The sequence below is a fragment of the Chanodichthys erythropterus genome, chromosome 11 (genome assembly GCF_024489055.1).
Source record: "Chanodichthys erythropterus isolate Z2021 chromosome 11, ASM2448905v1, whole genome shotgun sequence".
In the NCBI taxonomy this organism is placed as follows: domain Eukaryota; kingdom Metazoa; phylum Chordata; class Actinopteri; order Cypriniformes; family Xenocyprididae; genus Chanodichthys; species Chanodichthys erythropterus.
This window is the reverse complement of record NC_090231.1, coordinates 40,113,583-40,172,435: the sequence shown is the minus strand read 5'-3', so window position 1 is coordinate 40,172,435 and position 58,853 is coordinate 40,113,583. Positions and strand designations below refer to the sequence as shown.

The 58,853-nt window shown below is 38.9% G+C and overlaps 3 protein-coding genes across 3 annotated transcripts; all 3 read left to right on the top strand.

The window, feature by feature from the left end:
* The first annotated feature begins 9,408 nt into the window (after nucleotides 1-9,408).
* On the top strand, nucleotides 9,409-19,498 carry myadma (myeloid associated differentiation marker a). The gene is made up of 2 exons (XM_067399790.1): nucleotides 9,409-9,542; nucleotides 17,615-19,498. The coding sequence occupies exon 2, from the start codon at nucleotides 17,688-17,690 to the stop codon at nucleotides 18,570-18,572; it is 885 nt and encodes a 294-aa protein (XP_067255891.1). The 5' UTR covers nucleotides 9,409-9,542; nucleotides 17,615-17,687; the 3' UTR covers nucleotides 18,573-19,498.
* A 3,998-nt stretch (nucleotides 19,499-23,496) lies between these two features.
* On the top strand, nucleotides 23,497-26,413 carry LOC137030591 (L-selectin-like). Its single transcript, XM_067400994.1, has 3 exons — nucleotides 23,497-23,533; nucleotides 23,626-23,985; nucleotides 25,528-26,413. Exons 1-3 carry the CDS (start codon nucleotides 23,497-23,499, stop codon nucleotides 25,671-25,673), a joined length of 543 nt encoding a protein of 180 aa, XP_067257095.1. The 3' UTR covers nucleotides 25,674-26,413.
* A 1,707-nt stretch (nucleotides 26,414-28,120) lies between these two features.
* On the top strand, nucleotides 28,121-39,713 carry LOC137030590 (GTPase IMAP family member 7-like). The gene is made up of 2 exons (XM_067400993.1): nucleotides 28,121-28,606; nucleotides 38,384-39,713. The coding sequence occupies exons 1-2, from the start codon at nucleotides 28,600-28,602 to the stop codon at nucleotides 39,580-39,582; spliced, it is 1,206 nt and encodes a 401-aa protein (XP_067257094.1). The 5' UTR covers nucleotides 28,121-28,599; the 3' UTR covers nucleotides 39,583-39,713.
* Nucleotides 39,714-58,853: the final 19,140 nt, after the last annotated feature.

Below are 58,853 nucleotides of genomic sequence, written 5' to 3'. Positions count from 1 at the left end.
ATTTCCGTATGCCCAAGGTTGTCAGCAGTTCTCTTATCAGTCTCGACTCAAAATCTCTCCCCTGATCAGAATGAATCCGAACAGGTAAGCCATAGTGAATGAAATACTTTTCTACTAGGATCTTAGCTACTGTCAGGGCTTTCTGATTCTTTGCAGGAAGGCCTGTGCATATCTGGTATAGTGATCGGTCACAACCAGGACGTTACTAATGCCTCTGGAATCGGGCTCCATTGACAAAAAGTCAATACACACAAGGTCCATAGGACCACTGCTGGTGATTTGGTGTAGAAAGGCGGCTTTCTTGGCAGGTGTTTTGCATGTGATGCAGAGTCCACAATTCACATACTCCTCTGTATCATGAGCCATTTTGGGCCAGTAAAATCTTGCTCTCAGGAGTTGAGTTACCCTCTCCACACCTAAGTGGCCCATATCATCATGAAGAGAGCGCAACACTACTTCTCTGAACTCAGCAGGCAGCACAAGCTGTAGTGTCTCCTCTGCAGCTTTCTTGCTGGCTCGGAACAGAAGTCCATCTCTCATCACAAGTCTGCCAACCTCCCTCTTCATCAGTAGCATCTCTGGGTCTAAGTCTTTGTTGCTAGGCCAGACTCCCTGTTTCAATGCCTCAATCACTCGTCTGATCACAGCATCCCTCCTCTGGGCAGTCATCAAGTCCGCTTTTGATAGTTGTTCCAGTGAGCCGAGATGTAACTGAGACGGAAAGGCATACACTTCCGGAATACAGGCTGGTGAAGCTCCTAATTGTTCTACACATCTGGGAGACGAATTTGGGGATACGTCCACTTCCACCCGCCGACATATGGACTTCACTACGTTTTGAGACATGCCATCCCACTCGTCGTCTTCAGGTAAGTTGCGAGACAGCAAGTCTGCATCAATGTTTGCTTTTCCAGGCCTATACTTGACTTCGAAATCATAGGTGGCCAGGGCTGCAAGCCAACGATGACCTGTTGCGTTGAGTTTGGCTGTGGTAAGTACGTAAGTCAACGGGTTATTGTCGGTGCGTACTGTGAACTTGGCTCCATAGAGGTAGTCGTGAAATTTATCAACGACAGCCCATTTCAACGCCAGGAACTCTAGTTGATGTACAGGGTATCGCTGTTCAGAAGAGCTCAACTTTCTGCTGGCGAATGCCACCGGTCTTAACCCTTCTGGATGTTCCTGATAGAGTACGGCACCGAGCCCTTTGAAACTTGCATCTGTGTGTAGAACATATGGCTTATTGGCATCAGCAAATGCCAGTACAGGTGCATTGAGCAGACACTGAATGATACGATTGAATGCGTCTGTGCAGGACTGATCCCATCGGTCACTGAAGGGTTCTGAGTCTTTAAAATATGTCTTGGTCTTGCCTGGGGTTTGCTTCCTTCCACGCTGGGTGGGTGCATAGCCCTTTGTCAGTTCCGTGAGAGGCCTAACGATCACAGAGTAATTTTCTATAAAGCGTCGATAATACCCACAGAAACCTAAAAAAGACCGCAAGGACTTAAGGTCTGTGGGCATAGGCCACCTAGCGACTGCCTCCAGCTTTTCAGGGTCAGTAGCCACACCATCAGCAGACACTATGTGACCCACATACTTAACCCTGGGTTGACAAAATTGGCACTTGTCGAGGGAGAGTTTTAGCCCTACCTCTTCAAGCCTATCCAACACTCGCAGAAGTCGTTCTTCGTGTTCGTCTAAGGAACGTCCAAAGACTATGAGATCATCTAAATAAACTAACACCTGAAGGAGATTCATATCGCCAACCGCTTTCTCCATAAGTCTTTGGAACGTTGCAGGCGCTCCCGTTATGCCTTGGGGCATCCTTTCAAATTGGAAAAACCCAAGGGGACAGATGAAGGCGGTTTTTTCTTTGTCCTCCTCTGCCATAGCGATCTGGTAGTAGCCGCTACGTAAATCAAGGACAGAAAACCATTTGCTCCCACTTAAACAATCTAACGCATCGTCGATGCGAGGAGTCGTGTACTGGTCTGGAATTGTACGCCTATTAAGGGTCCTATAGTCTACGCACATTCTAATACGCCCAGTCTTTTTTCTAGCTATCACAATTGGTGAGGCATACTGGCTACGGGACTCCTTAATTATACCAGCCTTTAACAACTCTTGCAAGTGCTGACGAACATCGTCAATATCTGCTGGAGCCAATCGTCTTGAACGTTCTCTGAATGGCTTTGCGTCGGTCATCCTGATATGGTGCTCCACATCCTTGGCCAAGCCAACATCCCACTCATGCAATGAGAATACGTTTGCTCGCTCACATAACTTTTGACGGAGTCGTGCTTTCCATTGGGGTGGTATGGGCGAGTCGCCAAACTGGATCAGTTGAGGGTCTAACTCTGTGGGTACAGTCACTGCCTCCGTTTCAACTTTCAGAGATGGAACGACTGGATCAACATGACACAGCTGGCCTAAGACAGTTCCAACTGGAATGACGGTGTCTTTCATGGACTCATTCTGCATAAGAATAGTGAGGTGATCATCCACTGCCGTACCATGTACAACCATAGGCCGCAGCAGTACTCCTGATGGTAATGGAGTGGTGGGTGATGCCTCAACCATCAACATGTCTTTACCCAGCGGCCTCTTCAACTCCACTTCACAGATGGCACAACATTCACCACCAGGAGGTAAGGTTAGTGAGCCCGGACCCATCCACTTCACACATGCAACTTCATCCTCTTCACCCTCGGGGGTTGGTTGGTCTGTGTGACCAATGGAGTTCTTTGCCTTTATGCCAAGAGTCTGGGAAATGTCCACTCCTGTGTTCTCCCTACAGAGCATGGACAGTCTCTGGAACAGATTTGTATTCGTGCCTAGGATCACAGGGGTCTTTTCAGGACTTTGTGAACTTGGGCAAATCAGAGCAAGGACGGAAAGTGTCTCCTTTGCCCCGATGACCTTCTCTGGAAACTCCATCTCCACTACAACATATCCCAGGTAGGGGTAAGTGGTGTCGCTTAAACCCCATATCGCCAACCCTGACACTGGCTGGATTGGAACATCAGGTAAGTGTTGCTCATACCAGGGCTCGAAGATAATTGTGATTTGGGAGCCACTATCCAGAAGTGCATCGCAGTGCTGGCCATTTATCTTCACTGGGATGACTGAACACGGCCCGATCAATCCTGACGGAATGCCACTTCCAAGGGAGGTTACTTCACTTTTCTTAGCTGAGCACACGGTGTGACAACCGCCTGATGCTTGAGGAGATGGATCACCCTGTTTAGCTTTCTTTAGAGCGTATATCAGCTTTTGAATCACTTTGGCCTGATTCTCTGCATTCTGGCATCTGGCAGAGTAATGGCCGTTTTCACCACAGCGGTAACAAAAGTTCCCATCCGAGTCATTAGAAGGTTGCTTTTTATTATCACTATGGGCTTGTCTCGATGGCTCTACTCGAAGAACTGAAGTAGGGGATTCCAGAGACTTTCAGCTTCTGGCCTGTCATTTGCTTCTGCAGGTTTTTCACTTGCTTTCTCAAAGCAGCTACTTCACTATCACCACCTGTCTCTGTGTTTGGCATCTTTGTCATGGACACAGGTCCTTTACTATCTGCTACAACCTGTCTAGGCAAAGTACTCACGGCAGTGAACATTGACTTGAGTTCTTGAATTTCTGCTCTCAAACGCTCAATATCATCCTGTCTATTGTCTGTAGCAGGGTTTGTGTGAACTCTCTTGACAGAGGTGTTGAGCTTTGTCCTTGATAACTCGTACTCTTCTTCACCTCTGATCTCGCTCAACAGTTCCAAGAATGATGGAGGGTTCTCCTTCCGTTCCCTGAGTTTGAGCTGGACAAGCATCATATCGGAGTGAATAGCACCTCTCAGCAGCTGCTCCACTCGAGCCCGGTCAGCACGGCCTGTAGGGAGACCTCCGCGACGAACTACATTGGTCAGCGACAACTCTACACGCCTAAGAAAGTCAGACAACTTTTCCTTTGGCTGCTGTTGTAGCAATCTAAAGGCAAAATACAGGTCTTCGCCTGTCTCAGCAGACCCAAAAGCACTCTCAATGGCTTCTAAGCACAGAGCAGGACTAACCTCTGGATCAGCAGTCCGCACAGCCTTTACTACAGCTAGCGCAGGACCTTTCAGACTTTCCATGATACGTCGTCGTTTCTCCTTAGTGGAACACTCGCTCTCCTCGACCATCAGATGTGCATGTTCTAACCAATGCTCAAGAGACTCTTCTCCAACTGGAGTTGGCAAGGTACCTGAGAACACTCTCAGACGACGGTAACTGCTGTTGTCACCTGATGGTTTCCCCATCTTAGTCAACAAATCACCTACCGCACGAATAATAGACTCTGCCGAGCCACTCTCTGGAGGTTCTTCCAACAAACTCTTTAACGGGCTCGAAGGAGTAGGACTTTCAGAAGCAATAACAATCATCCACTTTCTCGTCTTGCCCTCTGGCAACAGTTCAGGAGGGACTTTGGTGGGGTCCACCGTCTCTTTGCACTCGCATAGCACCCTGTGACTATCCAGCTTCAGACTAACTGTCCGTCCTCTCACTCGCACACGCCCTAAGGCTTTAATAGTTCCTAGGGCTTCTTCAATCTGTGCATTCGTAATGTCTTCTGGAATCAGTACCATCAGGGAATGGGCATCATCCAACTCTTCTCTTCTGCACCAGTCTTTGAGCTCTTGAACTAATTCTGCAGTACTACACTTAGCCTCCATTTTCTTTTAGGTTTTTTAGCTTAAATAAACTATTTGACTTATTTTTCTGGCAGAAGGTAATAACAATTTCCACGCTAATTGTTAACAGATATTTACTTAAATTAGCATAGGTTTTTTTTTTTTTTCAGTCCCTATTACTTAATTTCTTAGAGAAACTAACAAAATTTTACCAGCTAACGCTATTAGCATCAACTTAAAAATTAGTAAATGGCATTAATTATCCATCCCGGACGAGCCCCCATTTTATGTAGCGCCCCCTAGCGTGTCTAACTATTTTTGTGGGGTGCACTCCCCGAATTCCTATTTAGAAAATCTGTCTATAATATTAATTAATGCGCTAAATGTAATTCCCTAATTATTACGGCCTACTTGTTTAACATTTACCTTAGTGGCAGCTTTTAAATTTAATGCAAAGTGATCATACAATGTCTTTATAACCAAATTAAAATAACACACTAATTGTATGCAGCTATCTAGAATGCTTGGTTAAATAAACCTTAACTTTTTTAGTTACATTAATATATTCACCCTGTTCAAATGACTATCAATATTATAAGTGCAATAAACATTTATTTACCAGTCACTTATCTTACTCAGTAGTGATAAACACTTTCACTTTACACCAGTCTTCGGTAAACTCAATATCTTGCCTTAAGTATCAACATTATCAATATTTTAAACCCAATGTAATGCAAATCTTCAACAGAAATTCGTTTGAACTATTTACTCACAAAAAAAATATAGTATGTACATATATACAGTTAAAATATCAAATATGCAATTCAAATGAAACAATTAAATTTCCCCAAATGAAAACTAAGCCGGCAAAATGACTAAATGGCCACTCAATGAAATAAAATGAATACCCGGACAGTCAGAGTTGGACACGGTGCAGGCCTGTAGCGTTGCTTGAGAACGGGGAGACCTTAAACACAATGGTCGCTTCGCGCCGTGGCGCAGAAAAAAAAACCTCAGTGCTGTGTAATGCTGATCGGCGCGTCGTCCTTCCCGCCGCGGCAACGCGATGCTTGCGATGCTGGTGATTGAAGACGTCGTCCGACAGCTAAGCAGAGGATGGTTCTGGAGATAAGTGCTTCTTCAGACGATGCACAAAAGGGCAACCGAGCAGGCTACTCGCTGACAAAGTCTGTGTAACTAAATCGTGCTGACTAGCCGTTCTCACTTTCTCCTCAGGGAAAACTCTAACCGAGTCCCTTAAAACCATTCAATTTCACACTGTAAACTCAGTTAAATGTCTGTAACTCACTCTTCGTGCAGTATACATGTACATCTAATATCACACGCATTAAACTTGGTGTTTTACCAATTTCTAATGTGACAGTCACAGCGCGGTTCTCACTCATGTCTCTCCATCTTTCTCTCCTTGTTTTTTTTTTCAGACTCCTCCTCCTGCTCCCTCGCGACCTCTCGCCCTGACTCCTGATTGGATCTCTCTTACGGGTAAGTTATTTTTACTACTTAATTTTTTTAACACATATACATTATTTAAACATTTTTAACCTCATAAAATGTACATTTTAAAGAAAAATAAACAAAATAAAAATAGTGATTTTAAGAAATACCAAAAATTCCCATAGGGCTACAAATGTATATATTATAGACTTTATAAGACAATTTCGAAAATTACCCACCTCCATCGAGATTTCTTGTACTGTATTTGCAAAACTACTGTGCTGGTGAGCGTTGTAGTCGTTGTAGTCCAGAGCTGAGCTTTTTTACGACAGTGTGATTCACTGAAGGAACCTGTATGGGGAGCTTCACAAATCTTACTGAGTTCCGCTTTAATGTACTAACAGTGATTTTAAAAAACGTTGAGATCATATTCAGGGCTCATCTGATTTTTTTGTAAATAGTATACTTTATTCTCACATGTCTGTTTTTGTTCCCCATAGCCCCATAGCCCTGAACCTGATGTCCAGGCAGAGGCCACGGAAACCACTCCGCCATGGCCCCCCGAACTGCCCGACCCGCCATGGTGCCCAGAACTGCCGGTACCACCCTGGAGGCATCCTTCCACTCTGCACCTGCCCACGACCTCCAGGGTGCCCGCCCCACCATCCCTGGTTGGACTCTTTCTGCCTCAAGGTCACGCCTTCCGGGAGGGGGGAGTAATGTCATATGTCTGTCTGTTTTTGCACCATGTCCTGTTTGTCACATGTTCTCCTTTGTTCACTTTCCTGCCTTTAGTTTGTTGCCTTGGCTACTCATTTGATTAGTTAATTTGTACCAGCTGTGTCTTGTTAATTAGTGTGCTTCTCAATCAGCTCCCTAGTTCAGTAGTCAGGGCACTGATCAGGGAGTCTGCCACATTCATTTACGGTATACTGATACACAACCTAGGAAGCTAGGGAGCTGTTTGAGATGCAGGGATAGTCTTGTTTGCTCCTGCTTCCTTTTGTATATAAGCACTCAGTTTCAGTTCAGTCTTCATCCTGGATTGATTGGTGTTTGTAGGTGTTATTTCCTAGTTCCTAGTACTCCATTAAATGTTTGGGAAGATATCTCCTTCATCTCCTTCGTTGTGCATTGAATACTACCAAACCCACCGTTACATTATTAGTATGACGTTCAGTGAGTTTTTTTTTTAAATCACGGTCTTAGTACATTAAGCCACGTTAAGCGTTTTCTTATTATGGTTTTCTATGGGAGGAAAAGGCTTAAAGGTGATAAAGAGGATCTTTTCATCGACTGAGAAACCAAAGACTGTTACTGAGTTTTTTAAATGAGCGCATACATAAGAACAACCCTCCCTCCTTTCGAGGGAACGCCTCCCAAAACTCGTGCACGAGTATTGGAACACGAGTGTTTACCACCGGAATTCGCTGTATCGTGTTAGTGGATTCATTATGTCGGACTCACCGCAGGTAACTCATAATCTGCAGTTGTTAATCCTGTCTCCGGACAAAAACATTGCATGTGGCTCCTGTGGAGTGTGGAAAGTTACTGGAGCGCGCAGCCGCGCTCGTCTCTCACAAGGAACGTGATGGCAGTGATTGACAAGCCAGAGGGCAAATCGTTTACGCGATGATCGCGTAGCACCTTTAACATGTTATTAAACACTTTTTTTTGTACATGGTATACTTTATTATGATGTTTAGTGAGTTTTAGTTATGTCCCCATGAGTGGAGACACGACACGACAAAATGCTCTATTGTAACTGATGCCTCGTTCTATTTTGGATCTTTGAAATATGCATAGTATAGCGTTTGTCACGTGTTGTGCATGTAAAAGTAGGAATGAATGTGAAGTGAATTTGTGGTCTCATTTCAAATGCATTGATCGCTTGCATCGACTTCACTGTAGCCTATGTGCGCTGATTCGATCCTTTCCGTGTTGTGACTGGCGTCCGAGTCTCAATACAACACAAGCCCATTCATTCAAATGATTAACAATGGGAAATAACAAGGGCTTCCATTTCAGAGTCTCTGTTATCAGATCTGCTGAAGATGTTGCTGTTCATGTATGCTAGCCCAGGACATTTTGTAAATCCAGACCAGACGAAGTTCTACAGCCATGTCTGGAATAAAGAGTAGCCTATATCCATGTCACACAGTACAGTAAGGGTGATATTACTTAACCCATGATATAAGATTTTGACCATTATACCAATCCAAATCATTCATCCTAGTATCAACGTCAGTAGGCTACACTTGTATTTCGGGCACACCACAAGGTGTGTGGCCTCAACGCTTCGCTCTCGCCTACTCCGAGCTCAATTGCTATGTCTGAGGTAAACCACACCCTCCTCATTACCTACGGACAAAGAAATGTAAAAAGTGCATAAATGTAAAAATAAAGAAATTTAGAAATATAGAAATGTAGAAATGAATAAATGTGGAAATGAACAAATATGGAAATAAGTAAATGTGGAAATAAATAAAAATCGAAATGAATAAATGTATAAATAAATAAAAGAAAAAAATAAATAAATAAATAAATGTGGAAAAAATATATACATAAATAAGGAAATAAATATATAAATAATTATTTTTGTTTGTTTTTCTATGTAAAATTATTATTTTTTATTATTTATTTATTTATTTACATTTCTTTGTATATTTATTTATGTGTTTATTTATTTTTAATTTTGGCAGATTTGGGATTCCATATTATGAAAGGGCCATTACTCTGACCACGTTTTATGCGTGCGAACTCGCTAGAGAAGTCAGTCATGTTGGGAACACGTGATCATTTGTAACTTAGGTTTGATGTCACGTTTAACCACAGACAGACTGCAACGAAATGAATACATATCCAGATTCACTGTTGTAAATCTAGTCTTAATATCATTAGATTGTCTAATTGAACTTTTTTTCTCATTCTCACTGTACAATCTATCATTGCAACTGTCTGAAATATTTTCTTCAGATTATGTAGCGCTCAACCTCAGTAACGGGTTTCGATCATTCATCACAGTGATAGTGAATGAGTTCCATTCGAAAGATAAGGCATGATGCACATACAAAATAGTATGAAATTTAAGAAATAGTATGAAAAATAAGAAAATAAGATTTTTCTGTTTTTGTTTTTTTTCTGTTTGTAAAGAAAAGAATGGAAAATATGACATAATGAAATGCTAAAACCAACATATATCTAATTTTAGCATATAATTCCCCTCTCTAGTCTGCATGGAGAGGTCAAACGGTTAGAGCTAGAAAGGCAGTAACGTTACCTAATTTGGAAGGAAATGGGCGTGGAGTCTGAAGTGAGTCCCGTTAAGGAAGAGAACATCTGTGCAGCGTCAACGAAGAGGGACTCGCTTCTCCTTTGTGATACTGGAATAAAGAGAAAAATCTGTCTGTATAAGTACAAGGTATGACTATATCATTAGTTTTATTTCTGTTGGGATTTGCGTTCGCATCGGTCTTGATTCAGTAATGTTACTTACGGAATTGGTGTGTTTTTTGTTTTTTTTAAGCCAGAGGAATGCGCCTCAATTACACACATAACGTTACGCCTTTTTAAAATTTACTCAAGTGCTTTATGTCTGCGTTGGATTTATATTGTGCGTGCGTACTTTTTAAACATTTAGTAGCCTATCTTTTAAGCGTTTATTAACGCATTAGTTCTGCGAGAAATCTGTTTAGAGATTGCTTAAGCGCGTTTATCTCCCATGAACCCCGTTCACTATTGCCATAATCTCAACCTCATCCGAAGTATAAAACGCAACAACCACACCCCTCACCACATCCGCTAGCTGCTAGAAAGATGGAGAGAAAAAGAAAGTAAAAAAAAAAAAAAATCGCTCAATATATAGACTACGTCAGTAACTAACAGAGATGTAGGCTAATACATGGTTTAAGTCAATATCAACGGCTTTGAAAACTCTAGTAGAAATATTTAAGTTATTTTTGTTTGCTGGCTTCACATAAGGCGTCTAAATGGGTAGTGAACTTTGGAGGAAGTGGCCAGTAGCTGAGTCACGTCTGCTGATAAGCGGTTTGTTAACTCGTTAGATATGTCTTTACTTTGAGTTTACATAGCCTGTTTACACAAAAGTGAATTTTGGACATAATGCACGAAGTGTGGTAAAACACTAGCTCTAAACCTGAGCTCTTAAAGGAACACTCAAAAATGAATAAAATATGTCATCATTCCAAACCCATGACTTTCTTTCCTCAACAAAAGGAGATTTTACGCAGTGAGTAGGGTTGCAAAGGGGCGGAACGTTTCCGGTAATTTCCGGAAACTTTCCACCTTGGGAAGTTTGGAAATATTCCAATTTGGAAACTTAACAGAAATGTATGGGAATTTTGGAATTTTTTTTACAGATTTATAATAGTTATATAAAATGTATCATATAAAAACAAATATAAACATTTTGTTTGGTCATAACATGAAATAAAAGTTATTTTTCGCATTTAATTCATTCTAATTTAGGCTAACCTGCGATTTTGCAATGTCCCTGTTTATTCCAGTTAATTCCCAGATATTCCTGTTAATTCCCATGGAAAGTTTCCAGCTTTGAAAATTCACGGAATTTTGCAACCCTAGTCTTGAGTGCCTGCTCTTTTGTAGACCTAAATATAAATTATTTCCTGAACTTGGTGTTTAGTGTGAATGAGGTTTGAAAGCTGTGGCAGAGGGGAATATTTTTGCGATCTCTTCAAAAATCTGTTGTCTTCAGAAGACTTATAACACACAAGTCATATAGACAACTTGTACAATGCTTTTTTGGTGCTGTACAGCCCAGTTACACTCACTGTCATTGTGTGTAAGAGAGCAGGTTGGAGATTTGCACAATATTTCCTTTTGTGTCATTAGGTGCATTTACATGGAGCATTGTAATCGGTTTAAAAGTCCAATCTGAATGAAAATGCTCCATATAAACACCTCAATCGGAAAAAAAATGCCCAAACCGAATGAAATTGTAATCAGTTTGTGAGGGGTGGGATAAACCTTTTTATAAACTGAACAAAATAAAAGTTCTGCCATGTAAACGCATTAAACCGATTACTTTGCATCTATGGCATCACGTCAAGAGGTCAGGGGTTGTCAGAATGCAAAACGGTGGTGGCAAAATCAAACTGGAGTAAAACTGGACATTCATCCACACGCTTATGCTTTTTGGAGGAGGGAGGGGTAGTATTGAGATGCTCCGTAGAGATGCACAGCCACCAAAAAATGTCAGCTTCCTGCACCTGTCTTTTCCTCATACCTTCCAGCAGTAATATGCTACATGCTACAAATTCACGCTGTTGCTTAATTAAGAGCAACACTTTACATAAAAATAGCGTGCATATGAAATAATTTAACTCCATGTTGACAGGAATAAAAGGCAGAAAACAGGACATAGGCTTATATGCGCATGTCACAAAGTCATTCCAATTGAAAGCGCCAGCACATGTAAACACCATATCGAATTAGATAACATCTCATGTAAACAGTCCACCGAATCTTTCAATCGGGATGATTTGAATCGGAATGACAAAAAAGTGTGCATGTAAACATTGCTATTGATTAAAGAATTTTTTATTTTTGTTTGAACTATTGCTTTAGTGTTTATGTACATTAAATCAGAGATTTCAAAAGTATGTTAAATATTTTGAGACACACAGGTTTCTTGTGTTGTTTACTTGAGCTACATTTAACCACTCTGTGCAGTGAGAGAATATCTATACTGTTTTTGTCTTACTTAACGCTTATGTAAACAAGGGGTCACTATGATTTTGCCAAGTACAGAATGTTCCTGGATCAAATCCTGGATCAACATCTTTGTTGATCCTGGAACAACATTCCAATCAACCAATCAGATTTTAGGGACAAGTTTATCGTCTATCTCAAGTTTAGGCTTGCAACCAGGGTTAAAGGGTTAGTTCACCCAAAAATGAAAATTCTGTCATTTATTACTTACCCTCATGTCGTTCCACACCCGTAAGACCTTCGTTAATCTTTGTAACACAAATTAAGATATTTTAGTTGAAATCCGATGGCTCAGTGAGGCCTTCATAAATGTACTGAAAACATATTTAAATCAGTTCATGTGAGTACAGTGGCTCAATATTAACATTATAAAGCGACAAGAATATTTTTGGTGCGCAAAAAAAAAAAAAAATGACGACTTATAAAGTGATGGCCGATTTCAAAACACTGCTTCAGGAAGCATCGGACCACAACGAATCAGTGTATCGAATCTGCTGTTCGGAGAGCCAGTTGGCAGTTTGACACGCGATCTGAATCATGATTCGATACACTGATTCATCGATGCTAGTCTAATCACTAGATGTCAGTAGCGAAGTACTTACCTGTAGGTGTTGGTCCTACACGAAGGAGACGCCTAGTCAAGTTGTGAAGTTGCACCATGTGCGGACCGTTCTGTAAAATAAAAGATGTTTTGTTAGACACAGTTTCATTAATTGAACAACAAACATTACATGGTACCAGGAGTGGTAAGAAGTTCAGATAGTCGTTATGGAAAGTGTAAAACCGCCTGACGCTGTCAACTGGACGGGAAATATTGACTGTGAGTGGCGAACGTTTAAGCAACGATTTACACTGTATTTGCAAGCAGTGGGGCTGGATGATCAGTCGGATGCAAGAAAGATTGCTTTATTGCTCACCGTAGCGGGACCGCAATCGATCAAGGTATTTAACACGCTGGTGTTTGATCGAGCAAAAGATAAAGGAAGCTTCGAGAAAGTGATCGAGAAATTTGATTTACAATGCTCACCAAAAAAGAACGAGACATTTGAGAGGTATGTTTTTCGTTCACGTCTGCAACTTCAAGGAGAGACATTTGATAGTTTCTTAATCGACCTCAAATTGAAAGCAAGGACATGTAACTTTGGATTGCTACATGATTCAATGGTCAGGGACCAAATAGTGTTTGGAATAATTGACAAGAAAATGAGGGAGAGATTGTTGAGAGAAACTGAGCTGACATTAACTGATGCAGTACGGATATGTCATGCCAGTGAAGTGGCGCAGCAACATGCTAAAACGTTTAGTGAAAATACAAAGACTGCTGCACATGAAAGTTCGTCAGTAGCTGCAGTGACAGAGAGAGCTCAGAAACAAAGCTCATCAAAATGGAAACAGCTAAATTAAAAAGAAATGTTCAATTGTAAGAGATGTGGCAAAAGACACAGACCAAAGCAGTGCCCAGCCTATGGCAAAACCTGTGCTAAATGTGGAGGGCAGAACCACTTTGCAAAGCAGTGCTTGACAAAAAAACATAGTCGAAGCGAATGAGTCCATGCAGTGGAAGAAACTGCTCTGAGTGACACATTCTTTGTGGGCATGGTAGAACAGGCTGAAGACTGCAACTGTAGAAATAAATGGAGCAACAATAATGCTGAAAGTAGACACAGTAGCCAAGGCCAATCTGATCTCTGAAAGAGATATAAGAAAAATGAAAAGCAAGCCACATATTAAACCAAACACTGTGCAACTCAAAGCTTACAAACAAGAGGAACATGCAAAATCAAAGTAAAAGTGAAAAGTAAAGAACAACACCTTGTGTTCGTAGTCGTTCCAGATGGACATGATTCAGTGTTGGGAGACAAGGCATGTGAAGACTTAGGCCTAGTTAAAAGAGTAGACAACATAAAATACGGCAATACACAGAACAGCGTTGATAATATAGTAAAACAGTTTCCTGACATTTTTGAAGAGTTTGGAGCGCTTCCATTCACCTATAAGATACAGCTCAAAGAGGATGCAAAGCCAGTGGTCCATGCTCCGAGACGGGTACCAGCCCCGCTAAGAAATAAGTTAAAACAGGAACTGGAAAGGATGACAGCCATGGGAGTTATAAAGAAAGTGGAACAGCCGACAGAATGGGTGAACTCCATGGTTTGTGTAAGAAAAGCAAACGGAGAATTATGTGTGTATATGGATCCAAAAGACCTAAACGCAAACATTCAGAGAGAACATTATCAGATTCCGACTCGGGAAGAAATCATCAGTGAGATAGGAGGTGCAAAGTTCTTCACAAAACTGGATGCATCTCAGGGCTTTTGGCAGGTAAAACTACATGAAGATAGCACACACTACTGCACATTTAACACACCCTTTGGCAGATACTCCTTCTTGAGGATGCCCTTTGGGATTTATTCAGCACCTGAGGTGTTTCACAAAGTCATGGAGCACATAATTGAAGGAATATAAGTTTGTGTCTATGTGGATGATGTCATATTGTGGGGATCCACAATTGAACAGCACAATGAAAGGCTCATGGAAGTTTTGCAGCGAGTGTAGAAATATGGACTGAGGCTGAATAAACAAAAATGTCAGTTTGGAGTAAAGGAAGTCATGATTCTAGGAGACAAGCTGACAGAAGGTGGCGTACAACCAGACAAAAGTAAAATTCAAGCAATACTCAATATGCCAAGACCTACAGACAAAAAGGCAGTGTTAAGAGTGATGGGAATGATTAACTTTATCGGCAAGTTCATACCAAACCTGTCATCAAAGACAGTGTACATGAGAGAACTGTTACATGACAAGTGTGAGTTCAAGTGGACAAACATCCATAAACAAGAGTGGGGACGTCTGAAGACACTCTTGACAACAAAGCCTGTGCTGACTTTCTTTGAACCATCTAGGAGGACAAAGATATCAACTGATGCATCTAAGGATGGCCTGGGAGCTGTGCTGCTCCAGGAAGAAGGAAAACAATGGAGGCAAGTTGCGTATGCATCAAGAACAATGACGCAAGCTGAGTGTCGTTATGCCCAGATCGAGAAGGAGTGCCTTGGACTGGTGTATGGGGTGGAGAAGTTTCACATTTATGTGTATGGACTCCCAAAGTTTGTGGCGGAGACAGATCACAAGCCACTAATAGCCATCATCAAGAAAAATTTGAGTGAAAGGTCAGCGAGAATCCAACGGCTAATGATGAAGCTTCAGAGATATGACTTTGAACTGATATATACACCTGGAAAGTACATAGTGCTAGCAGATGCCCTGTCCAGAGCAACCTCAGACAGTGAGACACATCACAAGAGCTCTACAGAAGCTGACGTGACTCTTCATGTGAACATGATAGCTGGTGCTCTTCCAGTGACTGATGTAAAGTCTAAACAGATTGTAGCTGAAACCGCGAAAGACAGAGAGCTACAGATTGTCATCAAACTTCTGAATGAAGGCTGGAAAAAGGAAGCATGTTCACGGTACTACAATATAAGGACAGAGTTGAGTGTGGTAGAAGAACTTCTGCTGAGACAGAATAGAATAGTAATACCACAAGCACTGAGAAAGGAAATGCTGAGAAGATTGCATGAGGGACATCTGGGAGCAGAAAAATGCAAAAGGAGAGCCAGGACAGCCATCTATTGGCCAGGAATTAATGCTGACATTGACAGAATGGTGTCAACCTGTGATAACTGCTTAAGTCATCGAGCAAAGCAGCAAAAAGAGCCAATGATCATCACTGACACACCTAGTGAGCCGTGGCAGAAAATTGGAACAGATTTGTTTGTCTTAAATGGGAAGAACTATCTACTTGTTGTGGACTGCATGTCTAACTATCCAGATATGGCTCTGCTTCCAAATACATCTACTGCCAGTGTAATCACACACATGAAGTCAATCTTTGCAAGGCATGGTATCCCTCAGGTTGTCTGTAGTGACAATGGACCGTGTTATAATAGCAAAGAATTCCAGGAATTTGCAGTGGAGTATGACTTCAAATATGTGACATCGAGCCCGCTATATCCACAATCTAACGGGAAAGCGGAAAAGGGAGTACATATAGTTAAAATGCTACTGAAGAAAGCAGTGAGCAGCAAGTCTGACCCGTATCTAGCATTGTTAAATTACCGTGCTTCACCACTGGAACATGGTTTATCTCCAGCTGAGATGCTAATGGGAAGAAAATTGCGTACTACCCTGCCTTACCTGACACAACCAAAGAAAATCAAAGGGTTGCAAAAGAAACAAATGCAACTAAAAAAGAGACAGAAAATGAACTATGATAAGACCTCCAGGAGTCTTCGACCTATTGCTAACAATGACACAGTAAGACTTGAGGATTGCAATACCTGGCATAGAAAAGCCACAGTCCTTGAGGAGGTTTATCCGAGATCTTACACTGTGAAAACAGATGGTCAGATCCTGAGAAGAAATAGGAGAAGTTTGCTGAAAACACAAGAAACAGTGCCACAGGATACATCACCTGTTGAATCGGAAACAGAACCAGTTATAGAAAATAAAGAGGATGAAAAGGAGACACATTTAGCTGAATTGCGAAGATCCAAACGCACAGTAAAACCACCTGAGAGACTTGACCTGTAAAGGAGGCATTAGTAAAGTGAACAGACATTTAAGTAGTTACTATGCAAAAAGAGAGTAATGACAGTTGAATGTTAATTAAGAGATGGTTTGTATAAAGAGCATAATGTTTAAGTTGTTATATAACATGTTGTTGTTAAGTGAGTGTGCAAGAATTTAAATGCAGTAATGGTGAAACCTTAAATCAAAAAAAAAAGAGATGTCATGATAAGTGAGTATTTCATGATATGTGCATATACCTAGTCTATTCACTAGATGTCAGTAGTGAAGTACTTACCTGTAGGTGTTGGTCCTACACGAAGGAGACACCTAGTCATGTTGTGAAGTTGCACCATGTGCGGACCGTTCTGTAAAATAAAAGATGTTTTGTTAGACACAGTTTCATTAATTGAACAACAAACATTACAGCTTCCTGAAGCAGTGTTTTGAAATCGACCATCACTAATTAAGTTGTTATTTTGTTTTTTTGGCGCACCAAAAATATTCTCGTCGCTTTATAATATTAATATTGAACCACTGTACTCACATGAACCGATTTAAATATGTTTTTAGTACCTTTATGGATCTTGAGAGAGGAAATGTCATTGCTCCCTAAGAAGGCCTCACGGAGCCATCGGATTTCAACTAAAATATCTTAATTTGTGTTCTGGTGATGAACGAAGGTCTTACGGGTGTGGAACGGCATGAGGGAAAGTAATAAATGACAGAATTTTCATTTTTGGGTGAACTAACCCTTTAAGTGCTTCTACATCAGTGCTATTCACCTATCTTTCCCCTCTGGTTTTAGGGATAAGTTATGGGTAGGATTAGGATTATCGATAGGAATAGGGTTAGGACAAAATTTTCAGACTGGAATGTTGTTCCAGGATCAACAAAATATGTTGATCCAGGAACATGTCTTACTTGGCAAAATCACGGTGACCGTAACCAAGGCATGAAAGCAATTCAATGCACACTTTAGTAAAGCCAATGCAGGGAAGAAAACAGGCCACACAGCTCCCCTTAATAGTGTTGACCCCCCCAAATGGGCCACATGTTCACACAACCAGGCCTTAAGTGAGCATGTGGTCTTGGAGCATGTCAAATCTGTCAGCCAATTGCTTGCTTTGTTGATTCAGATGCTCCATCTGCCTCTCTTTTTGTCCTTTGCAGAGTCACCAGAAGGACACACCTCATACACCTTCATCCAACTTCTAAAAAGTTCTCCGATCGCTCAGCACACATCATGGCTTTGGTAACCTTGAATCCTTCCCGTTTAATGTGGGCACGTTTGGCAGCTCTAGTGTTCACTTGTGTGGCATTTAGTGTGGCGTCCCATGGAGGAGGAATCAGTGGCGGCATGGCCGACTGGAGTGTGTTCTGCTGGGCTTTTAGCTTTGCAGGAACCTTGCTTGTTCTGCTGGTGGAGCTCTTGGGTCTACAGTCTCGTGCCCCTGTGTCCTGGAGCAACTTCCCCATTACTTTCGCCTGTTACGCCACACTTCTTTGCCTGTCCGCATCCATCATCTTCCCGCTCTACTTTCTGAAGGGTGATCGGAGCCACGGCGAGGCCCGGGACCACCGAATCGCCGCCACTGTGTTCTCCTGCCTGGCCACCGTGGCTTACTTCGTGGAGGTGAGTCTGACACGGGCACGACCGGGAGAAGTTGCCGGATACATGGCGACAGTTCCGGGACTGCTGAAGGTTTGCGAGACCTTCGTGGCCTGCGTCATATTCGTGTTCATCAGCGATCCCATTTCTTACGATAATCATCCCGCCCTGAAGTGGTGCATGGCCGTATACTGCATCTGTTTCGTGATATCGGCGGCCATCGTGGTGTTGTGTGTCAGCGAATGCACCGGGTGCCTGCCTTTCCCATTTGCGCGCTTCCTTTCTGCCTACGCTCTATTGGCGGTTGCAATGTACCTCACTGCCACTATCATTTGGCCGGTCTTCAAGTTTGACAGCCGATATTCAGGAAACTCAAGCCGACCGGGTGACTGCCGAACCAGTCACGGTTTGTGCCCGTGGGATAAATTGGTCGCTGTGGCTGTTCTCACCGCTCTCAACTTCCTGATCTACCTGGCAGATCTGGCGTATTCTGCCCGACTGGTGTTTGTCACAGTGTGAGAGAGCAAATAAATCATCTTTTCCTTGACGCTGATCTTTAAAAGCCAAAGATTTTGCATACAGTGCTTCAATGAGTTCAGGTTTCTGAAGCAGGAGGAAAGTAGTGACTAACGGCATGTTCAAGTCATTTTAGAAAGATCGTATTTACGAGTTAAATTCATATAAACGCCACGACAAAGTTGTATGAGTGGGAAACTGTGTTATTTTGTTATAATTGATATACTAGGGAAATTCAGTATTATCTTTGCGCCCAGAGTTGGGGGCGTTTCAAAAAATATGCAATGGATGCAGCGTTGCAAATTTGTTTAAATTAATAACTTTTTTACTTTTTTTTTAAACTAGCTAATTTGTATGTACAAAATAACAATTACAGTATAATATATAATGATTCCGTTTACAGCACCTTCATAGATTGAAGAAAATCGCCAAAAAAAAAAAAAAAAAAAACGTAAACATGAACTTCCCAGGAGGACTTGAACACAACATAAAATTGTATTTTTTAATGTGATGTGTAGTGCATTTTCTGATTGTACCACGACTGCCTTATGAGTGTATTGTGTTAAAGTTGCTGTGTTGAGCTACTGTACATTTTTGTGCTGTTTTATGTGACTTGAAGCGTATGTTTGTCACTTTTAAGTGTTATCATTGACGCATGGCATCACAATAGCGTTTCAGCAGGTCAGAGTTCATGTGTTATAATGAAAGCGAATAATTCCAGAGCAAACAATTTTTATATTTTTTTTATATTTTTTTTTTATTCTCAAATGCATCATGAGCACAAATAAAGTTTCATTGTGATATGTAAACAAGTATGTATTCTATTTTTCATTTTGTTTATTGGTTTTGGGGTTTTCAGGTTAACATATATTCATGAACATGTTTCTGTTAAGACATCAGATATTTATCAGACAATAAACTATTTATTTATTTTCACACTGTCTTTCAGCTTACGATCTTCCAAAGAAATACGTTAATATAACTTAACTGTTCACAAGCTTCCAGAATGAAAAATCAGTTATGGGTTTAATTGATATAGCATTTATATAGATGAAATTGTATTATTATTATATGTTCAATATAAGAGGATAACCGACTTTTATTCAGTAGGTTTTTCAGATTTGCTTTTTAAACTCTTATTTTTATTTTTAACCCTACTATGCTTTTGACTCATCCACTTGTCCACTCATTGAATGAAGTCCATTTTTTGTTTGTTTAAATGACGTATCTAAAAAAAGACAGCAAGTTTTGAACCAATCAGGAAAAAATAAATAAAAAATTGACTGGTCAAAAATGACTGAAAAGCTTATAGGGGATAAAGAGTTGCAATGCTCATTTGACTCAGGATCAGGCTTATTTCACAAGATTATTTGATTGCATCATTTTAAAGGTCAAAGTCTGTCTCGGCCATTGCTACATTGCTACAAAGAGCATTGAACCAGGGAAATTAATAAGTAAAATATAAATGTAAATATGTACAAAAAGCCTGTACAAATACTAGAAACTGTGAAAAAAATGGAAATATCTAGTTTTATGTTATGTTAAGAATGTTAATAATCAAGGAACTTTGCTGCCGTACCATGGCTGCAGCAGTGCAATGATATTACGCAGCGCCCGTGAGCCTCTGCTTGCACAGGGAACGTGCCCTGCAACCATGGAGACGTTTGTCAGAGACGTTGTGTAATATCATTGCGCCTGCTGCAGCCATGGTACGGCAGCAAAGTTCCTTGATTATTACGCCGGAATGAGAGTATAGTTCCTAGCCATATCAGCCTAGAAAATCGCAACTTTTCATTTTCTGTCGGTCTTAGTACACGATTTAACTACAGAAGAGTCATGTTTTAAATAGGAAAAATATCAAAACTCTTTGGTCATTTTTAAGCGCGATGCTAACGGTCTAACCAGATTCAATGAACTATGCTAAGCTATGCTAAAAGTGGTACCGCCAGAACCGGAGATCGGCTGAATGGATTCGAAAACGGTAAAACTCAACTGTTTAACTCTAGGGGAGTTGGAAAATGAGCCTATTTTCAAAAAAAGTGTAGTGTTCATTTAACTAAATTGTTGCTATCTAGGTAAAATTAACATTACACAGTTTAACCACACTTCTTTTAACGGTCTACGGTCTTGTCTCAGCCTGAGATACATCACCTCATGGCACTGGCTTCTGAAAAAAAAAAAAAAATAGACATATTTCTGTTTCCATATTTGTATTTAAAAGTCTGTCAGAAATGTTTCTGCTGTTTCCCGATGACATCTGTCTGAGTTGTTGGGCGACATGAGCGGTGGGTGGGAACAGCTGGTGACACAAACAGGAAATCCTACAAAGGTTAGAGCCTTTCTCATTTAACAATATCTATTCGACATTTCTGTACTTTGAAGGATCCAGACTTTGAAATTTAATGAAATATGACTAGAACAACAACACTCACTGTTTATACTTCCGTTTCACGTCAGAGATGTAAATATTGTCCATCCTGAACTTCGAAATGTCGTGTGGACATAAGCAAATGAATGATCAGGATGTGTTTACATGCACGTGTCTTAATGTTTTATAAACAAACAGTAAACATCAGGAGTATGAAATTAAACAAAATATGATTTTTTCACAAAGAGACAAATTCTATTTATTTTCTCCCCTCTTTTTCTCAAAATCCCAGAAGAAAAAAGGGAAATGTCTTTCCTTTCTCTTTGTCTTTTTAAATCTTTTTTTTTTTTTTTTTATCCCATTCACATGGATCCACAAAAACGACTAAAATCGAGGTATTATGCTGCCAGGCCAGTAGTTGGTGGTCTCACTTTGTAAAGAAAAACTATGCGCTTAAACACTGAACCTATGATGTCACCAAATTCGTGTTTATAATGGGGATATAAACACAAATATGAGTTAATATGGGGACAATAACGGTATTGTTTTCAAAAACTTGGACTTTGAAACCCGTGTTCAAAAATGTGCATTTTCAGCCCCCCAAAACGCAGCTGTCGTGTAAATGAGCTGCCAAAACACATAAACAATTTTCTGTTTTTAGTTAAAAACAGTGTTGTGTAAATAACTCCTTTGTCTCTGGAGCCTCAAACTGCGGGTTTTTAAAGGCTCTCAGTAACATTATCACCTTCACTAATTAATTCAACCCTCACCAATCCGCTCATTAATGGGTTGTTTGGTTCAAACAAAACCAGATAAAAAGTAGCCCAAAACAGAGAAACACAAACATACATATCAAATTGAACAGGGATGTAATACGCGTTATATACTCCAGCAAACATTAAAGGTGCCCTAGAATTAAATATTGAATTTATATTGGCATAGTTGAATAACAAGAGTTCAGTACATGGAAAAGACATACAGTGAGTCTCAAACTCCATTGTTTCCGCCTTCTTGTATAAATCTCATTTGTTTAAAAAACCTCAGAAGAACAGGCGAATCTCAACATAACACCGACTGTTATGTAACAGTCAGGGGGGTATGCCCCCAATATTTGCATATGCCAGCTCATGTTCAAGGCATTAGACAAGGGCAGAATATCTGGATGTGCACAGCAGAATCATGTGACTAGGTAAGCAAGCAAGAACAATAGCGAAAAATGGCAGATGGAGCAATAATAACTGACATGATCCATGATATCATTATATTTTTAGTGATATTTGTGAATTGTCTTTCTAAATGTTTTGTTAGCATGTTGTTAATGTACTGTTAAATGTGGTTAAAGTTACCATCGTTTATTACTGTATTCACGGAGACAAGAGAGCCGTCGCTATTTTCATTTTTAAACACTTGCAGTCTGTATAATGCATAAACACAACTTCATTCTTTATAAATCTCTCCAACAGTGTGTAATGTTAGCTTTAGCCATGCAGCATAACCTCAAACTCATTCAGAATCAAATGTAAACATCCAAACAAATACTATACTCACATGATCCGATGTATGCAAGAAGCATGCATGACGAACATCTTGTAAAGATCCATTTTGAGGGTTATATTAGCTGTGTAAACTGTGTTTATGCTGTTCAAGGCAAGTGCGAGCTCCGGGGGAGGGGGAGCACGAGAATTAAAGGGGCCGCAACCTATATATCGGTGCATAGTTAATGATGCCCCAAAATAGGCAGTTAAAAAAATGAATTAAAAAAATCTATGGGGTATTTTGAGCTGAAACTTCACAGACACATTCAGGGGACACCTTAGACTTATATTACATCTTTTAAAAAGAAGTTCTAGGGCACCTTTAAAGCAGCTGTTTAGTTATTAAAGTTAAAGGATTAGTTCACTTTTAAATGAAAATTACCCCAAGCTTTACTCACCCTCAAACCATCCTAGGTGTATTTGACTTTCTTCTTTCTGATGAACACAATCGGATATATTTTGATATTTGTGAAAAAAAAAAAAAATTCTGATTAAGGTCAAATCAATTCTGATTAAGGTCGATTTTAATGTAGAGTGATTCTGACTGACAGATATGCAACTAAGGGAAAAAAGGTGGACAAATACAAACATAGAGGAAGTAAAATATGAAATAGGGGTTTTTAGAGTAATAAACAAATGATGTGATGTGCTGAATGAAAGATGAAAGCAGATAATAATCATATAGTGTATTGCAAATGTTGCAATTGTTGCAAACAGGGAAAATATACTGTGATGCAAGAAAAATTTCAGACATGTTCTGACAATAAAGTATTATATCATATCATATCATTAAAGCTGCAGACACATCAGACTCAGGACTGAAAAACAACCTCTAAAGTAAGAACAACTTCACATGTTCATTCTTCAGCTACAGTTAGACTTTGAGATGTTGATATTGTCTGAATGATTATGTACAGTGCATTTATGCTGCTGTCAATTGTGATATTTTAATCCAAAAAGAATCTGTGAAAAATCTTTTTAAAAAAAAGAGTTTTTTAATGTGTTTTTTTTTTTTCCTGCAGAAATGGACCAAACTCTATATTTCATTCTTCTTCTCAGTGGTGAGTGTGTTTGTTATTTTATTTATGGTTTATAGTTTCATCAGGTTTGACCCTGTAATGGAAAGCATTAAAGCAACCCCTCTCTTTCACAGCTCTCTGCTCCGTATCTGAATGTGTTCAGCGTCAGTATCACTTTATAAACGTGAAGAAGACCTGGACTGAAGCTCAGAAATACTGCAGAGAAAATTACACAGATCTGGCCACCGTTGACAACATGAACAACATGAATGAGCTGAAGAAGAGTGTGAATGAAGGTGTTCAGTATGTCTGGATTGGGCTGCAGAAGACGGTTGATAAATGGCAGTGGTCTTCAGGTGAACCTATGCTCTATCTGAACTGGGCTACTGGACAACCTGAAGGCAGACACAATTGTTCTATGATGAAAAATGGACAATGGCATGATCATTCTTGTAGTAACAACCTGACTTTCATCTGCAATTCATCTAACAACAGTAAGTGCAGCTCCTTACATTGACAACAAACATTTGAAAAGGATGCACCATATACTGTACAAAATTTTAATGCAATACTAATTGCTTCTTTTGTTTAATGTAGTCATAAATATAGGGGAAACAATTTGAAGTCAATTTCTGTATAAAGACAAACCGATATTGTATTGGAATTAATATTTTAATTGAACGCATGATGATCTTTTGTTGTTACATGGGATAACAGTAGGAATCTTCCATTAGAAATCATAGAGAATTATTTTTAGATAAATTTATACTGTAAATTATAAATTCATATCAAACCATTATTTTGGCCAACATAAATTGTAATATATATATATATATATATATATATATATATATATATATATATATATATATATATATATATATATATATATATATATATATATATATATATATATATATATATTTTAGGTAGAAATATATTAGATAGAAATAAATGTTTGAAAATCATTGCAATATCCACCAATGTTATAATGTTATATCAGCAAAAACTTCATGAATATACTCTGAATATTTAAAGGTGCCCTAGAACTTCTTTTTAAAAGATGTAATATAAGTCTAAGGTGTCCCCTGAATACACAGGTGGCCCCTTTAATTCTTGTGCTCCCCCTCCCCCGGAGCTCGCGCTTGCCTTGAACAGCATAAACACAGTTCACACAGCTAATATAACCCTCAAAATAGATCTTTACAAGATGTTCGTCATGCATGCTGCTTGCATACATCGGATCATGTGAGTATAGTATTTATTTGGATGTATTACATTTGATTCTGAATGAGTTTGAGGTTATGCTGCATGGCTAAAGCTAACATCACACACGGTTGGAGAGATTTATAAAGAATGAAGTTGTGTTTATGCATTATACAGACTGCAAGTATTTAAAAATGAAAATAACGATGGCTCCCTTGTCTCCGTGAATACAGTAAGAAACGATTGTAACTTTAACCACATTTAACAGTACATTAGCAACATGCTAACAAAACATTTAGAAATACAATCCACAAATATCACTAAAAATATCATGTTATCATGGATCATGTCAGTTATTATTGCTCCATCTGCCATTTTTCGCTATTGTTCTTGCTTGCTTACCTAGTCTCATGATTCTGCTGTGCACATCCAGACGTTCTGCCCTTGTGTAATGCCTCGATCATGGGCTGGCATATGCAAATATTGGGGGCGTACACCCCGACTGTTACGTAACAGTCGGTATTATGTTGAGTTTCGCCTGTTCTTCTGAGGTCTTTTAAACAAATTAGATTTACATAAGGAGGAAACAATGGAGTTTGAAACTCAGTGTATGTCTTTTCTATGTACTGAACTCTTGTTATTCAACTATGGCAATATAAATTCAATATTTAATTCTAGGGCACCTTTAATGTATCATCAGCTGTAGAAACAGTCTTTGAATGACACGTGTTTCTGATGTTTCCACCGCTGCTCTTATTCATCTCCAAACCGCAAAGCAGCATAATAATAATGAACTGATTCATGAATCTGTTTCCATGTTTTTCTTAAAGCAAACACAGAACTCGTCTTTGTCAATCAGATGAAGAACTGTACAGACGCTCAGAGTTACTGCAGACAGAATCACACTGATCTGGTCAGTGTGAGGAACCAGAATGAGAATCAACAGGTTGAGAAGATCATTAAGTCACATATCTAATAATGTCTGGATCAGTCTGTTCAGAGACTCACGGCAGTGGTCAGATCAGAGCAACTCGTCATTCCGATCCTGGAATACTGATGAACCTAATAATATCGGAGGTGATGAAAACTGTGCAGTGGTTGAACATAAAGAGAACACTGAGAAAATAGATAGACATGTCTTGCAACTGAGAATTTTCTTTTATGCGTCATGAAGGTGAGCAGATTCTCACAAAACACACACAATCCATCCATCACCTCTCGATATCTTAAAGTTCATGCTACATGTCTGTTTACGTCACTCCTGCACTGTGGGCCTCTGGTTCTGGGTGAGCAGAGAGACCGTGTGCTATCACAACTGGGCTCCAGGGAACGGCACAGACGAGGAGGACTGTGTGTCTGCAGTGAGATCTGGAAAAGTTCAGTCTGGTGTAGATCAGCGCTGGATCAGCCTTCCTGAAAACAACAAACTCAACTTCATCTGCAGAAATTATGAAGAGTGAAGGATATGTTTGCGTTGTTCTTTCAACTGTTTCCCAACGGTCACTATTGTGAGAGTATAAAACTTTATATTTCACTAAATTAAAGGTGCAATGTGTACAATTTGGGAGGATCTATTGACAGAAATGCAATACAGAACTATGTTTTCAGTGGTGTATAAAGACCTTACATAATGAACTGTTATGTTTTTATTACCTTAGAATGAGCCATTTCTATCTCATACACCGCAGGTCCCCTTACATGTCAAGTCGCCATTATGCACCGGCATGTTTCTACGGTAACCCTAAAAGGACAAAATGCTCTACAGATCGCGTTCCATCACTATGTTCATTGGTGTTTTTAGCGGCAGCTTGCATCGTCACTATGTTGAATACCCACAAAGTAGTAGTAGTAGTAGTCGTCTGGTTTATTAGAAGCAGAGACTTTGTTAGAAACCTTCACACAGACTACTCTCTGCTATCTCAGATGATGATGGCTTTGTCATGTCAGCCAGATGGCACTAGCTTCTCCAAAAGGGAGGGGTGCAAGGGGTGTGCGTGGACGTGACCGCAGCCATAACGGTGCTCCTCCTGAACTTTGTTTATAAAACATAATTTGTCACTCGAGATGCAGACATGTAAGAGGCTGACAATTAGCTGTACATATACTTGTTTATCATTTTTATTTCAAAATCTTTATTTGAATATGGCAACATGATACCTGGTTCTACAATATTTCTATGAATAAATCACTAAAGGAGACCTATCCCCCATCAGCCAATTGCTGTGGTAATAGTTTGTAAGCATGTTGACATCATCCATAGCAACGAAGTCAACCCCGTCCTTATTCTTAGCTTAAGACTTCTCTCTATACCTCAGTAAAAGTTGGTCTCAGCAGCTTTGTGAATAGGTTAAGAGAAAACTCTAAGAACTTTTACTGCTACTTAGAACTCTTAGGGGTAAGATACAATGTTTCGTAAATACGGCCCCTGTTTCTAACATTATCCTGGTGTACCTAATATCAGTTAATTATTTATGAATGGCATAACTGTGACTTACCAGACTTGTTTATCTGGCTTTATAATGCCTTCACACTTAAAATGTGAGATTCTTTATTAGCAGCTATGGTTACATTAAGAACTTTAACATCCATGGAACTTTTCCATTGTACAAAAAGTTCTTTATCGTGAAAAGAAGGTTCTTTAGATTATTCAAATATTATTCAAAGAAAAAACAATATAAGAACCCAAAAATGGTTCTTGTATTGCATTGCTGTAAATATTGGGAAAAATAAGTAAAAAAAAAAGTTTGCTTGTGAAAAAGCAAACTATTCAATTAAATCACTTTAAATGCACACAGATATAATGTTTTTTTCTGTTACTCATATGTGCTTCTTTTGAAGTTCATGTCAGTTCCCTCTTTTGAAAACTAGGTTTGTAACTGTATATGTTTACATTTAATTTTATATTAATTTGTGATCATCCTTAGAAAAGCTTTATAGGCTAAATGTAGAGACGTCAGTTGAGCGTGTTAATCAGAAAGAGCAACATTCACTCCACCCTATTTATGAAGTCTCCAGAGAAACCAATGATGAATGTGTGACGTGTAAGAAACATCCAGACCAGTCATGGAAAATATGTTCATAAAGCATGAGATGAGATTTGAACAATAGCAAAAGTTGCTATATGTTGTCTTTAACATGAGAAGCCATTGGTTTTTAACCTTTAGCCATTCAGATCATACTACCTCTTTTAAAGACTTTGCTTAGGCCTTGAACTCCCAACAGTTCAAGGCTAGATCTTCTAGATAATTCCTGACCAATGGAAAACAGAAGATTACTGATTTTATACATTGAAGACATAATATAAGCCAGAGTTTATTATTTAAAAAGTGAAATATGTTCATAAAGCTATGTTGTTGAATAAAAAAAACACATGCTGAATAACAACAAATAGATGTTATAGTTTAGTATTGGTGTCTGTGAAAACTACATCTTCTATGATTCCTGCTTCCAAAGAATGAAAACACAGAGTAAAGGTAAAGTCAATCATTTATACTTATGTCTTTTGTATTGTTTAACTGCTAATAATTCAGTTGACATTATGTTTACCATGTGTTTATCTCACAGGAGGGGTTTGTGGCTTTAATTTTGAAGGAATTTGCTGTGAAAATGAGGGTGTGACATTCAGAAGTAGGAGGTGCGGGAAAACGTACAGAGAACTTGTCACTCTGGTAATTCCTGTAGCTTGTCTGTAGTGTCAAATGACTCATTTAAGGGTGTTTTGAGCAGCGAAACTCTTCAAGCTGTTCACTGATAGACAACAAATGGCATTTGTGTTTATAGTAGATTTTGTTGATCAGATAGATCACCAGGAACCATGACTGGATAAGATTTTAGATGAAAACAGAATTAATACAACATCATTTTATACATTAAAGCACATCAGTTGAAGACGGGACAACATCATGGGAGGTAAATTACACCTTTAAAAAATATATGCTTTTTATCGAATCCTTATTATAAAACATGGTTTTGAAGTTTTTTTTTTTTTTTATTATTATTTTTAACTTTGAACAATTCCATATTTAACATAAAAAGCTAGATTGTTTAACCTTTTGAAATTCAGATCACGCTATCTCTCTTAAAGGGACAGTTCACCCAAAATGAAAATTCTGCTATTATTTATTCACCGCACGTTGTTTTGAAACTGTATGACTTTAGTTCAGCTGTTAAACATAGACAATATTTTGACAAAAATCTCAAAGAAATTTCCCTGCAATGAAAATCAATAGGGTTCAATGTTTGTAACGATCGGCCCTATTGGTCGATTTTACATGGATTAAAATGGGGTCAGATTAAACTGTGCAAGATGTTTTGAGTGTTTAAAACGATGAGACAGACAACAGAAACGAATAAATTAAGTGTATTTACAATATTCACAAGGAACTTAAAACACCACAATAAAACTAGAATAACTTAGGCCGTTTAAAAGCAGGGAGTCCATTTTCACCATACCATAAAACAGTCCTTAAGAATCCTAGTGTGCTGATAATTCCCAATGTGCAAGTGAGCAATGACCACCGGTGTATATACAAAATCCACGGAAAATGATGTGATTGGCTGGAAAGGCAAGTCCATCAAAGTAACTCCACAGTCCAGCTGTTGTGTTTGCAATCAGGGCTCATTGTTTGCCATGCTGCCTCCTTTATGCTGGTCTATTTCCTGGTTTCTGTCATGTGACCAGTCACATGACAGGCAGACCCATACACATTTAAAGACATACACACATTAAAATAAGAGAAATAAAATGGACTAAAACACATGTAAACCAATTAAAACTCTATTATACATAAAATCATTGTAATAAATAGAGCGGTAAAACATGTATTTTATGGGACAGTGTCACATGTTGTTATGCTTTAAAAACATAATATGACTCTTTAATGTCTTTAAAGATATAATATAACATCATATAACTTTGTTATTAAAGGAAATTACTATTTTAATAAAATATACAGACTTAAATTGTCTTTATTCAACATATTATTCATAGCTGAGTCTCAATTATGACTTTTCGACAATTTAAACTTAACTTTTCTTCAACGTTTTTTCAATTTGTCATTTCAACTTTTTGTCTCATAATTATGACTTAGTGTGTCATAAATACAACTTTTTTTGAGATATGAGATATCATCATTTAAATTTTACGACATATTTCATGCCATAGCCTTATTATATCTTAGTATCTCTTATATAGTTCTAACTTTTTATGTAATTATGACATTTCAATTTTTATCTGTTTCAGTTTTTATCTCATAATTATGACAATCATAATTTTGACTATTTGTGTCAATCGTGATATGTCATAATTTTGATATTTTATGGCATAAAATATTTTTTTCACAATTATGACCTAGTATATGTTTTTATTTTGACTTTTATCTCATAATTATGACTGTCATAAATGCCTTAAAAATGCCTTAAACTTACACAATTTTTTTTATTTAGCACTATTTAGTAAATGTGTGTGTGTATATGTGTATGTATGTGTGTGTGTGTGTGTGTGTGTGTATATATATATATATATATATATATATATATATATATATATATATATATATATATATATATATATATATATATATATATGTTAATAAAGTCATATAATTGTATGTGAGAGAGTCAGCTGTAATATCATTGCATTCCTACTGGTCAGTGTTAGAGGAGCTCAGCTTAGCCTGACAGTTAACCTGCTCCGAACCAGGCTAGTTTCCAAGTATAAGTTGCCAGAGTAACTGATTTTGAACTAATTTAAGTTTGTTTTATGAAACAGAATTTGCTGACAACAAGTCTGACCAAGTAAAATAAGCCTGGCTTGTTTTCCAATCTTGTTTTATGAAACAGCCCTCAAATTCTGGAGATCAGTGAATCTGGGCACTAGATGTTGATTATGTCAATGTTAGCTCATAACAATCATCACCTGACTGCATTTTCTCTTTGCTTTTCTTGATAAACGTGTTTTAGAAAACACACAATTGGCCAAAGACAAAGTGATGTTGAAAGCCAAGGGTCAAGAGCCCAATAAAATCAAACATTGTTCACCATAATGGTGACTTCAAACGAATCCATTATTTTCAGTAACACGTCAACATCTAAACCACTGATAAGTCTCAATGAGAACTTCTTTAGATGTATGACAGAAATAAAATCAAACTAATTAGAAGCTGTTAATGCTGTTTGCGCATGTGTTTACTCATCCTCTGCTGAGATCTTGAGAGATTTAATGCCTGATATCTTCAGTCAGTTGTAGTTCTTGTGTTTCTCTTTCCTTCAGTGATTCTGCTTGTTAACAGCATGTGTTCATCAGTATCTGGATTCACTCTGTCAAATGGACTATATCAGGATACTAGGGATTTTGATTAATTCAAATTTAATGTTTTGCTTCAATTTTATTTTTTAAATTGAGAAATTGCAATTTTGAATAAAAATGTTAGCAAGCGTTACAATTAGACAGGTTGACAATACAGTAATGATAAGGAGAAGAAAATGATCCGACCTCATGATGGCGCCAGCGTGCCCGATTAACTGCTCTCATGTGACGCTCTATTAACACAGAACACATCACTAGCAGCTGTTCATTCAGAAATGCATTATAAAAATGAGACGCAGGCAGTGGAATGAGAAAAAAAGGCAAAGTTATTAAGTTATTAAAAGCGAGTTGAACTTTTTAAATCTTGACCGCTGTGTTTTTTGAATGCCATTTCATGGGTGAGATGCTGCAAAAGACACAAATACATGAGTGCAACCAAGTGAAAAATGTACGCCAAACATAAATTAATACATATTTTCTGCAAAGATATTTAACAAATTGTTTTATATTCACACCATGTTGATCACTTCATGTGTGGTGCACTTGGAATGGATTTTTTTTTTTTTTTTTTTAACCAGATTGTTAATAAAAAGAATGTTACTTGAATCATATTGTAGTTAAGTTTTTAAATTAAATAGTTAAACAGATTTTTTTTTTTGCCATATCACCCAGCCCTATGGGGTACTAGTATAGGGTATGATTTGGAACAAGGCCTCTGTGTCGATTCTAAACCCTGATAATTCACAGTTCTATTGCAGCAGGCTACTTTATTGAAAACAACAAATGCTATCCAGAATGCTTTGTTTTCTATACTGGTTTAATAGAAAACGGTATTTTATTGTTAGAGTTTGGAAGGGGTTTTATTTACATCACAGTTTTACAGTGCAGACTCGACTCTGCAGCACAATGGTAACCCACAAAACAGACAATAAAGTTAAACACTAAACACAACATAACACAATACAATGCAGACTTTATTTCTTTCATACAAAAGTTCTTATTGAGAATTAACAGATGTTTAGATGTTAATGTTTTAATGAAAATAATAAGTTTGATATCACCATTATGGCGATCGGTGTTTGCTTTAGTTAATCTCTTGACCCTTGACTTTTTAACAGTAGCTTTTCTCTGGTTGCTTTAATTGTCTCTCTGATAAACATTTGTTATGGCAAAAATGTTGATGATGTTGGTTACTTATTAGTGATGGTGTAGTAGCCTGATTCATAGTTCTGTTACTGTTTTGTTACCGATTATTTTTATATTATAAAAACATTATACACACAAAAAACATAATTTTACATACATTTGAGTAATTTAACAGAAAAAAATACTGTATAAAAATACAGTAAGTTTTCTGTATTAAAATGGGAATTTCTGTAATTTGTCATTAATGTCAAGATACTTAAACTGCTGAGTTCTTAATTTACAGATATTGATTGTAATTTTACAGAGTTTTGAGTACAATTTAAAAGAAAAGAAAATGACCTTAAAAAGTTATTTTCCATAAATTAGATTTTTTTACAGTGTAGTATTTCATAATTTTGACTTTTCATGTCATCATTATGATGTAGTATGTCATCATTTTTACTTTTTATGCACAATTATGACATTTTATGTCATCAATATGATTTGTCACATTTTTTTACTTTTTATCTCATCATTTCTATTTTTTATCTTAATTATGAGAATAATCAAAAGCATGATCTTTCTTTCCTTTCCTTCTTTCTTTCTTTCTTTCTTTCTTTCTTTCTCTTTCTTTCTTTCTTTCTTTCTTTCTCTCTCTCTTTCTTTCTCTTTCTTTCTTTCTTTCTTTCTTTCTCTCTCTCTCTTTCTTTCTCTTTCTTTCTTTCTTTCTTTCTCTCTCTCTCTCTCTCTTTCTTTCTTTCTTTCTTTCTTTCTTTCGTGGTGAAAATGGGTTTCCATACTATAAAATAGATCTGTATACCTCATAGTTTTATATATATATATATATATATATTAGTAATAAACAATGAGGTACAGTATTTCACAATTGCTAAAACACATTTCTTGAAACCATCACTCATTTTCTCAAAACATTAAACACAAATCCAATCTTTAAACTAATTTCACAAAACTTCTGACTCTTATGGCAAAATCAAACAAAGCTTTCAGATCATACACACATTAAGCAAAATATAAACACATACAGATCATTCATTAGACACTATATTAAAAAATGGAAAAAACAACATCCAGAACATGAGGTTACAGGAAAAAAATATATATATATTGTAACACAGTAAACACACAGTTTTTTCCAATTGCTAACGCACAATTTTTCAAACTAGTCTGGTTTTATCAAAACACTTAACACAATTCACAAAACCACACACCCAAACTGCAAAATACCTCATATATCCTGCAAAATGAAGCACTGCAACCGAAACTACACAGAGCATTATCAAAATCAAACTTTTGCATGAAATGGCACACACTTCATTCATATTACCAGATTTTTGCCTAACCACCTACACACTGTTGGGCATAATGAAAAGCACCCCCATCTTTAGTATGCTTTGCCATAATACTACAGTTTTTTCCAATTGCTAACACACTAAAATGACATGCACAGCACAATTATTTAAACTGACACACAGAGAGCAAAACTTCTTCTCAAGTCTCCAAAAGTCTAAACACCTTTTCTGTTTTACACACATTTTGCATTTCAAAATAGCACTTTTTAAATTCACTAAATACAGTTCTCTGCATAAGACACAACAATCTGACATAAAGTCACATGTTTGCCATTTCAAAACACTGCCATTCAAAATGACACTACATGAGCTAATTGGCCAATTACATGTGCCACCTGGCCAAACACCTCAGTGGTTAATTGTTAACACTTCAATCAGGATGTAAGCACTATGAAAAGACCACAGGTGAGAACCTTTTTTTTTTTTACAACAACAATGGAAGACATTGCAGAGAGAGGAAGAGGAAGAGGAAGAGGAAGAGGGAGGTTGAGAATAAGAGGGGAGGAAGAGTGAGAGGTAGGGGTAGAGCAGGTAGAGGGAGTTCATGGCCAAAGAAGACAAACACTTTCAAATGAAATCAGAGCAACCTTAGTAGATCATGTCATCAACCATGGGTTGACAATGCGTGAGGCTGGACAGAGAGTGCAGCCAAACTTGAGCACGTTTTACTGTCGCCTCTGTCATCCGGACCTTTAGACTGGAGAACAGGTATGTAACCAAAATTTCATGTAGTACACATGTAGTATACCCCATGTCATAGTGTATCAGTTGGGTGACACCTGTTTACTTAGTGTATGACATCAGCCATTCATGAACTGTACAAGTTTCCTGTACAATGTATTCTACTGTGGGGGAAAATATTTAGGCTGCATTGTCCAAGCCCTATATATATTTTTATTTTATTTTTTCTAAAGGACTGAGAGACGACACCATGGTGGAGGAAGGGGCCAAATGTTCACCGGGGTACAGGAAGCTGCCATTGTAAACTTGGTTTTGGAAAATAATGAAATCAGATTACGAGAAATTCAAAGCCACATCATCCAAGACAACACCTTATTCAACAACATTCAACGAGTTAGTCTGTCCACATTGGCTCGCATTCTCAAGCGAAACCAAATCAGAATGAAACAACTTTATAAGGTGCCGTTTGAGAGAAACTCTCAAAGAAACAAAGAGTTCAGACGAGCATATGTGGATGTAAGTACTATATTGACTGCAGTACACTACACACAACATTGTTTCCCAGTGTACTGGATAACACCATATTGAGTGATTTTTGTTCTTTGTTTTCAGGGAGTACTGGAAATGGATACCAGAGCGTATGAATGATGCAGACCATCAAAGAAACCGGTACGTTGTAGTATGGGACAACGTGAGCTTTCATCGTGCAGCCCCAGTCCAAAACTGGTTTGCTGACCACCCAACATTTCTCGTGCAATACCTCCCACCATACTCACCATTTCTGAACCCCATAGAAGAATTCTTTTCGGCATGGCGGTGGAAGGTATACGACCGGCAGCCCTTTGTGCGCATGCTCTTGTGCAGGCCATGGAAGAGGCATGTGATGAGATTGATGTGGGTGCAATTCAGGGATGGATAAGGCACTCAAGGCGCTTCTTCCCTCGATGTCTGGCAAGGGAAGATATTGCCTGTGATGTTGACGAGGCGTTGTGGCCAGACCCGGCTGTGCGGCAAGATGCTGCCTAATTATTTTTCTTGCCTTTTTTTTTTTTTTACTGTAATATTTTTTTTTTTCAGAAATTTTTTTTCAGTTTACTTTTTTTGTAAGAATATTTTTGTTCAGTCCCATGTAAATATATCTGCTGTGCTTATGTTGTACTGACTTGTTTACTGTAGTGAAGGAAAAAAAAATAAAAATGTTGCAACAGCATGTGTGTGTATCTGCAAATATTTCTGTGCATGTGAACAATCTGATACATATTTTAGTATTATGGCAAAGCATACTAAAGATGGGGGTGCTTTTCATTATGCCCAACAGTGTGTAGGTGGTTAGGCAAAAATCTGGTAATATGAATGAAGTGTGTGCCATTTCATGCAAAAGTTTGATTTTGATAATGCTCTGTGTAGTTTCGGTTGCAGTGCTTCATTTTGCAGGATAAATGAGGTATTTTGCAGTTTGGGTGTGTGGTTTTGTGAATTGTGTTAAGGGTTTTGATAAAACCAGACTAGTTTGAAAAATTGTGTGTTAGCAATTGGAAAAAACTGTAAAATATGTATCAGATTGTTCACATGCACAGAAATATTTGCAGATACACACACATGCGGTTGCAACATTATTTTTTTTCCTTCACTACAGTAAACAAGTCAGTACAACATAAGCACAGCAGATATATTTACATGGGACTGAACAAAAATATTCTTACAAAAAAAGTAAACTGAAAAAGAAAATTTCTGAAAAAAAATATATTACAGTAAAAAAAAAAAAAAAAAGGCAAGAAAAATAATTAGGCAGCATCTTGCCGCACAGCCGGGTCTGGCCACAACGCCTCGTCAACATCACAGGCAATATCTTCCCTTGCACGATAAAAGCTCACGTTGTCCCATACTACAACGTACCGGTTTCTTTGATGGTCTGCATCATTCATACGCTCTGGTGGTATGAGAATGTTGTGAAGTCTGTCCAGAAATGTGAGAATATGGGCTGTGTTGTATGGTCCAAGTTTGGCATGACGGTGGAGGACACCATGCATATTGGAGATGGCAGCGCACATTGTGATGTTCCCACCACGTTGGCCAGGAACATCTATAATGGCTCTGTGGCCAATGAGGTTTCTCCCTCTTCTTCTGGTCTTTGCTAGGTTGAACCCAGCCTCATCTATAAAGATGAACTCATGTGGGATTGCATGAGCATCCATTTCCAGTACTCCCTGAAAACAAAGAACAAAAATCAATCAATATGGTGTTATCCAGTACACTGGGAAACAATGTTGTGTGTAGTGTACTGCAGTCAATATAGTACTTACATCCACATATGCTCGTCTGAACTCTTTGTTTCTTTGAGAGTTTCTCTCAAACGGCACCTTATAAAGTTGTTTCATTCTGATTTGGTTTCGCTTGAGAATGCGAGCCAATGTGGACAGACTAACTCGTTGAATGTTGTTGAATAAGGTGTTGTCTTGGATGATGTGGCTTTGAATTTCTCGTAATCTGATTTCATTATTTTCCAAAACCAAGTTTACAATGGCAGCTTCCTGTACCCCGGTGAACATTTGGCCCCTTCCTCCACCATGGTGTCGTCTCTCAGTCCTTTAGAAAAAATAAAATAAAAATATATATAGGGCTTGGACAATGCAGCCTAAATATTTTCCCCCACAGTAGAGTACATTGTACAGGAAACTTGTACAGTTCATGAATGGCTGATGTCATACACTAAGTAAACAGGTGTCACCCAACTGATACACTATGACATGGGGTATACTACATGTGTACTACATGAAATTTTGGTTACATACCTGTTCTCCAGTCTAAAGGTCCGGATGACAGAGGCGACAGTAAAACGGCTCAAGTTTGGCTGCACTCTCTGTCCAGCCTCACGCATTGTCAACCCATGGTTGATGACATGATCTACTAAGGTTGCTCTGATTTCATTTGAAAGTGTTTGTCTTCTTTGGCCATGAACTCCTCTACCTGCTCTACCCCTACCTCTCACTCTTCCTCCCCCTCTTATTCTCAACCTCCCTCTTCCTCTTCCTCTTCCTCTTCCTCTCTCTGCAATGTCTTCCATTGTTGTTGTAAAAAAAAAAGGTTCTCACCTGTGGTCTTTTCATAGTGCTTACATCCTGATTGAAGTGTTAACAATTAACCACTGAGGTGTTTGGCCAGGTGGCACATGTAATTGGCCAATTAGCTCATGTAGTGTCATTTTGAATGGCAGTGTTTTGAAATGGCAAACATGTGACTTTATGTCAGATTGTTGTGTCTTATGCAGAGAACTGTATTTAGTGAATTTAAAAAGTGCTATTTTGAAATGCAAAATGTGTGTAAAACAGAAAAGGTGTTTAGACTTTTGGAGACTTGAGAAGAAGTTTTGCTCTCTGTGTGTCAGTTTAAATAATTGTGCTGTGCATGTCATTTTAGTGTGTTAGCAATTGGAAAAAACTGTATTATGTAAATTACTTTGATTATTTTCCTCTATAAAGCAGTTCTGCAGAAAACAGTGATGTCATCATCTAGGCTAGCTTAGTTCAGTTCTCATCCTATAATGTCAGTACTGTCAGATCAAAAACATTGTTGAATATTATTGAATATTGTTGAGGACATTTTTCACATCACAGGCAATGTCGTCTCTTGCCAGGCAAAGGGAAAAACCTGTGCCGGATCCAGCCTTGACAGCCTTGTCTCCACACCCCTTGCTCTTTCTCCTCATCATCTTCTTACACATACTCTTCCTCCTCTACTTTTCAGATTGTTTCCATCTATTGTTGGTATCATCGTTCAGCACCTGTGTCACCTGTGCACTTTGAACTGACCTATATTTTATACAGTTGATTTGATCACATCATTAGAAATAAGTGTGAATAATTTTGAGTCATTGTGTTTAAAGGATGACAACTGTGTTGTAGTTGTGTTTAACTTTTGCCACATGTATTTACCATTTTGCAACACAGTGCAGAATGTGTTTTAGTGATTAAGAATGTGCTTACGGTTTTGCTAAAAGAGTGGATGAGATTTGCAAACAGTGTCTTAACTACCTGAACTTGTTTAAGGTTTTGCCTACAAAGTGACTGATTCGACAAATGGGTTTAGGCCACTGAGCACTGGGTTCAGAGAATGGGGTTTAGTGTTTTAGCAATTGTGAAATACTGTAAAATATATTACTAAAAAGTCAATTCCTTTACTAACAACAGCATATTTTTCAAATAGGTTCCGAGTCTCAACCTGAGAAAAGGATTGTGCTTCTTGGGAAAACCGGAGATGGTAAGAGCAGCGCTGGGAATACGATTCTCAAACAGCAAGTCTTCAAGAGTAAAGCTTCACCTGAGTCTGTGACAGCTGAATGTGTCAGTGGAGATCGGAAGGTCGATGGCAAAAAGATCACAGTTATTGACACGCCTGGACTCTTTGACACAGGACTGGATGAAGAGACCATCAAATCTGAGATCATTAGATCCGTGATCGAAAGCTCTCCAGGTCCAGACATGTTCACCATCGTCCTGAAGGTCGGGAGATACACAGGACAAGAAATGGAGATTGTGGATAAAATCGTTGAGTATTGTGGAGAAGATACTTTTAATCATTCAGTGGTGTTATTCACTCACGGAGAACAGCTAGAAGGTCAAACCATCGAGGAATTTGTGAAGATGAGTCCAAAGCTACAGGAGCTTGTTGATAAATGTGGAGGCCGCTGTCATGTCATCGACAGTAAATACTGGAAAAAGCGGCAAATGGGATACAGGAGCAACAGGGTTCAGGTGAAAAATCTGCTGGAGACCATCGAACAGAAGCTGAAGGACAATAAGAACAGCTGCTACACCAATGAACTGCTTCAGATAGTGGAGGAAGAGATTCAAGAGGAGATGAAGAACGTAAACGAGGTCAATTTGTTGCCAGAAGAGAAACGAGAGGTAGCAAAAAAGATTGTGCACAAAAGACTTCTCGTTCGGCTTGCGGGAGTGACCACAGGGACACTGACCGGTGCTTTTCTGGGTATTGGTGTCGCAGTGGCGTCTGTTGTGACTTTACTGAAAGCCGCCAAGGTTCCCGGATTGTTAGAAGCAGGAACTGTAGCAGGAGCAGCTGGAGTTACGGGAATTGCTGCAGGAGCAGCAGCAGTGAAGGCAGGGATTGTTGCCGCAGGGGCTGGTGTTGGATTAGCTGGTTCAGGTATCGCTGCAGCTACAGGTGTCACTCTTGGAGTTGCAGCTCTTGCCGGAGCGATCGGAGGAGGAATTACTGGATACAAGGTGGCAGATGAAGGCGATTCGGTGTGTGACGCAATAAAGAACACAGCCAAACTCAACTATGAGAATGCCAAAGGAGCAGTGAAAAAGGCAAAGAAACATCAACACAAACTGTTAAAAAAGGAGAACAACAGTACTGTTGAGGGAACAGAGCAGTTATAGTGATATATGTATTACTCTTTCATTTTAAGATTAGAGATTATATTGTAGATTACATTGTTGTATGTGCTTTATTGTTTGTATCTAAATAATGCACGGTGGTTTTTAACTCTCTTCTCTTTAATTATATGAACATGCAGACATATTATTTATTATGAAGTATATTTTTTGTTGCTGCGTTGAATTATAATTCTAATAATAAAATTAATAATAATAATAATAAAATATGTTTCTCTTTTCTATTTGTGAAGGTCTCGATTTATTCTTACGGTATAATCTTGGCCTGCATGACAACGGCTGAATCTCTCATCACATTTTAGTTATTTTCTTGTAAGCTCTTAATTTCAGTGTACACTAAAAACTCTTCATTTATCTTATCTTATATATATATATATATAATGTATGTGTTGCTGTCTGTCCAGCAGATGGCGTTCGTGCAACTTGTACATTAACTGTCTTGTAGTTAAACTTAGTTGCCAGTATTTTTTGACATGGATGTGGCTTTAGCCTACCATACAAAGATCCAGCAGCTGTTGCAAGTTTTGATTCTCAGTTTTATTGGTAGGATGTTATTGAAAAAAGTCACCCTGAAGATTACAGCTTTTAGAACTGTAGTACATATGAACAGTTGTAGCAAGAACATTTGGGCCAAATGTGGGAGATAGTCGGTACATCTGGCACAGATATGGCATGGCTAAGCACATGGGGGTTTTCACCATATGTTTTGCAATGGCTTTAGAATTGGAGGGAATTTTCTTTTGTATCACCATTTGTGTTAAAGGTGCAATGTGTAAAATTTGGGAGGATCTATTGACAGAAATGCAATACATAACCATGTTTTCAGTGGTGTATAAAGCAGTGGCGAGGCTACAGAAGGGCCAGGGCGGCACTTGCCCCCTCAGATTGATGGCTGGCCCACCCAATCAAAGCCAGAATATTTTGTTTTATTTCCAGACACTACTTTAGTCTGGAAAAATCATATGTGTTGTGAAAGCCTATATATAATTTGAAAAATGTATTATTAAAAATACATATAACATAATATGTTTTTATTTCGTGCCGGTAAACTCAGCTTTCCAGAGTCTCGACAGCAGCTGTTTCTATGCAGCGTCTGTCACCGTCCATGAGTCGCGCTTATAGCCTATGTGTGCTGGTTTGTTTCATTTTTACTTTGATTAGCCTATTTATTCTACAGTAACAATTTATTCTATGGTAACATAGTCACCTGTGTGTAAACAATTTCTACAAAATTAAAGGTGCAGTATGTAATAATTTTGTCCGCTAGAGGCCTATTCAAAACAAAGGCTTATCTTGATGACGCCAAGTTTGAGCGCGGAATCTTGGGACATGTGGTCTCCACCTCAACGGACGGTGCAAAAGAATAGTGATTGTCTCCGTTTTTAGTGTCACATTTGTTTACGGACGAGCGAGCAGAGATAAACAACTAAACTGTCGGCTCCATCTCATATAGCGCTGTTTAATCTATTCTGTTGAATCAGTTCCTCTTAAACGGTCCTCTTCTCATGTGTAACTTTGAAAAATCAGATTGATTCAACTGAATCGGTTCATCTAACCGGTCCTATCTCTCATGTAGCTTTGGAAAGTCTGATTCATGAACAGATTCACCGATTCGAGTCCCATATGGCATTTCTTTTTCCTTTTTTTTTTTGTAATGGACTATTTAGTTCATCATGTCTAATTGAATATTCCAGTTAAATATTCTAGGCTAGTAGTATTCTAGTTTGTTTTTATGATTATTTATATTTGATCTAAATGTTTCTTGTTTATGCTTATTCAAAATATAAATCAATAAAACCACAGGAAGTCTTTTCAAAATTATTTCTGTCTGAAAAACATTCAAATTATTGGATATAATATTTGCTGCGTCCCAATTCGCATACTATCTGTCCTAAATAGTATTCGAAAAAAGAATTATGTCCCAAAAAGAAGAAGAATGTCCCAAATCAAGAAGAAAGAAGAATGTCCCAAATCGTAGTATGTTGAAATGAGTATTCCAAAGATATGGATGGTCTACTTTTTCCGGTTAGAATTCGAAGTGCAGATCCGTGCACACTTCTAACGGCTAATATTGCCCATAACACATTGCGCTGTGGACGAGGATTCGATTAGAACTACAAATATGAGTACAAAGTGGTAAAAAAACTACAAACATGACGGATGTGCGAGACCGACGGCAGAGCGGTTAAGATAAAGGGGCTTGAGTGATTAATAATCAGTATCTAACCTGACGAAAAGATATTTATTGAATGTTATCTACATTATATTTCATCTGCAACAGCATTGTGAACTTTTATAAAAATGCGTTTGGTCATTAACTTCTAAATGCATCATTATGCAAAGATGAGGAGAGTTATTCCATGAAAAACCCATGACTGGCAGAACAACATTTCTCTCCGAAACAGTAGGAAATTAAATTTAATTGAATGTGGAGGATTTTAACTGTGACAAGATGATTGACAGGGTAGTTTAAACAGTTACAGGTTGCGTAACTAAGCGACAGAACGTCCGTTAAATACGCAATTATGACGAGGTAGTATGTCCCAAAGCTTGCATACTCTTCTGCTACACACTCAAAAGTATGCACTTTTTCTTTACAAAAACAGTACATACTTTTAGAGCGTAGTATAAGTAGGCGAATTGGGACGCAGCGATAGTGTTCTGGATCATTCATTTAATGTTGATTCCAATACCAATACATAGTAGCTTCTTTTAAAAATAGTTGCCATAGTAACATTCCATGACAGTTAAATTCAGTTAATTGCATCAGTTAAAGTTAGTACAACAAAGAAGGAACTTGAAGCAAGCCATTCATTTTGTGATCCTCTGTAGAAAGCATTGTCTGTAAGTTTTGTGATTAATATGTATTCAATTTGTTAAATTTACTACTTATAAAGCTGTGTAATGTGGAATGTTAGCCATTTTAAGAATTATATACAATGAATTCATATTAGTGTTATTTTGTTGGAGGTAACAAAGTTGTTCTATTATATTTACATCTCCTCTCTGTAGTTTCACTCTGTTTCAACATATTCATCGTGGTGTGGAATAAAGCAGCTTTCTCCCACAAGCCTACGTGTTGGAAAGAGTGACGCCATTGTGAGGGCAGAATAGTTAAGACAAACTCAACAGTGATTACAGTGAATGAACTTCCCTTCTTCTCAAACAATCTGTTCTACAGTAAAACGCTATCAAAGGAAAGCGTGAGCCTTGCATCCATCAGTGTGTTCACATTCACACAAATCATCCAGATCAACACATTCAAGAAGTTCAGCAGCCAGTCTTGTAGCAGTAGAGGCCCGAGCGAAAGCTGAAGCTGCCCAGAGCAGCATATTCACAAAGAGAGGTTAAACTCAAAGTAAAGAAAGCACAACTGCAGGTAGAAGAGACATGCTTAGAAGCACTCCAACAAGAAAAAGAGGCAGAAGCTGCATAAGCTGAAGCTACAGCCTTTGAAGCCAGAGTTGATGGAGCTGACAGAATAGAAGAGTCATCTGAAAATGAATGTAAACAAAAGAGCTCATCTCTCTACTCACTTAAGCGAATTGCCGAATATGTTCAGGATCAAAATGCATACAAAAACAAGCATCATCAAGCTTCAAAACACACGGTCACACCACTACTTCAGTCAACTGACAGAGAGCAACAAAATGCTCTTCCATCTCATAGGCAGTCTATTCAATATTCCCAAGAAACACCTCAGCATTTCAATTCATACAGTGAGCCACTCTTTCAGTCACAGGACCCACATGACAGCTTTCAACCTATCAGAGTACCTGAAAAAGAAGCAAATATTCAAAATACAATACCTCATTACTCTCTCAACAAGTACCTCAAACAGGTATTACTTGCCTAATGTGGGAAATGAGCCACATGCTGCAAAATGTGAAAAATCTGAGATATTTAACTTAGCCAAGTTCCTAGCACGCAGAGACCTGCTCACAGCTGGTCTTATAAAGTTTGATGACAAGCCTGAGAATTACTTGGCATGGAAATCAACATTCTCAAATGCAATAGAAGACCTTGACTTAAAACCGTGCAAAGAGCTTGACTTACTAAGTGGCTTGGTGCAGAATCAGCTGAACATGCTCGTTGGATAAGGTCAGTTCATATTAACTATCCTGCCGTCGGACTCAGTAGGATTTGGGAGAGACTGGAGCAATGCTATGGCTCTGCTGAAGCTATAGAGTCAGCACTCCTAAATAAAGATGACTGCTTTCCCAGAATCTCTAATAGAGACCCACAATGTATCAGGGAACTAGCAGATTTATTGTCAGAGATTGAGTCTGCCAAAATGGAAGGATACTTACCCGGTTTGTCTTACATGGACACCGCACGAGGCAATACACAAATTCATTATTATATATGCATATATGGTCTATGCATATATTACAATATATTGAATAATACATAAGGAATTGCTTTTCATATATTCAAAATTATGTGATAATATATTTACTAATATATCATAATTTTATATTCAGTAACATACCTCATAATGTATAGATTTATATGTGATCAGATATGGTACTGCATGCATAATATATTGCAGAATGCAGATAGATTTACTCATGCAGTAAAAACAAACACATATGTTAAAATATATTATGTAACATTTATTATATTTTATAATAATTTACATTTTAAATGTTTTATATTTTCAAGTTAGTTAACAAAAGCACACCTGCATGTACTTACATTTCTACCAAAGAGACTATCACTGTGCTACAGCGAGCACAGCCGTTACTTTTTAAATAAAAACTCTTCAGCACAGTGGTAACCCCAAAAACTCACACATACCAGAAAACCTTTTAAATTCCAAAATAATAAAACTTTAAACACTAACAGATCCCCTCCTATATTAATATTGAGCAAAACACATGAAATAGCACTTCATTTTAACATTTCCTTTCCTTTAACAGTCAGAAGCAAAGCATGCTGGGAACTAGAAGTCTGTTGTAACCACTGATTGTTACTCATTCCATGAATGTGTGGATATATGTGTGTGTACAATACATTCACATTTATATGAACATGTGTGTGCAATATATATACACAAAGGATAAAACTTGATGAATGAAATGCTATTTTTGTCTTCATTTATACATATTTTATATGTATCAATATATAGCCACACATGGTCAATGCATATATTGCAGTATATTGAAAAAAAAAAAGCACTAGTTTCCCATATATGGAAATGTATTATGTAATACATCGCATTATATTGTGCAGTATATTTCCATATATTTTTGTTCTGTAAGGGTAGGTATAAGCAAGAACACAATGTTAGCTTTCCTCCCTTCTCATTCTTCTTCACCTTCATCAGGAATGAGGCTCATATGAGAAATGACCCCAGTTTTAAATTGAATGTACCAAACACAATGCTACCAACAGGACAGAAGTTTTCCTCCACATCAAAAAGGCTACCTGTTGCTCAGTGCCGGCCCGAGCCTCTTGGGGGCCCTAAGCAGCATTTGATTTGGGGGCCCACGTGAAGTCACCTGTGGTTGAAGATTATTGACACAAATGTCACACTATAATGTTACATTATAAATGAATACAGTGAGGTTATGTATTAATAGTAATGCAGGACTAATGAGTAGATCTACATTAACACTTCAGCTACTACTATTAACTACTATAGAATCAAGTTTAACTAATCAGTAAGTAATATCAAATTTAGAAGATAGTTCCTTATTAACTAATCAGTAATTACCTAATGATATTACCATCATTAATAACTATTAACTAATGGACAAATTGTAAAGAAGCATGTGTCTGAGATGTAATCAGTCATAATTTTTACTTTGAATATAATCATAAAATGCATCATTAATTACTCAAGTGTTAGCTAGTCACTATGCAGGAACTACTACTGATCACGAACCATTATTTTAAAGTGAAAAACGTGTTTTTCACTTTAAAATAATGGTCCTGATCACTAGTAGTTCTTGAACAAAATGACTAGGTACTTGATTAATTAGCGATGCATTTTATGACGATGTTGAGATTAACTACTAGTGGTCTGCACCATTATTTTAAAGTGAAAAACATGTTTTTCACTTTAAAATAATGGTCCTGATCACTAGTAGTTCCTGCATAGTGACTAGGTAACACTTGAGTAATTAATGATGCATTTTATGACCACACTGAGAGTAAAAAAAGACAATTGCTCACATCTCAAACACTTTAATTTTGTGATTAGTAATTAATTAGTAATTCTTTATAATTTCTCATAGCTACCTATTAGTTATTATTGATGCCAATGTCATTCTCTAATTATTGATTAGCTAATAAGGAACTATCTTTGTCCTAAATTTGATATTACTTACTGATTAGTTAAGCTTGTTTCTATATTAGTTAATAGTAGTAGCTCAAGTGTTAATGTAGATCTGCTCATTAGTCCTGCATTACTTCCTGCATAGTTACTTATTAATGACGGACCATTATTCTAAAGTGTTACCGAGGATAGCACTGCTACATCACTCGCCAACATATTAATAAATAAATAATAAAGAAATAAAGAAATATGGCATCCCTTTCAACTTAAACTGATATATATAATCAATACGTGAAATACACCTAGATAAATGTATATTAATAATGCGATTTAACGTTAGCTCTGGTGATGGCTTATATAAGATCATGAGTAATGACTAGCTGCTACCTCAAGTGACATGAGCACAATTTGTGCTGCTGAACAAAACATTCTGTAAATAATTATGCAAACATACCTTTATCTTGCTCTTTTTTCTCCTCCTCTGTCTTTTTTTACTTTCTTTTTTCGGCACTAGAGGGATACATCCTTTTTTGTGACATGGCTTATCATTTATAACATTTATTACTATGACGGCACTTGCGCGCCGGCGCGAATTGTCAATGCACGCGAGGTGTCTATGACTCAAACGCTAGCAGACACAGCAGCAGTTGTCGGCAAATCAGAATTTTCTTGTCTCGAATTATTTGTTTATTCATTCGTATTCATTCATTTATATCACTTGTTTAAGTTATTTAATTGTAAAAAAAACAAAACACAATTGGGGGGCCCCCTATTGGCCAGGGGGCCCCAAGCAGCCGCTTAATTCGCTTATGCCTCGGGCCGGCCCTGCTGTTGCTGTGCACAAGGCTGAAGTAGAGCATTTCTACAGGAAAATCTAATCTGGTAGGAGAAGACTTCATCAAACAGTGTCCTATTCACAAGAAACCACACACTCTCTACAAATGCAGAGGATTTAGGGAAAAACTCATAGATGAGCGCAAAGCCTTTTTAAGGGACAACTCTCTATGTTTCCGCTGCTGCTCTTTAACATCCCACCAAGCCAAGAATTGTACCTCAACCATTCAGCGTTCAGAATGTGGCACTGAAAAACACATAGTAGCCCTTCCTCCTGGTCCAGCGCCCTGGTCTAGAAATGAAACTATCAGCCCTGTGATACACCATGGCGGGGAGGATGATGAAAAACCCACAACAACTATCGCCACATCCAGTTGCACAAAGGTCTGTGGGAATGGTTTCAGAGGAAGATTGTGCTCCAAGATCTGCCTAGTTAATATATATTGTAAAGATCATCCTCAAATGAAGTTGAAAACCTATGCTATTCTAGACGACCAGAGTAACACGTCTTTAGCAAAATCCACCCTCTTTGACAAATTCGATGTCACTGACCATGCATCTCCTTACACACTGAAGACATGTGCAGGTACATCAGAAATCTTAGGACGCAGAGCAAAGGGTTTCATTGTAGAATCTATCAATGAAGTTTCACACTTCCCACACTTATTGAGTGTAATGAACTATCTGACACCAGAGCTGAGATCACTACTTCTGATACTGCTTGGAACCATACTCACCTCAAATCAATAGTTCATAAGATACCCCCACTTGACCCTGAGGCTGAGATCCTTCTTCTTCTTGGAAGAGACATCATTGAATTGCACAAAGTACTGGAACAGCACAATGGTCCTCGACATGCTCCTTTTGCTCAGAAGTTACGTTTGGGATGGGTAATACTAGGGAATGTCTGTTAAAGAAACCATTTGAAGAAACCATTTGAAGTTAATGCTTTCAAAACAAGCATTTTCGTGAATGAACGCCCCAGCCAAATGAGACCCTGTGAAAACAATATCCAAATCAAAGAGAAGTTTTGCAATTACAACAAGCATATAACTTCACTGGCCCCATCTTTGACACAAAAGCTTGCAACAACATGCACAAAGAGCAAGAGAACTGACATCTTCCAGTCCACAAAGGATGAGGACAAATTAGCTCCATCAATGGAAGATCCCATCTTTCTGAAGATAATGCAAAAAGAAGTCTATCAAGATGAATCAAATAGCTGTGTTACTCCACTTCCCTTTCGCAGTCCACGTCAAAGACTTCCTAATAATAGACAACAGGTGTCAGATGATGAGAAACCATACACAAGACATGGACTATTGTCTACAGTTAACAGTCTGTCAGACAAAATGTTCAATGAATGGAAAACATGGAAAGATTCATTGAAAGAACTGAAGAAAATAGCAATCTCCAGAGCATACACCCCCACCACTCTCAGTAATGCACAGAAAATGGCTGACTTGCCTGTCGACCGCCTGAGTACTGATCCCCCATTCTCTTATGTCGGACTGGATGTATTTTGACCATGGAAAAATCACATCACGACGAACCAGAGGAGGTCTCGTCCATTAATACCAGTATCAACAGATCCGAACAATCCACTCATCCTAACCCCGGCAACACTTCTCACACAAAAGACTGGTACACTTCCACCTCCATATGGCAACTGTAAAGAAAGGGACCTATACATCCGCCAGTGGAGACAAGTTCAAAGTTTAGCCAACACCTTTTGGCATCGATGGAGAAGTGAGTATCTAAACACTCTTCAAAATCGCAGAAAGTGGCAAAGAGAGGAATGTAACCTTCAACATGGAGACGTAGTCCTGCTCAAGGAAAGTCAAGTTAAAAGAAATGACTGGCCCATGGGCATTATACAAAAGAGTTTCCCAGGAAACGATGGAAGAGTAAGGAAGGTTGAAGTTAAGACAATAAAAGACGGAATACCAAAGGTCTACTTAGGTCCCATTTCAGACACAGTCCTTCTCCTGCCTTCGAAGATGGAATAAGAGGTGTCATGTTCAGTGATGACATCCTACGGCTCAGCGGGGAGTGTTCTGGATTATTCATTTAATGTTGATTCCAATACCGATACATAGTAGCTTCTTTTAAAAATAGTTGCCATAGTAACATTCCATGACAGTTAAATTCAGTTAATTGCATCAGTTAAAGTTAGTACAACAAAGAAGGAACTTGAAGCAAGCCATTCATTTTGTGATCCTCTGTAGAAAGCATTGTCTGTAAGTTTTGTGATTAATATGTATTCAATTTGTTAAATTTACTACTTATAAAGCTGTGTAATGTGTAATGTTAGCCATTTTAAGAATTATATACAATGAATTCATATTAGTGTTATTTTGTTGGAGGTAACAAAGTTGTTCTATTATATTTAAAATCTCCTCTCTGTAGTTTCACTCTGTTTCAACATATTCATCGTGGTGTGGAATAAAGCAGCATTCTCCCACAAGTCTACGTGTTGGAAAGAGTTTACCTATCTGTCTAACTTTGGGAAGAGAGATGCCATTGTGAGGGCAGAATATATAGAACAATATACTTGGTATACTTTAAAAACGCTTATTTGTCCAGAAATGAAACAATAAAAGTCTTTATGAGTGAATCCTAGAAACATTCATTCATACATATTTTTTTAATAATTAATTCAAAATTTTATATTTTTAAATAGACTGCAGCAATTATCATTTTTTCAGAACATAATACACACACACACACACACACACACACACACACACACACACACACACACACACACACACACACACACACACACACACACACAGGGGCGTAGTTTGTGGGTGGGGGATGGGGGGAGGTAACCCCCCCCCCCAATATTTCAACATTACAATCACAGTAGATCTATATTAGAATATGTATAATTCATTTATTTTGTAACAATAATTTTGTTTCTAATCGAATATGTGTTTGTCATAATAAATTAGTCAAAAAATACCCCCCTCCATTGAACCGATTGGTAACGCCCAACCAATGCGCACCGCAATTTCACCAACACAACGCGAGTGGAGCTCTACTGTTTGAATGAAAGAGAGCATGGGTAGCACCAAAAATGAAGAGAGCTGCTGCCCAGCCGACTATATTAAACTTCTGTTCAAAAAGGGACGTTAAAAAGAATAAAGCATGTACTGAGAAGGAGGTATGAAAACATTGTAATAGCTAGGTACACTCCATGTATATTTTAGCTAGCTAATCCATTGCAATTTAGCCATAACTATCAGTGTAACTGTAACCACTTACTAAAACAGCCATCTATTTTGTTACTTCATTTTTCAATAGCGTCTTATCAATGACAAAAGTATTCACATCGGTATTTGTTTTCTTCCTTAATTAATCTGACTTTTGAATGAATTGGCTGAATGAACGATTTAAGTAGCTCACTCATTAAAACGTTGAATCGCTGCCACCTACTGGCAGTTTCAATATATAACAATTTATTTCTTTATAGATAGATAGATAGAGAAGAAATAAATTATCCAATAATGCTACACATAAAACAGACTTTTTTAAATTAAAAAAAATAAATAAATAGCAGGCAGCATACCAATGCTCAAGCCCCCCTTCCCCCCCCCCCCCCCCCCCCCCACTGTAGAAACCAAATCTACGCCCTTGAACTCACACACACACACACACACACACACTAAACAAGAAGAAAAGAATTAGAGATGCAGAATAGGCTAATTGTTAAATAATGTGATGTAACTGCTTATCTAAAAAATAGAAAATTCAGTATTTAAAGCATTATATCTCTATTTTTGGGCTGAACGGCGATGTATAATCTCGGTATTTTGTACATTTTTCTATTTGAATTATACTATATATATAACCCTGCGGCTCGTGACGACACATTAATGTCCTAAGACACGAAACGATCGGTTTGTGTGAGAAACCGAACAGTATTTATATCATTTTTTACCTCTAATACACCACTATGTCCAACTTCGTTCAGCTTCCGGTGAGTGAGGTCAGATCGCGCTCTGACAACGGAAGTGATGTCTCGCGCTCTTTGAAGTATATGGGCGAGACATCACTTCCGTCACCAGAACGCGTTTTTTGACCTCACTAGCCGGAAGCTGAACGGAGTTGGACATAGTGGTGTATTAGAGGTAAAAAATGATATAAATACTTTTCGGTTTCTCTCACAAACTGATCGTTTCGTGTCTTAGGACATTAATGTGTTGTCACGAGCCACAGGGTTTCATTTGGATTTGTCTAAGCAAGGTTTATTCACTCTATAGATGAAGTTCCCATCTACTGCAATTATTTGAATGACAGAGGGCAGCGGTTGCAGTTAAAAATCATCATTTGTGATCGACTGAAGAAAAAATGTCACCTACATCTTGGATGCACTGGGGGTAAGCTGATAAACATCAAATTTTCATTTTTGGGTGAACTATCCCTTTAATGGTGCGTTCACACCAGACGCGAATGAAGCGTTAGCGCGAGTGATTTGTTAAGTCAATGCAAAGACGCGAATGGACTGCGGCGCGAATTGAGCATTTCGAATCGCGCAAGTTGAAAAATCTGAACTTTATGCGTCTCACACTGCAGCTTCGCGATCACTAGTAGAGCGCTGACACCCTGTGGTGAAATAATCATGTCTTATGTTGGATTAAAACTTAAATGTGCTATAGAGGATGTTTTCGACGACTGAGAAACCAAAGACTGTTACTGAGTTTTTGAAATGAGGAATGCGTAAGAACAAATGTGATGATCACACAAACGATTGGCTGATGTTTTTAAGGCCCTACCTCGTGCACAGATAATGTATTGATATTATTCCTTTCAGTGCACCTAATAAATCATCTTTTATCAGTTAGCAAAGACAGTTTGCAAAATTGCAAAAATGTATAAAACAAAACATCATTATAGCACCTTTAAAGTTTCCTTGAGTTTGGAAACGTCTGTACACGGTAATCATCAGAATATCTCTTCTCCTGTCTCTGTATATGTCTGGAATTTAAAATCAGCCCAAGGACTCTCATTTTAAGAGGGGTTCAGTTAGCTATGTGATAACTGTGCATTGAAAATATATATAACCAGAAATAACTGAGCCTTAACATTTCAAACCGGATGTGCATCACAAGGCTCAGTGCAAGTAGTCCAATGTGACTAAAATATACATTTAGCTAAAATATTTGTTGTTGAGTATTTGTTTTTGTTAATGTGTCATATGTAGAATTTTAAACCTACATTGTATTTTTTATGATAGCAGTAACTGTAAAGTGACTATTGTAGGGTAATCAAAATAGCCTAACAACTAGTCTGTGCTTTTTTATATTTTCATTTTTAGTTTAGTGAATGTAACTTCAGCTTTAAAAAGCATTATTTTGTTTTTAGTGTAACGCCTGTACAAGATCAGTCTAAAGCCAGGCACACATTTAACGACTAGCTAAAACATTCTAAGACTGTGCTCAACATACAAGCGATTGTTTCCTGCGACTGAAGCCAATTTAAATACTTACACATGGAATTTAAACACCGACTGCAATCGCAGACTGAACGCAACTGGCTCTGACTGGACACGTTTGAGCGCGATCAATTAAATACCTGTAAAGTGAATTCGCTACAATTGTAGTGTCTCAATGTTAAAATGTAGGCCTCATGTAATTTGACAACCTTTTTTGCACATAATATAACAGACTACAAAGTTACATTCATGTTTGTTTTCATAGCCTTCAATATGAACATTGTTTGTAGGAAAATATTGGGCAGGATGTGAAATATATATATATATATATATATATATATATATATATATATATATATATATATATATATATTTTTTTTTTTTAATTAAATACAGATATTTTTTATATATATAGTATAATTCAAATAGAAAAATGTACAAAATACCGAGATTATACATCGCCGTTCAGCCCAAAAATAGAGATATAATGCTTTAAATACTGAATTTTCTATGTTTTAAATAAGCAGTTACATCACATTATTTAACAATTAGCCTATTCTGCATCTCTAATTCTTTTCTTCTTGTTTAGTGTGTGTGAGTGTATATATATATATATATATATATATATATATGTACATACATATATATATATTATATATTACTATGTTCTGACAAAATGATAATTGCTGCAGTCTATTTAAAAATATAAAATTTGAATTAATTATTAAAAAAATATGTATGAATGAATGTTTCTAGGATTCACTCATAAAGACTTTTATTGTTTCATTTCTGGACAAATAAGCGTTTTTAAAGTATACCAAGTATATTGTTCTATATATTCTGCCCTCACAATGGCATCTCTCTTCCCAAAGTTAGACAGATAGGTAAACTCTTTCCAACACGTAGACTTGTGGGAGAAAGCTGCTTTATTCCACACCACAATGAATATGTTGAAACAGAGTGAAACTACAGAGAAGAGATGTAAATATAATAGAACTTTGTTACCTCCAACAAAATAACACTAATATGAATTCATTGTATATAATTCTTAAAATGGCTAACATTCCACATTCCACAGCTTTATAAGTAGTACATTTAACAAATTGAATACATATTAATCACAAAACTTACAGACAATGCTTTCTACAGAGGATCACAAAATGAATGGCTTGCTTCAAGTTCCTTCTTTGTTGTACTAACTTTAACTGATGCAATTAACTGAATTTAACTGTCATGGAATGTTACTATGGCAATTATGTAGTAATGTTCAAAGTTCGTGGGGAAGGAAGAGGACAAGGGTCGGCTTTTGACTGCTGACTGAGCTTTATTTAGTGTAAATGAAATATGTCCAACAGAAGTCTGTGCACCGCACAACAAAGAAAATAAACAATCCACAACAGGGCTTCACTCCAGAACGGTATAAACAATCCACAATAGGGCTTCTCTCCAGTGCTGTTGTCGTGCTCGGTGTCTCAGTCAGCAGTCCCTCTCTCTCTCCCACACTCCTGCTTCTCCTGGCGTTTTATCCTGTCTCCACGCCAATTACTGGAATGAGAAACAGGTGTTCGTAATTTACATTTAACCCACTCGCTTACCACGCGTCTCCCGACACTCTCTCCAGTTGCAGACCTCGCTGAACCACGCCCCCCTCGCCACATACCCCCACCGCCCGACTCAGGCCGGGGAGCCATCCGGCCTGCAGCCCCCCCGCTAATCACCGTCGCCAGCATCACTGATTCCGCCTCATTCCATTTTTTAAGGAGGTTGAGGTGGTAATTTGACGTGCTCCTATCCGACCGTATTACCTCATAATCGAGATCCCCAATTTGCCGTGTAACCTCAAACGGTCCTTGCCACTTTGCCAATAATTTTGAGCTTGAAGTAGGGAGCAATACAAGCACTTTATCTCCCAGTGAAAATTTGCGTAAGTTAGTTCCCCTTTCATACAGTTGGCTCTGTTTGTGTTGGGCTTGTAACAAATTCTCCATGGATAGCCGCCCCAGAGTGTGGAGTTTTGCTCTCAAGTCCATCACATACTGAATTTCGTTTTTAGCCCGAGACGGTCCATCCTACCAAGTCTCTCTTAGGACATCCAGCAGCCCGCGGGGCTGGCGTCCGAAGAGAAGCTCGAAGGGGGAAAACCCCGTGGAGGCTTGCGGGACTTCTCGTACTGCAAATAACAGGGGTTCTAGCCACTTATCCCAATTTTTGTTGTCTTTCCTAACGAACTCACGAACCATGGATTTAAGCGTGCGGTTAAAACGTTCGACCAGCCCGTCCGTTTGTGGGTGAAAGACGCTGGTACGAATCGATTTAACGCCCAACAATTCGTAAAGTTCGCGTAACGTGCGTGACATAAACGCCGTGCCCTGATCAGTGAGGATTTCTTTCGGAATCCCCACTCGGGAGATTAAACTAAACAGTGCGTCCGCAACACTCTTAGCGGAAATGTTGTGGAGAGCCACTGCTTCAGGGTATCGCGTTGCATAATCCACAATGACTAATGCAAAGCGATGCCCCCTTGCTGATCGCTCTAATGGCCCGATGAGGTCCAATTCTTTCGAAGGGGACCTGCATTAATGGGAGGGGGCGCAAAGGCGCTTTTGGAGCAGCCGGTGGATTCACCAACTGACATTCACGACAAGACGCACACCACCTGCGCACGTTCTCTTGAATGCCCGGCCAAAAGAATCGGGTCATGAGGCGATTTAGTGTTGCAGTTTGTCCTAAGTGACCAGCCATTGGATTAGAATGAGCCGCGTGGAAAAGCATTTCCCTGCGGCTCTTTGGAACTAATAACTTTGTATCCTAATAACTAATAACTTTGAGTTGTATCCTCCTTTGTCTGAGTGTCTTGGGTCACTCGATACAACCTATCCTTTATGATCGCAAAATATGGATAATTCTGTGGGCGTCCAGGCTGGAGAGGCTGACCATCGATAGTGCTGACCTTTTCAAAAGCGTGTCTTAACATCTCATCCTGAGACTGCTCCAGGGGGAAGTCATCGCGGTCCGAAATAATTAGTCTCCCGATTTCGCTCTGTTCCCCTGAGGCATTACTCATTGGTCCCTGGTCAGTCTCCCCCACCTGCACGAGCACATCCTTACCCGGCAAATTTTTATTCCAAGAGGCATCCGAGCACAAACAACCCAATAATTTATTAAACGCAGGCCAATTCGTCCCCAAAATTATCGGATGCCGGAGGTGCGGGTTAACTGCCACCTCAACATTATGCTTTTGTCCCCTAAATTGGATAATGACTGGCACTATAGGATATTTCACCACATCCCCGTGCACACACCGAACCCTAACCATGTGGCTTGTATCCAATGCCCCGGATAAAATCAGGCTTTGATGCACCGAGGTTTGGTTACATCCTGAGTCCACCAAAGCCTGATAGGTACCCCCCTTGATACTCACAGGAATTTGGTACCCGCCAGCTTGACCAGGGGCGGCCGGTGGAACATCCGGGACCCGGATCAACGTCCCAACCTCCATAATCGGACACCTGTCCACGAAATGCTCCGGGTCCCCGCAACGCCAACAGACCTGCCCGCCGCTCTCGTGGCAGGGAGAGGGTTAAATGGTTGGCGCGGAGAGAGGGGAGAAGCAGGAGTGGGGTCCAGCCCGGCAGCAGATGGTCCCGCCCCCCTGGGCAGGGCCCCGAGGTCCGGAAAAGAATCCCTGTTCAGGCAGATGAGACCTGGGGAGAGGGACAGGCTTAGAGAGAGAGGAGGATGGATGAGAAGGAGAGAGAGAGGCAGATGGAAGAGGTTCGCCGACCCCTGGGCATGCCACCATGTGGTCCTCCGCGAGGTGGATGGCCGAGTCCAGCGACGTGGGACAGTGGCACTGGACCCACTCGGCTGTTCTCTTGGGCAGCCGAGTTATGAACTGCTCCAGCACCACCAGATCGATGAATTGCTCCACGTCGCCTCCCTCGGCCAGGAGCCATTTGCGGCAGGAGTCCCGGAGCTGTTGGGCCATCACGAAGGGCCGGCCGGACTCGCCTAACTCCAGTGAGCGGAAGCGTTGGTGATGCTGTTCCGGGGTCCGGCCGACCCGCTGAAGTATGGCCCTCTTCAGGTCGTCGAAGACCAGGAGGTTCTGTACAGGCAGCTGCTGCGCTGCCACCTGCGACTCACCCGAGAGCAGTGGGATGAGTCGCATGGGCCACTGATCCCGGGGCCAACCTGAAACCTCCGCGGACTTCTCGAAAAGGTCCAGGAAGGCCTCCGGGTCATCCAGCGGGCCCATTTTGTTGAGGGGAAGATGGGTGGGTGCAGCCAGCTGTCCGGTGGTCTCCGTACGAACCTCCCGGTCGATCCAGCTCCGGAACCTCTCGCGGTCTTCCTGTTGGACCTGAAGGATGGCTTGGAAACGCTGTTCCTGATCTGAGCGGAGGTTCAGCAGGGCTTGATGTTGGTCTTGGTGTAAGACCGCGAGGGATGTTATGATGTCCGCAAACGGCATGGCGGAGGGCGTTTGCATGGCGGCGGCTCCCTTCTTCCTTCCTGGGTTTCAGCACCAGTGTAGTAATGTTCAAAGTTCGTGGGGAAGGAAGAGGACAAGGGTCGGCTTTTGACTGCTGACTGAGCTTTATTTAGTGTAAATGAAATATGTCCAACAGAAGTCTGTGCACCGCACAACAACGAAAATAAACAATCCATAACAGGGCTTCACTCCAGAACGGTATAAACAATCCACAATAGGGCTTCTCTCCAGTGCTGTTGTCGTGCTCGGTGTCTCAGTCAGCAGTCCCTCTCTCTCTCCCACACTCCTGCTTCTCCTGGCGTTTTATCCTGTCTCCGCGCCAATTACTGGAATGAGAAACAGGTGTTCATAATTTACATTTAACCCACTCGCTTACCACGCGTCTCCCGACACTCTCTCCAGTTGCAGACCTCGCTGAACCACGCCCCCCTTGCCACAACTATTTTTTAAAAGAAGCTACTATGTATCGGTATTGGAATCAACATTAAATGAATGAGCCAGAACACTGCCCGCTTAGCATCCGTAGGATGTCATCACTGAACATGACACCTCTTATTCCATTTTCGAAGGCAGGAGAAGGACTGTGTCTGAGATGGGACCTAAGTAGACCTTTGGTATTCCATCTTTTATTGTCTTCAACCTTCCTGACTCTTCCATCGTTTCCTGGGAAACTCTTTTGTATATTGCCCATGGGCCAGTCATTTCTTTTAACTTGACTTTCCTTGAGCAGGACTACGTCTCCATGTTGAAGGTTACGTTCCTCTCTTTGCCACTTTCTGCGATTTTGAAGAGTTTTTAGATACTCACTTCTCCATCGATGCCAAAAGGTGTTGGCTAAACTATGAACTTGTCTCCACTGGCGGATGTATAGGTCCCTTTCTTTACAGTTGCCATATGGAGGTGGAAGTGTACCAGTCTTTTGTGTGAGAAGTGTTGCCGGGGTTAGGATGAGTGGATTGTTCGGATCTGTTGATACTGGTATAAATGGACGAGACCTCCTCTGGTTCGTCGTGATGTGATTTTTCCATGGTCAAAATACATCCAGTCCGACATAAGAGAATGGGGGATCAGTACTCAGGCGGTCGACAGGCAAGTCAGCCATTTTCTGTGCATTACTGAGAGTGGTGGGGGTGTATGCTCTGGAGATTGCTATTTTCTTCAGTTCTTTCAATGAATCTTTCCATGTTTTCCATTCATTGAACATTTTGTCTGACAGACTGTTAACTATAGTCCATACACAAATAGTTAAATATAGCTGCAAGCAGCAATTCGGGGCCAAGCCCCAGAAGGGGCAGTAGCGCAATACGGAGCAGGAAGAGCAAAAACAGCAGAAATTGAATGTACATGCAAAACAGCTGGTTCAGAAGGACAGGTGGAAATGAAATGAAAATCAATAGAAGTTCAGAGAATGAACAGGGAATGAACTAAAAACACTTGTATCTCATTCAAGAGGAATAAAGATTAGTACAATGCTTATTTGGATAAAAAAGGTATCAAAATGACTCATTACACACAATTGTATAAAGGAACCCCTCACGGGATTCGAACCCACGACCTCCGAGTCCAGTGTCCATTTCTCATCTCATTGCACCACTGTGCAGGTGAATGTTGGCACACCTGCCGAAGTTCATTAGTTCATGTGAAAATGAACTCAAAATGAAGAATTTTTATAAAACTGCACTGAATGTTATATTTAATAACTACTTTAGATCATTCTGCAGCTCATCATGCTGTAGCGCAATACAGAGCAGGAAGAGAAAAAACAGCAGAAAATGAACAAACATGAAACAGCTGGTTCAGAATTACGGGCGAAAATGAACTCAGAATGTACATAAGCTTAGATGAAAATGAACACAGCATGAAACAAAAAGCATTTATTTCTAATCCAAGAGGCAGTAAAGGAATCAAAACACACTATTTCATAAAACCACTCCACCTGGGATTCGAACCCACTATCTTGGGGTGCAGAGCTCATCAGGTAACTGGCTTTACACATTGAGCTACTTGAGGATGCACATTCAACAATCTGTGGAAGAGAACTTTTAGTGTAAGAAAGAATTTACAAAAAAGCATTACTTAGCATGCTAACCATATTAGCATGCTAAGCTAACTTAATGCTAATGAAGCTCATGGTTAACTTGATAGCTGAAGAGCCACATTAAAGAGAATGACAACTGGTTAGCATGCTAAGCAATTAGCATGCT

What these genes read in the sequence shown, in the direction of transcription:
- myadma (XM_067399790.1), top strand. Translation starts at nt 17,688, where the DNA reads ATGGCTTTGGTAACCTTGAATCCTTCCCGTTTAATGTGGGCACGTTTG.
- LOC137030591 (XM_067400994.1), top strand. Translation starts at nt 23,497, where the DNA reads ATGGACCAAACTCTATATTTCATTCTTCTTCTCAGTG. An exon ending in TTTCATTCTTCTTCTCAGTG is followed by an intron (nt 23,534 to 23,625) that starts GTGAGTGTGTTT and finishes TCTCTTTCACAG; the next exon opens with CTCTCTGCTCCGTATCTGAA. An exon ending in CTGCAATTCATCTAACAACA is followed by an intron (nt 23,986 to 25,527) that starts GTAAGTGCAGCT and finishes TTTTTCTTAAAG; the next exon opens with CAAACACAGAACTCGTCTTT.